Source organism: Calonectris borealis, chromosome 5, assembly GCF_964195595.1.
Source record: "Calonectris borealis chromosome 5, bCalBor7.hap1.2, whole genome shotgun sequence".
NCBI lineage: Eukaryota > Metazoa > Chordata > Aves > Procellariiformes > Procellariidae > Calonectris > Calonectris borealis.
The window spans coordinates 46,453,066-46,522,115 of NC_134316.1; positions in this window are offsets into that span (position 1 = coordinate 46,453,066).

Genomic DNA, 69,050 nt, shown 5'->3' on the forward strand with positions numbered 1-69,050 from the left:
AAGGTGAGGGCAGCATCAGCTATTCCTGGCTATCTCAGTGCCAAGCTCCACGTGGAGGGTGGCCGCTTCGGAGTTTGGCCCTTATGAGGGTGAGGGATATGTCGAGGATAAGTGGGAGAACAGACACAGAGCTCCGGTTTTGGTGGGGCTACCAAGGGAAGGTGAGGGCCAGCATCAACCTGGATTTCTGGTTACCTTAGTGCCATGCTCCACGTGGACGGTGGTCGCTTCGGAGCTTGGCCCTGATGAGGGTCAGGGCTAGGTTGAGGTTAGGAGGGAGAACAGAGACAGAGCCCCGGCATTGGTGCGGCTGAGAAGGGGCTGCGAAGTGATCGTGAGGGCCAACATCAACCTTGATTCTTGGCTACCTCAGTGCCTAAGCCCCACATGAAGAGTGGTCGCCTCGGAGCTTGGCACGGATGAGGGTAAGGGATAGGTCGCTGTTAGGTGCGAGCAGAGACACAGAGCGCCATTATTGACGGGGCTGCCAAGAGATCGCGAAGGCCAGCACCAACCTTGATTCCTGACTACCTCAGTGCCAAGCTCCACGTGGAGGGTGGCCGCTTTGGATCTTGGCCCTGGTGCGGGTCAGGGCTAGGTTGAGGTTAGGTGGGAGAAGAGGCACAGAGCCCCGGTGTTTGTGAGGTTGCCAAGGAAGGTGAGGTCAGCATCATCCGCGAGTCCTTGCTATTCAGTGCCAAACCCTATGTGGCCGCTTCGGAAGCTTGGCTCTGATGAGGGTAAGGGATATGTCGAGGATAACTGGGAGAACAGACACAGAGCGCCGGTGTTGGTGGGGTTGCCAAGGGAAGGTGAGGGCCAGCATCAACCTTGATTCCTGACTACCTCAGTGCCTAAGGCCCACGTGGTGGGTGGTCGCTTCGGAGCTTGGCTCTGATGAGGGTAAGAGATACGTCGAGGTTAGCTGAGAGAACAGACACAGAGCCCCGGTATTGGTAGGACTGAGAAGGGGCCGCCAAGGGAAGGTGAGAGCCAGCATCAACCTTGATTCCTGGCTACGTCAGTGCTTAGGCTCATGTGTCGGGTGGCCGCTCCGAAGTTTGGCCCTGATGAGGGTCAGGGCTAGCGTGAGGTTCGGAGGGAGGTTGGTTCAGGTGAGGGTAAGGGATAGGTTGATGTGAGGTGCGAGCAGAGACACAGAGCCGCGGTGTTGGTGGGCCAGCGAAGAGATCGTGAGGGCCAGCGTCAACCTTGATTCCTGGCTACTTCTGTGCTTTGAGCCCCATGAGGTGGGTGGCTGCTTCGGAGCTTAGCTCTGATGAGGATAAGGGATGTGTCGAGGATAATTGGGAGAACAGACAGAGAGCCCTGGTGTTGGTGGGGACCTCAAAGGGCTGCCAGGGCAGGCGAGTTCAACGAACAGCCAATCTTGGTTCCATCTGTGTTGGAGCGCCATCTAGTGGGTAGACGTTTTAGACCTTGGATCCGATGAAGGTAAGATGTTGGTTGATGTTTAGGTGGGAGACCAAAAGGAAGGGGGCAGGTGTTGGTGGGGCTGAGGATGGGCTGCCAAGAAAAGGTGAGGGCCAGCATGAACCTTGATTCCTGGCTACCTCAGTGCCTAAGGCCCACGTGGTGGGTGGTCGCCTTGGAGCTTGGCTCTGATGAGAGTAAGGAATACGTCGAGGTTAGCTGAGAGAACTGACAGAGAGCCCCGGTATTGGTAGGGCTGAGAAGGGGCCTCCAAGAGATCGTGAGGGCCAGCATCAGCCTTGATTCTTGGCTACCTCAGTGCCAAAGCCCCATGAGGAGGGCTGTTGCTTCGGAGCTTGTCTCTGAAGCGGGTAAGTGCTAGGTCGAGGTTAGTTGAGAGAAGAGACACAGAGCCCCGGTTTTGGTGGGGCCGCCAAGAGAAGGTGAGGGCCAGCATCAACCTGGATTTCTGGTTACCATAGTGCCAAGCCCCATGTGGAGGGTGGCCGCTTCGGAGCTTGGCCCTGATGAGGGTCAGGGCTAGGTTGAGGTTAGGTGGGAGAACAGGCACAGAGCCACGGTGTTGGTGGGGCTGAGACGGGGCTGCCAAGAGACCGTGAGGGCTAGCATCAGCCTTGGTTCCTGGCTACGTCAGTGCATGAGCCCCAAGTTCAGTGTGGCCTCTTCGGAGCTTGGTTCCGATGAGGGTCAGGGATATGTCGAAGGTAAGTGGGAGAACAGACACAGAGCCCCGGTATTGGTGGGTCTGAGAAGGGGCTGCCAAGAGACCGTGAGGGCCAGCATCAGCCTTGGTTCCTGGCTACTTCAGTGCCTAGCCCCATGTGGTCCGTGAGCGCTTAGGAGCTTGGCCCTGGTGAGTGTCAGGGCTACGTTGAGGTTAGGAGGGAGAAAAGAGACAGAGCCCCGGCATTGGTGCGGCTTGGAAAGGGCTGCGAAGTGATCGTGAGGTCCAGCATCAACCTTGATTCCTGGCTACTTCAGTGTCTAAGCCCCACATGAAGATTGGTTGCCTTGGAGCTTGGCACGGATGAGGGTCAGGGCTAGGTTGAGGTTCGGAGGGAGAAGAGGCACAGAGCCCAGAGCCCCTTGTTGTTGAGGCTGCCAAGGAAGGTGAGGTCAGCATCATCCGCGAGTCCTTGCTATTCAGTGTCAAACCCTATGTGGCCGCTTCGGAAGCTTGGCTCTGATGAGGGTAAGGGATATGTCGAGGAAAAAGTGGGAGAACAGAGACAGAGCCCCGGTTTTGGTGGGGCTACCAAGGGAAGGTGAGGGCCAGCATCAACCTGGATTTCTGGTTACCTTAGTGCCATGCTCCACGTGGTGGGCGGTCGCTTCGGAGCTTGGCCCTGATGAGGGTCAGGGATATGTCGAGAATAACTGGGAGAACAGGCACAGAGCGCCGGTGTTGGTGGGTTTGCCAAGCGAAGGTGAGGGCCAGCATCAACCTTGATTCCTGACTACCTCAGTGCCAAGTTCCACGTGGAGGGTGACCGCTTCGGCGCTTGGCCCTGGTGAGGGTCAGGGCTAGATTGACGTTAGCTGGGAAAACAGAGACAGAGCCCCGGCCTTGGTGCGGCTTAGAAAGGGCTGCGAAGTGATCGTGAGGGCCAGCATCAACCTTGATCCTGGCGACTTCAGTGCCTAAGCCCCAAATGAAGAGTGGTTGCTTCGGAGCTTGGCTCTGATGAGGGTAAGGGATATGTTGAGGGTAAGTGGGAGAACAGAGACAGAGCCCTGGTGTTGGTGGGGCTGAGAAGGGGCTGCCAAGAGACCGTGAGGGCCAGCATTAGCCTTGGGTCCTGGCTACTTCAGTGGCTAAGCCCCATGTGATCGGTGGCCGCTTCGGCGCTTGGCCCTGATTAGTGTCAGGGCTAGATTGAGGTTAGGAGGGAGAACAGACGCAGAGCCCCGGTGTTGGTGGGGCTGCCTAGGGACTGCAAACGGAAGGTGAGGGCAGCATCAGCTATTCCTGGCTATCTCAGTGCCAAGCTCCACGTGGAGGGTGGCCGCTTCGGAGTTTGGCCCTTATGAGGGTGAGGGATATGTCGAGGATAAGTGGGAGAACAGACACAGAGCTCCGGTTTTGGTGGGGCTACCAAGGGAAGGTGAGGGCCAGCATCAACCTGGATTTCTGGTTACCTTAGTGCCATGCTCCACGTGGACGGTGGTCGCTTCGGAGCTTGGCCCTGATGAGGGTCAGGGCTAGGTTGAGGTTAGGAGGGAGAACAGAGACAGAGCCCCGGCATTGGTGCGGCTGAGAAGGGGCTGCGAAGTGATCGTGAGGGCCAACATCAACCTTGATTCTTGGCTACCTCAGTGCCTAAGCCCCACATGAAGAGTGGTCGCCTCGGAGCTTGGCACGGATGAGGGTAAGGGATAGGTCGCTGTTAGGTGCGAGCAGAGACACAGAGCGCCATTATTGACGGGGCTGCCAAGAGATCGCGAAGGCCAGCACCAACCTTGATTCCTGACTACCTCAGTGCCAAGCTCCACGTGGAGGGTGGCCGCTTTGGATCTTGGCCCTGGTGCGGGTCAGGGCTAGGTTGAGGTTAGGTGGGAGAAGAGGCACAGAGCCCCGGTGTTTGTGAGGTTGCCAAGGAAGGTGAGGTCAGCATCATCCGCGAGTCCTTGCTATTCAGTGCCAAACCCTATGTGGCCGCTTCGGAAGCTTGGCTCTGATGAGGGTAAGGGATATGTCGAGGATAACTGGGAGAACAGACACAGAGCGCCGGTGTTGGTGGGGTTGCCAAGGGAAGGTGAGGGCCAGCATCAACCTTGATTCCTGACTACCTCAGTGCCTAAGGCCCACGTGGTGGGTGGTCGCTTCGGAGCTTGGCTCTGATGAGGGTAAGAGATACGTCGAGGTTAGCTGAGAGAACAGACACAGAGCCCCGGTATTGGTAGGACTGAGAAGGGGCCGCCAAGGGAAGGTGAGAGCCAGCATCAACCTTGATTCCTGGCTACGTCAGTGCTTAGGCTCATGTGTCGGGTGGCCGCTCCGAAGTTTGGCCCTGATGAGGGTCAGGGCTAGCGTGAGGTTCGGAGGGAGGTTGGTTCAGGTGAGGGTAAGGGATAGGTTGATGTGAGGTGCGAGCAGAGACACAGAGCCGCGGTGTTGGTGGGCCAGCGAAGAGATCGTGAGGGCCAGCGTCAACCTTGATTCCTGGCTACTTCTGTGCTTTGAGCCCCATGAGGTGGGTGGCTGCTTCGGAGCTTAGCTCTGATGAGGATAAGGGATGTGTCGAGGATAATTGGGAGAACAGACAGAGAGCCCTGGTGTTGGTGGGGACCTCAAAGGGCTGCCAGGGCAGGCGAGTTCAACGAACAGCCAATCTTGGTTCCATCTGTGTTGGAGCGCCATCTAGTGGGTAGACGTTTTAGACCCTGGATCCGATGAAGGTAAGATGGTTGATGTTTAGGTGGGAGACCAAAAGGAAGGGGGCAGGTGTTGGTGGGGCTGAGGATGGGCTGCCAAGAAAAGGTGAGGGCCAGCATGAACCTTGATTCCTGGCTACCTCAGTGCCTAAGGCCCACGTGGTGGGTGGTCGCCTTGGAGCTTGGCTCTGATGAGAGTAAGGAATACGTCGAGGTTAGCTGAGAGAACTGACAGAGAGCCCCGGTATTGGTAGGGCTGAGAAGGGGCCTCCAAGAGATCGTGAGGGCCAGCATCAGCCTTGATTCTTGGCTACCTCAGTGCCAAAGCCCCATGAGGAGGGCTGTTGCTTCGGAGCTTGTCTCTGAAGCGGGTAAGTGCTAGGTCGAGGTTAGTTGAGAGAAGAGACACAGAGCCCCGGTTTTGGTGGGGCCGCCAAGAGAAGGTGAGGGCCAGCATCAACCTGGATTTCTGGTTACCATAGTGCCAAGCCCCATGTGGAGGGTGGCCGCTTCGGAGCTTGGCCCTGATGAGGGTCAGGGCTAGGTTGAGGTTAGGTGGGAGAACAGGCACAGAGCCACGGTGTTGGTGGGGCTGAGACGGGGCTGCCAAGAGACCGTGAGGGCTAGCATCAGCCTTGGTTCCTGGCTACGTCAGTGCATGAGCCCCAAGTTCAGTGTGGCCTCTTCGGAGCTTGGTTCCGATGAGGGTCAGGGATATGTCGAAGGTAAGTGGGAGAACAGACACAGAGCCCCGGTATTGGTGGGTCTGAGAAGGGGCTGCCAAGAGACCGTGAGGGCCAGCATCAGCCTTGGTTCCTGGCTACTTCAGTGTCTAAGCCCCACATGAAGATTGGTTGCCTTGGAGCTTGGCACGGATGAGGGTCAGGGCTAGGTTGAGGTTCGGAGGGAGAAGAGGCACAGAGCCCAGAGCCCCTTGTTGTTGAGGCTGCCAAGGAAGGTGAGGTCAGCATCATCCGCGAGTCCTTGCTATTCAGTGTCAAACCCTATGTGGCCGCTTCGGAAGCTTGGCTCTGATGAGGGTAAGGGATATGTCGAGGAAAAAGTGGGAGAACAGAGACAGAGCCCCGGTTTTGGTGGGGCTACCAAGGGAAGGTGAGGGCCAGCATCAACCTGGATTTCTGGTTACCTTAGTGCCATGCTCCACGTGGTGGGCGGTCGCTTCGGAGCTTGGCCCTGATGAGGGTCAGGGATATGTCGAGAATAACTGGGAGAACAGGCACAGAGCGCCGGTGTTGGTGGGTTTGCCAAGCGAAGGTGAGGGCCAGCATCAACCTTGATTCCTGACTACCTCAGTGCCAAGTTCCACGTGGAGGGTGACCGCTTCGGCGCTTGGCCCTGGTGAGGGTCAGGGCTAGATTGACGTTAGCTGGGAAAACAGAGACAGAGCCCCGGCCTTGGTGCGGCTTAGAAAGGGCTGCGAAGTGATCGTGAGGGCCAGCATCAACCTTGATCCTGGCGACTTCAGTGCCTAAGCCCCAAATGAAGAGTGGTTGCTTCGGAGCTTGGCTCTGATGAGGGTAAGGGATAGGTTGAGGGTAAGTGGGAGAACAGAGACAGAGCCCTGGTGTTGGTGGGGCTGAGAAGGGGCTGCCAAGAGACCGTGAGGGCCAGCATTAGCCTTGGGTCCTGGCTACTTCAGTGGCTAAGCCCCATGTGATCGGTGGCCGCTTCGGCGCTTGGCCCTGATTAGTGTCAGGGCTAGATTGAGGTTAGGAGGGAGAACAGACGCAGAGCCCCGGTGTTGGTGGGGCTGCCTAGGGACTGCAAACGGAAGGTGAGGGCAGCATCAGCTATTCCTGGCTATCTCAGTGCCAAGCTCCACGTGGAGGGTGGCCGCTTCGGAGTTTGGCCCTTATGAGGGTGAGGGATATGTCGAGGATAAGTGGGAGAACAGACACAGAGCTCCGGTTTTGGTGGGGCTACCAAGGGAAGGTGAGGGCCAGCATCAACCTGGATTTCTGGTTACCTTAGTGCCATGCTCCACGTGGACGGTGGTCGCTTCGGAGCTTGGCCCTGATGAGGGTCAGGGCTAGGTTGAGGTTAGGAGGGAGAACAGAGACAGAGCCCCGGCATTGGTGCGGCTGAGAAGGGGCTGCGAAGTGATCGTGAGGGCCAACATCAACCTTGATTCTTGGCTACCTCAGTGCCTAAGCCCCACATGAAGAGTGGTCGCCTCGGAGCTTGGCACGGATGAGGGTAAGGGATAGGTCGCTGTTAGGTGCGAGCAGAGACACAGAGCGCCATTATTGACGGGGCTGCCAAGAGATCGCGAAGGCCAGCACCAACCTTGATTCCTGACTACCTCAGTGCCAAGCTCCACGTGGAGGGTGGCCGCTTTGGATCTTGGCCCTGGTGCGGGTCAGGGCTAGGTTGAGGTTAGGTGGGAGAAGAGGCACAGAGCCCCGGTGTTTGTGAGGTTGCCAAGGAAGGTGAGGTCAGCATCATCCGCGAGTCCTTGCTATTCAGTGCCAAACCCTATGTGGCCGCTTCGGAAGCTTGGCTCTGATGAGGGTAAGGGATATGTCGAGGATAACTGGGAGAACAGACACAGAGCGCCGGTGTTGGTGGGGTTGCCAAGGGAAGGTGAGGGCCAGCATCAACCTTGATTCCTGACTACCTCAGTGCCTAAGGCCCACGTGGTGGGTGGTCGCTTCGGAGCTTGGCTCTGATGAGGGTAAGAGATACGTCGAGGTTAGCTGAGAGAACAGACACAGAGCCCCGGTATTGGTAGGACTGAGAAGGGGCCGCCAAGGGAAGGTGAGAGCCAGCATCAACCTTGATTCCTGGCTACGTCAGTGCTTAGGCTCATGTGTCGGGTGGCCGCTCCGAAGTTTGGCCCTGATGAGGGTCAGGGCTAGCGTGAGGTTCGGAGGGAGGTTGGTTCAGGTGAGGGTAAGGGATAGGTTGATGTGAGGTGCGAGCAGAGACACAGAGCCGCGGTGTTGGTGGGCCAGCGAAGAGATCGTGAGGGCCAGCGTCAACCTTGATTCCTGGCTACTTCTGTGCTTTGAGCCCCATGAGGTGGGTGGCTGCTTCGGAGCTTAGCTCTGATGAGGATAAGGGATGTGTCGAGGATAATTGGGAGAACAGACAGAGAGCCCTGGTGTTGGTGGGGACCTCAAAGGGCTGCCAGGGCAGGCGAGTTCAACGAACAGCCAATCTTGGTTCCATCTGTGTTGGAGCGCCATCTAGTGGGTAGACGTTTTAGACCTTGGATCCGATGAAGGTAAGATGTTGGTTGATGTTTAGGTGGGAGACCAAAAGGAAGGGGGCAGGTGTTGGTGGGGCTGAGGATGGGCTGCCAAGAAAAGGTGAGGGCCAGCATGAACCTTGATTCCTGGCTACCTCAGTGCCTAAGGCCCACGTGGTGGGTGGTCGCCTTGGAGCTTGGCTCTGATGAGAGTAAGGAATACGTCGAGGTTAGCTGAGAGAACTGACAGAGAGCCCCGGTATTGGTAGGGCTGAGAAGGGGCCTCCAAGAGATCGTGAGGGCCAGCATCAGCCTTGATTCTTGGCTACCTCAGTGCCAAAGCCCCATGAGGAGGGCTGTTGCTTCGGAGCTTGTCTCTGAAGCGGGTAAGTGCTAGGTCGAGGTTAGTTGAGAGAAGAGACACAGAGCCCCGGTTTTGGTGGGGCCGCCAAGAGAAGGTGAGGGCCAGCATCAACCTGGATTTCTGGTTACCATAGTGCCAAGCCCCATGTGGAGGGTGGCCGCTTCGGAGCTTGGCCCTGATGAGGGTCAGGGCTAGGTTGAGGTTAGGTGGGAGAACAGGCACAGAGCCACGGTGTTGGTGGGGCTGAGACGGGGCTGCCAAGAGACCGTGAGGGCTAGCATCAGCCTTGGTTCCTGGCTACGTCAGTGCATGAGCCCCAAGTTCAGTGTGGCCTCTTCGGAGCTTGGTTCCGATGAGGGTCAGGGATATGTCGAAGGTAAGTGGGAGAACAGACACAGAGCCCCGGTATTGGTGGGTCTGAGAAGGGGCTGCCAAGAGACCGTGAGGGCCAGCATCAGCCTTGGTTCCTGGCTACTTCAGTGCCTAGCCCCATGTGGTCCGTGAGCGCTTAGGAGCTTGGCCCTGGTGAGTGTCAGGGCTACGTTGAGGTTAGGAGGGAGAAAAGAGACAGAGCCCCGGCATTGGTGCGGCTTGGAAAGGGCTGCGAAGTGATCGTGAGGTCCAGCATCAACCTTGATTCCTGGCTACTTCAGTGTCTAAGCCCCACATGAAGATTGGTTGCCTTGGAGCTTGGCACGGATGAGGGTCAGGGCTAGGTTGAGGTTCGGAGGGAGAAGAGGCACAGAGCCCAGAGCCCCTTGTTGTTGAGGCTGCCAAGGAAGGTGAGGTCAGCATCATCCGCGAGTCCTTGCTATTCAGTGTCAAACCCTATGTGGCCGCTTCGGAAGCTTGGCTCTGATGAGGGTAAGGGATATGTCGAGGAAAAAGTGGGAGAACAGAGACAGAGCCCCGGTTTTGGTGGGGCTACCAAGGGAAGGTGAGGGCCAGCATCAACCTGGATTTCTGGTTACCTTAGTGCCATGCTCCACGTGGTGGGCGGTCGCTTCGGAGCTTGGCCCTGATGAGGGTCAGGGATATGTCGAGAATAACTGGGAGAACAGGCACAGAGCGCCGGTGTTGGTGGGTTTGCCAAGCGAAGGTGAGGGCCAGCATCAACCTTGATTCCTGACTACCTCAGTGCCAAGTTCCACGTGGAGGGTGACCGCTTCGGCGCTTGGCCCTGGTGAGGGTCAGGGCTAGATTGACGTTAGCTGGGAAAACAGAGACAGAGCCCCGGCCTTGGTGCGGCTTAGAAAGGGCTGCGAAGTGATCGTGAGGGCCAGCATCAACCTTGATCCTGGCGACTTCAGTGCCTAAGCCCCAAATGAAGAGTGGTTGCTTCGGAGCTTGGCTCTGATGAGGGTAAGGGATATGTTGAGGGTAAGTGGGAGAACAGAGACAGAGCCCTGGTGTTGGTGGGGCTGAGAAGGGGCTGCCAAGAGACCGTGAGGGCCAGCATTAGCCTTGGGTCCTGGCTACTTCAGTGGCTAAGCCCCATGTGATCGGTGGCCGCTTCGGCGCTTGGCCCTGATTAGTGTCAGGGCTAGATTGAGGTTAGGAGGGAGAACAGACGCAGAGCCCCGGTGTTGGTGGGGCTGCCTAGGGACTGCAAACGGAAGGTGAGGGCAGCATCAGCTATTCCTGGCTATCTCAGTGCCAAGCTCCACGTGGAGGGTGGCCGCTTCGGAGTTTGGCCCTTATGAGGGTGAGGGATATGTCGAGGATAAGTGGGAGAACAGACACAGAGCTCCGGTTTTGGTGGGGCTACCAAGGGAAGGTGAGGGCCAGCATCAACCTGGATTTCTGGTTACCTTAGTGCCATGCTCCACGTGGACGGTGGTCGCTTCGGAGCTTGGCCCTGATGAGGGTCAGGGCTAGGTTGAGGTTAGGAGGGAGAACAGAGACAGAGCCCCGGCATTGGTGCGGCTGAGAAGGGGCTGCGAAGTGATCGTGAGGGCCAACATCAACCTTGATTCTTGGCTACCTCAGTGCCTAAGCCCCACATGAAGAGTGGTCGCCTCGGAGCTTGGCACGGATGAGGGTAAGGGATAGGTCGCTGTTAGGTGCGAGCAGAGACACAGAGCGCCATTATTGACGGGGCTGCCAAGAGATCGCGAAGGCCAGCACCAACCTTGATTCCTGACTACCTCAGTGCCAAGCTCCACGTGGAGGGTGGCCGCTTTGGATCTTGGCCCTGGTGCGGGTCAGGGCTAGGTTGAGGTTAGGTGGGAGAAGAGGCACAGAGCCCCGGTGTTTGTGAGGTTGCCAAGGAAGGTGAGGTCAGCATCATCCGCGAGTCCTTGCTATTCAGTGCCAAACCCTATGTGGCCGCTTCGGAAGCTTGGCTCTGATGAGGGTAAGGGATATGTCGAGGATAACTGGGAGAACAGACACAGAGCGCCGGTGTTGGTGGGGTTGCCAAGGGAAGGTGAGGGCCAGCATCAACCTTGATTCCTGACTACCTCAGTGCCTAAGGCCCACGTGGTGGGTGGTCGCTTCGGAGCTTGGCTCTGATGAGGGTAAGAGATACGTCGAGGTTAGCTGAGAGAACAGACACAGAGCCCCGGTATTGGTAGGACTGAGAAGGGGCCGCCAAGGGAAGGTGAGAGCCAGCATCAACCTTGATTCCTGGCTACGTCAGTGCTTAGGCTCATGTGTCGGGTGGCCGCTCCGAAGTTTGGCCCTGATGAGGGTCAGGGCTAGCGTGAGGTTCGGAGGGAGGTTGGTTCAGGTGAGGGTAAGGGATAGGTTGATGTGAGGTGCGAGCAGAGACACAGAGCCGCGGTGTTGGTGGGCCAGCGAAGAGATCGTGAGGGCCAGCGTCAACCTTGATTCCTGGCTACTTCTGTGCTTTGAGCCCCATGAGGTGGGTGGCTGCTTCGGAGCTTAGCTCTGATGAGGATAAGGGATGTGTCGAGGATAATTGGGAGAACAGACAGAGAGCCCTGGTGTTGGTGGGGACCTCAAAGGGCTGCCAGGGCAGGCGAGTTCAACGAACAGCCAATCTTGGTTCCATCTGTGTTGGAGCGCCATCTAGTGGGTAGACGTTTTAGACCTTGGATCCGATGAAGGTAAGATGTTGGTTGATGTTTAGGTGGGAGACCAAAAGGAAGGGGGCAGGTGTTGGTGGGGCTGAGGATGGGCTGCCAAGAAAAGGTGAGGGCCAGCATGAACCTTGATTCCTGGCTACCTCAGTGCCTAAGGCCCACGTGGTGGGTGGTCGCCTTGGAGCTTGGCTCTGATGAGAGTAAGGAATACGTCGAGGTTAGCTGAGAGAACTGACAGAGAGCCCCGGTATTGGTAGGGCTGAGAAGGGGCCTCCAAGAGATCGTGAGGGCCAGCATCAGCCTTGATTCTTGGCTACCTCAGTGCCAAAGCCCCATGAGGAGGGCTGTTGCTTCGGAGCTTGTCTCTGAAGCGGGTAAGTGCTAGGTCGAGGTTAGTTGAGAGAAGAGACACAGAGCCCCGGTTTTGGTGGGGCCGCCAAGAGAAGGTGAGGGCCAGCATCAACCTGGATTTCTGGTTACCATAGTGCCAAGCCCCATGTGGAGGGTGGCCGCTTCGGAGCTTGGCCCTGATGAGGGTCAGGGCTAGGTTGAGGTTAGGTGGGAGAACAGGCACAGAGCCACGGTGTTGGTGGGGCTGAGACGGGGCTGCCAAGAGACCGTGAGGGCTAGCATCAGCCTTGGTTCCTGGCTACGTCAGTGCATGAGCCCCAAGTTCAGTGTGGCCTCTTCGGAGCTTGGTTCCGATGAGGGTCAGGGATATGTCGAAGGTAAGTGGGAGAACAGACACAGAGCCCCGGTATTGGTGGGTCTGAGAAGGGGCTGCCAAGAGACCGTGAGGGCCAGCATCAGCCTTGGTTCCTGGCTACTTCAGTGCCTAGCCCCATGTGGTCCGTGAGCGCTTAGGAGCTTGGCCCTGGTGAGTGTCAGGGCTACGTTGAGGTTAGGAGGGAGAAAAGAGACAGAGCCCCGGCATTGGTGCGGCTTGGAAAGGGCTGCGAAGTGATCGTGAGGTCCAGCATCAACCTTGATTCCTGGCTACTTCAGTGTCTAAGCCCCACATGAAGATTGGTTGCCTTGGAGCTTGGCACGGATGAGGGTCAGGGCTAGGTTGAGGTTCGGAGGGAGAAGAGGCACAGAGCCCAGAGCCCCTTGTTGTTGAGGCTGCCAAGGAAGGTGAGGTCAGCATCATCCGCGAGTCCTTGCTATTCAGTGTCAAACCCTATGTGGCCGCTTCGGAAGCTTGGCTCTGATGAGGGTAAGGGATATGTCGAGGAAAAAGTGGGAGAACAGAGACAGAGCCCCGGTTTTGGTGGGGCTACCAAGGGAAGGTGAGGGCCAGCATCAACCTGGATTTCTGGTTACCTTAGTGCCATGCTCCACGTGGTGGGCGGTCGCTTCGGAGCTTGGCCCTGATGAGGGTCAGGGATATGTCGAGAATAACTGGGAGAACAGGCACAGAGCGCCGGTGTTGGTGGGTTTGCCAAGCGAAGGTGAGGGCCAGCATCAACCTTGATTCCTGACTACCTCAGTGCCAAGTTCCACGTGGAGGGTGACCGCTTCGGCGCTTGGCCCTGGTGAGGGTCAGGGCTAGATTGACGTTAGCTGGGAAAACAGAGACAGAGCCCCGGCCTTGGTGCGGCTTAGAAAGGGCTGCGAAGTGATCGTGAGGGCCAGCATCAACCTTGATCCTGGCGACTTCAGTGCCTAAGCCCCAAATGAAGAGTGGTTGCTTCGGAGCTTGGCTCTGATGAGGGTAAGGGATATGTTGAGGGTAAGTGGGAGAACAGAGACAGAGCCCTGGTGTTGGTGGGGCTGAGAAGGGGCTGCCAAGAGACCGTGAGGGCCAGCATTAGCCTTGGGTCCTGGCTACTTCAGTGGCTAAGCCCCATGTGATCGGTGGCCGCTTCGGCGCTTGGCCCTGATTAGTGTCAGGGCTAGATTGAGGTTAGGAGGGAGAACAGACGCAGAGCCCCGGTGTTGGTGGGGCTGCCTAGGGACTGCAAACGGAAGGTGAGGGCAGCATCAGCTATTCCTGGCTATCTCAGTGCCAAGCTCCACGTGGAGGGTGGCCGCTTCGGAGTTTGGCCCTTATGAGGGTGAGGGATATGTCGAGGATAAGTGGGAGAACAGACACAGAGCTCCGGTTTTGGTGGGGCTACCAAGGGAAGGTGAGGGCCAGCATCAACCTGGATTTCTGGTTACCTTAGTGCCATGCTCCACGTGGACGGTGGTCGCTTCGGAGCTTGGCCCTGATGAGGGTCAGGGCTAGGTTGAGGTTAGGAGGGAGAACAGAGACAGAGCCCCGGCATTGGTGCGGCTGAGAAGGGGCTGCGAAGTGATCGTGAGGGCCAACATCAACCTTGATTCTTGGCTACCTCAGTGCCTAAGCCCCACATGAAGAGTGGTCGCCTCGGAGCTTGGCACGGATGAGGGTAAGGGATAGGTCGCTGTTAGGTGCGAGCAGAGACACAGAGCGCCATTATTGACGGGGCTGCCAAGAGATCGCGAAGGCCAGCACCAACCTTGATTCCTGACTACCTCAGTGCCAAGCTCCACGTGGAGGGTGGCCGCTTTGGATCTTGGCCCTGGTGCGGGTCAGGGCTAGGTTGAGGTTAGGTGGGAGAAGAGGCACAGAGCCCCGGTGTTTGTGAGGTTGCCAAGGAAGGTGAGGTCAGCATCATCCGCGAGTCCTTGCTATTCAGTGCCAAACCCTATGTGGCCGCTTCGGAAGCTTGGCTCTGATGAGGGTAAGGGATATGTCGAGGATAACTGGGAGAACAGACACAGAGCGCCGGTGTTGGTGGGGTTGCCAAGGGAAGGTGAGGGCCAGCATCAACCTTGATTCCTGACTACCTCAGTGCCTAAGGCCCACGTGGTGGGTGGTCGCTTCGGAGCTTGGCTCTGATGAGGGTAAGAGATACGTCGAGGTTAGCTGAGAGAACAGACACAGAGCCCCGGTATTGGTAGGACTGAGAAGGGGCCGCCAAGGGAAGGTGAGAGCCAGCATCAACCTTGATTCCTGGCTACGTCAGTGCTTAGGCTCATGTGTCGGGTGGCCGCTCCGAAGTTTGGCCCTGATGAGGGTCAGGGCTAGCGTGAGGTTCGGAGGGAGGTTGGTTCAGGTGAGGGTAAGGGATAGGTTGATGTGAGGTGCGAGCAGAGACACAGAGCCGCGGTGTTGGTGGGCCAGCGAAGAGATCGTGAGGGCCAGCGTCAACCTTGATTCCTGGCTACTTCTGTGCTTTGAGCCCCATGAGGTGGGTGGCTGCTTCGGAGCTTAGCTCTGATGAGGATAAGGGATGTGTCGAGGATAATTGGGAGAACAGACAGAGAGCCCTGGTGTTGGTGGGGACCTCAAAGGGCTGCCAGGGCAGGCGAGTTCAACGAACAGCCAATCTTGGTTCCATCTGTGTTGGAGCGCCATCTAGTGGGTAGACGTTTTAGACCTTGGATCCGATGAAGGTAAGATGTTGGTTGATGTTTAGGTGGGAGACCAAAAGGAAGGGGGCAGGTGTTGGTGGGGCTGAGGATGGGCTGCCAAGAAAAGGTGAGGGCCAGCATGAACCTTGATTCCTGGCTACCTCAGTGCCTAAGGCCCACGTGGTGGGTGGTCGCCTTGGAGCTTGGCTCTGATGAGAGTAAGGAATACGTCGAGGTTAGCTGAGAGAACTGACAGAGAGCCCCGGTATTGGTAGGGCTGAGAAGGGGCCTCCAAGAGATCGTGAGGGCCAGCATCAGCCTTGATTCTTGGCTACCTCAGTGCCAAAGCCCCATGAGGAGGGCTGTTGCTTCGGAGCTTGTCTCTGAAGCGGGTAAGTGCTAGGTCGAGGTTAGTTGAGAGAAGAGACACAGAGCCCCGGTTTTGGTGGGGCCGCCAAGAGAAGGTGAGGGCCAGCATCAACCTGGATTTCTGGTTACCATAGTGCCAAGCCCCATGTGGAGGGTGGCCGCTTCGGAGCTTGGCCCTGATGAGGGTCAGGGCTAGGTTGAGGTTAGGTGGGAGAACAGGCACAGAGCCACGGTGTTGGTGGGGCTGAGACGGGGCTGCCAAGAGACCGTGAGGGCTAGCATCAGCCTTGGTTCCTGGCTACGTCAGTGCATGAGCCCCAAGTTCAGTGTGGCCTCTTCGGAGCTTGGTTCCGATGAGGGTCAGGGATATGTCGAAGGTAAGTGGGAGAACAGACACAGAGCCCCGGTATTGGTGGGTCTGAGAAGGGGCTGCCAAGAGACCGTGAGGGCCAGCATCAGCCTTGGTTCCTGGCTACTTCAGTGCCTAGCCCCATGTGGTCCGTGAGCGCTTAGGAGCTTGGCCCTGGTGAGTGTCAGGGCTACGTTGAGGTTAGGAGGGAGAAAAGAGACAGAGCCCCGGCATTGGTGCGGCTTGGAAAGGGCTGCGAAGTGATCGTGAGGTCCAGCATCAACCTTGATTCCTGGCTACTTCAGTGTCTAAGCCCCACATGAAGATTGGTTGCCTTGGAGCTTGGCACGGATGAGGGTCAGGGCTAGGTTGAGGTTCGGAGGGAGAAGAGGCACAGAGCCCAGAGCCCCTTGTTGTTGAGGCTGCCAAGGAAGGTGAGGTCAGCATCATCCGCGAGTCCTTGCTATTCAGTGTCAAACCCTATGTGGCCGCTTCGGAAGCTTGGCTCTGATGAGGGTAAGGGATATGTCGAGGAAAAAGTGGGAGAACAGAGACAGAGCCCCGGTTTTGGTGGGGCTACCAAGGGAAGGTGAGGGCCAGCATCAACCTGGATTTCTGGTTACCTTAGTGCCATGCTCCACGTGGTGGGCGGTCGCTTCGGAGCTTGGCCCTGATGAGGGTCAGGGATATGTCGAGAATAACTGGGAGAACAGGCACAGAGCGCCGGTGTTGGTGGGTTTGCCAAGCGAAGGTGAGGGCCAGCATCAACCTTGATTCCTGACTACCTCAGTGCCAAGTTCCACGTGGAGGGTGACCGCTTCGGCGCTTGGCCCTGGTGAGGGTCAGGGCTAGATTGACGTTAGCTGGGAAAACAGAGACAGAGCCCCGGCCTTGGTGCGGCTTAGAAAGGGCTGCGAAGTGATCGTGAGGGCCAGCATCAACCTTGATCCTGGCGACTTCAGTGCCTAAGCCCCAAATGAAGAGTGGTTGCTTCGGAGCTTGGCTCTGATGAGGGTAAGGGATATGTTGAGGGTAAGTGGGAGAACAGAGACAGAGCCCTGGTGTTGGTGGGGCTGAGAAGGGGCTGCCAAGAGACCGTGAGGGCCAGCATTAGCCTTGGGTCCTGGCTACTTCAGTGGCTAAGCCCCATGTGATCGGTGGCCGCTTCGGCGCTTGGCCCTGATTAGTGTCAGGGCTAGATTGAGGTTAGGAGGGAGAACAGACGCAGAGCCCCGGTGTTGGTGGGGCTGCCTAGGGACTGCAAACGGAAGGTGAGGGCAGCATCAGCTATTCCTGGCTATCTCAGTGCCAAGCTCCACGTGGAGGGTGGCCGCTTCGGAGTTTGGCCCTTATGAGGGTGAGGGATATGTCGAGGATAAGTGGGAGAACAGACACAGAGCTCCGGTTTTGGTGGGGCTACCAAGGGAAGGTGAGGGCCAGCATCAACCTGGATTTCTGGTTACCTTAGTGCCATGCTCCACGTGGACGGTGGTCGCTTCGGAGCTTGGCCCTGATGAGGGTCAGGGCTAGGTTGAGGTTAGGAGGGAGAACAGAGACAGAGCCCCGGCATTGGTGCGGCTGAGAAGGGGCTGCGAAGTGATCGTGAGGGCCAACATCAACCTTGATTCTTGGCTACCTCAGTGCCTAAGCCCCACATGAAGAGTGGTCGCCTCGGAGCTTGGCACGGATGAGGGTAAGGGATAGGTCGCTGTTAGGTGCGAGCAGAGACACAGAGCGCCATTATTGACGGGGCTGCCAAGAGATCGCGAAGGCCAGCACCAACCTTGATTCCTGACTACCTCAGTGCCAAGCTCCACGTGGAGGGTGGCCGCTTTGGATCTTGGCCCTGGTGCGGGTCAGGGCTAGGTTGAGGTTAGGTGGGAGAAGAGGCACAGAGCCCCGGTGTTTGTGAGGTTGCCAAGGAAGGTGAGGTCAGCATCATCCGCGAGTCCTTGCTATTCAGTGCCAAACCCTATGTGGCCGCTTCGGAAGCTTGGCTCTGATGAGGGTAAGGGATATGTCGAGGATAACTGGGAGAACAGACACAGAGCGCCGGTGTTGGTGGGGTTGCCAAGGGAAGGTGAGGGCCAGCATCAACCTTGATTCCTGACTACCTCAGTGCCTAAGGCCCACGTGGTGGGTGGTCGCTTCGGAGCTTGGCTCTGATGAGGGTAAGAGATACGTCGAGGTTAGCTGAGAGAACAGACACAGAGCCCCGGTATTGGTAGGACTGAGAAGGGGCCGCCAAGGGAAGGTGAGAGCCAGCATCAACCTTGATTCCTGGCTACGTCAGTGCTTAGGCTCATGTGTCGGGTGGCCGCTCCGAAGTTTGGCCCTGATGAGGGTCAGGGCTAGCGTGAGGTTCGGAGGGAGGTTGGTTCAGGTGAGGGTAAGGGATAGGTTGATGTGAGGTGCGAGCAGAGACACAGAGCCGCGGTGTTGGTGGGCCAGCGAAGAGATCGTGAGGGCCAGCGTCAACCTTGATTCCTGGCTACTTCTGTGCTTTGAGCCCCATGAGGTGGGTGGCTGCTTCGGAGCTTAGCTCTGATGAGGATAAGGGATGTGTCGAGGATAATTGGGAGAACAGACAGAGAGCCCTGGTGTTGGTGGGGACCTCAAAGGGCTGCCAGGGCAGGCGAGTTCAACGAACAGCCAATCTTGGTTCCATCTGTGTTGGAGCGCCATCTAGTGGGTAGACGTTTTAGACCCTGGATCCGATGAAGGTAAGATGGTTGATGTTTAGGTGGGAGACCAAAAGGAAGGGGGCAGGTGTTGGTGGGGCTGAGGATGGGCTGCCAAGAAAAGGTGAGGGCCAGCATGAACCTTGATTCCTGGCTACCTCAGTGCCTAAGGCCCACGTGGTGGGTGGTCGCCTTGGAGCTTGGCTCTGATGAGAGTAAGGAATACGTCGAGGTTAGCTGAGAGAACTGACAGAGAGCCCCGGTATTGGTAGGGCTGAGAAGGGGCCTCCAAGAGATCGTGAGGGCCAGCATCAGCCTTGATTCTTGGCTACCTCAGTGCCAAAGCCCCATGAGGAGGGCTGTTGCTTCGGAGCTTGTCTCTGAAGCGGGTAAGTGCTAGGTCGAGGTTAGTTGAGAGAAGAGACACAGAGCCCCGGTTTTGGTGGGGCCGCCAAGAGAAGGTGAGGGCCAGCATCAACCTGGATTTCTGGTTACCATAGTGCCAAGCCCCATGTGGAGGGTGGCCGCTTCGGAGCTTGGCCCTGATGAGGGTCAGGGCTAGGTTGAGGTTAGGTGGGAGAACAGGCACAGAGCCACGGTGTTGGTGGGGCTGAGACGGGGCTGCCAAGAGACCGTGAGGGCTAGCATCAGCCTTGGTTCCTGGCTACGTCAGTGCATGAGCCCCAAGTTCAGTGTGGCCTCTTCGGAGCTTGGTTCCGATGAGGGTCAGGGATATGTCGAAGGTAAGTGGGAGAACAGACACAGAGCCCCGGTATTGGTGGGTCTGAGAAGGGGCTGCCAAGAGACCGTCAGGGCCAGCATCAGCCTTGGTTCCTGGCTACTTCAGTGCCTAGCCCCATGTGGTCCGTGAGCGCTTAGGAGCTTGGCCCTGGTGAGTGTCAGGGCTACGTTGAGGTTAGGAGGGAGAAAAGAGACAGAGCCCCGGCATTGGTGCGGCTTGGAAAGGGCTGCGAAGTGATCGTGAGGTCCAGCATCAACCTTGATTCCTGGCTACTTCAGTGTCTAAGCCCCACATGAAGATTGGTTGCCTTGGAGCTTGGCACGGATGAGGGTCAGGGCTAGGTTGAGGTTCGGAGGGAGAAGAGGCACAGAGCCCCTTGTTGTTGAGGCTGCCAAGGAAGGTGAGGTCAGCATCATCCGCGAGTCCTTGCTATTCAGTGTCAAACCCTATGTGGCCGCTTCGGAAGCTTGGCTCTGATGAGGGTAAGGGATATGTCGAGGATAACTGGGAGAACAGAGACAGAGCCCCGCTTTTGGTGGGGCTACCAAGGGAAGGTGAGGGCCAGCATCAACCTGGATTTCTGGTTACCTTAGTGCCATGCTCCACGTGGTGGGCGGTCGCTTCGGAGCTTGGCCCTGATGAGGGTCAGGGATATGTCGAGAATAACTGGGAGAACAGGCACAGAGCGCCGGTGTTGGTGGGTTTGCCAAGCGAAGGTGAGGGCCAGCATCAACCTTGATTCCTGACTACCTCAGTGCCAAGTTCCACGTGGAGGGTGACCGCTTCGGCGCTTGGCCCTGGTGAGGGTCAGGGCTAGATTGACGTTAGCTGGGAAAACAGAGACAGAGCCCCGGCCTTGGTGCGGCTTAGAAAGGGCTGCGAAGTGATCGTGAGGGCCAGCATCAACCTTGATCCTGGCGACTTCAGTGCCTAAGCCCCAAATGAAGAGTGGTTGCTTCGGAGCTTGGCTCTGATGAGGGTAAGGGATATGTTGAGGGTAAGTGGGAGAACAGAGACAGAGCCCTGGTGTTGGTGGGGCTGAGAAGGGGCTGCCAAGAGACCGTGAGGGCCAGCATTAGCCTTGGGTCCTGGCTACTTCAGTGGCTAAGCCCCATGTGATCGGTGGCCGCTTCGGCGCTTGGCCCTGATTAGTGTCAGGGCTAGATTGAGGTTAGGAGGGAGAACAGACGCAGAGCCCCGGTGTTGGTGGGGCTGCCTAGGGACTGCAAACGGAAGGTGAGGGCAGCATCAGCTATTCCTGGCTATCTCAGTGCCAAGCTCCACGTGGAGGGTGGCCGCTTCGGAGTTTGGCCCTTATGAGGGTGAGGGATATGTCGAGGATAAGTGGGAGAACAGACACAGAGCTCCGGTTTTGGTGGGGCTACCAAGGGAAGGTGAGGGCCAGCATCAACCTGGATTTCTGGTTACCTTAGTGCCATGCTCCACGTGGACGGTGGTCGCTTCGGAGCTTGGCCCTGATGAGGGTCAGGGCTAGGTTGAGGTTAGGAGGGAGAACAGAGACAGAGCCCCGGCATTGGTGCGGCTGAGAAGGGGCTGCGAAGTGATCGTGAGGGCCAACATCAACCTTGATTCTTGGCTACCTCAGTGCCTAAGCCCCACATGAAGAGTGGTCGCCTCGGAGCTTGGCACGGATGAGGGTAAGGGATAGGTCGCTGTTAGGTGCGAGCAGAGACACAGAGCGCCATTATTGACGGGGCTGCCAAGAGATCGCGAAGGCCAGCACCAACCTTGATTCCTGACTACCTCAGTGCCAAGCTCCACGTGGAGGGTGGCCGCTTTGGATCTTGGCCCTGGTGCGGGTCAGGGCTAGGTTGAGGTTAGGTGGGAGAAGAGGCACAGAGCCCCGGTGTTTGTGAGGTTGCCAAGGAAGGTGAGGTCAGCATCATCCGCGAGTCCTTGCTATTCAGTGCCAAACCCTATGTGGCCGCTTCGGAAGCTTGGCTCTGATGAGGGTAAGGGATATGTCGAGGATAACTGGGAGAACAGACACAGAGCGCCGGTGTTGGTGGGGTTGCCAAGGGAAGGTGAGGGCCAGCATCAACCTTGATTCCTGACTACCTCAGTGCCTAAGGCCCACGTGGTGGGTGGTCGCTTCGGAGCTTGGCTCTGATGAGGGTAAGAGATACGTCGAGGTTAGCTGAGAGAACAGACACAGAGCCCCGGTATTGGTAGGACTGAGAAGGGGCCGCCAAGGGAAGGTGAGAGCCAGCATCAACCTTGATTCCTGGCTACGTCAGTGCTTAGGCTCATGTGTCGGGTGGCCGCTCCGAAGTTTGGCCCTGATGAGGGTCAGGGCTAGCGTGAGGTTCGGAGGGAGGTTGGTTCAGGTGAGGGTAAGGGATAGGTTGATGTGAGGTGCGAGCAGAGACACAGAGCCGCGGTGTTGGTGGGCCAGCGAAGAGATCGTGAGGGCCAGCGTCAACCTTGATTCCTGGCTACTTCTGTGCTTTGAGCCCCATGAGGTGGGTGGCTGCTTCGGAGCTTAGCTCTGATGAGGATAAGGGATGTGTCGAGGATAATTGGGAGAACAGACAGAGAGCCCTGGTGTTGGTGGGGACCTCAAAGGGCTGCCAGGGCAGGCGAGTTCAACGAACAGCCAATCTTGGTTCCATCTGTGTTGGAGCGCCATCTAGTGGGTAGACGTTTTAGACCTTGGATCCGATGAAGGTAAGATGTTGGTTGATGTTTAGGTGGGAGACCAAAAGGAAGGGGGCAGGTGTTGGTGGGGCTGAGGATGGGCTGCCAAGAAAAGGTGAGGGCCAGCATGAACCTTGATTCCTGGCTACCTCAGTGCCTAAGGCCCACGTGGTGGGTGGTCGCCTTGGAGCTTGGCTTTGATGAGAGTAAGGAATACGTCGAGGTTAGCTGAGAGAACTGACAGAGAGCCCCGGTATTGGTAGGGCTGAGAAGGGGCCTCCAAGAGATCGTGAGGGCCAGCATCAGCCTTGATTCTTGGCTACCTCAGTGCCAAAGCCCCATGAGGAGGGCTGTTGCTTCGGAGCTTGTCTCTGAAGCGGGTAAGTGCTAGGTCGAGGTTAGTTGAGAGAAGAGACACAGAGCCCCGGTTTTGGTGGGGCCGCCAAGAGAAGGTGAGGGCCAGCATCAAACTTGATTCCTGGCTACCTCAGTGCCAAGCCCCATGGGGAGGGTGGCCACTTCGGAGCTTTGCCCTGACGAGGGAAAGGGATATGTCGAGAGTAAGTGGGAGAACAGAGACAGAGCCCCGGTTTTTGTGCGCCTATCAAGGGAAGGTGAGGGCCAGCATCAACCTGGATTTCTGGTTACCATAGTGCCAAGCCCCATGTGGAGGGTGGCCGCTTCGGAGCTTGGCCCTGATGAGGGTCAGGGCTAGGTTGAGGTTAGGTGGGAGAACAGGCACAGAGCCACGGTGTTGGTGGAGCTGAGACGGGGCTGCCAAGAGACCGTGAGGGCTAGCATCAGCCTTGGTTCCTGGCTACGTCAGTGCATGAGCCCCAAGTTCAGTGTGGCCTCTTCGGAGCTTGGTTCCGATGAGGGTCAGGGATATGTCGAAGGTAAGTGGGAGAACAGACACAGAGCCCCGGTATTGGTGGGTCTGAGAAGGGGCTGCCAAGAGACCGTGAGGGCCAGCATCAGCCTTGGTTCCTGGCTACTTCAGTGCCTAGCCCCATGTGGTCCGTGAGCGCTTAGGAGCTTGGCCCTGGTGAGTGTCAGGGCTACGTTGAGGTTAGGAGGGAGAAAAGAGACAGAGCCCCGGCATTGGTGCGGCTTGGAAAGGGCTGCGAAGTGATCGTGAGGTCCAGCATCAACCTTGATTCCTGGCTACTTCAGTGTCTAAGCCCCACATGAAGATTGGTTGCCTTGGAGCTTGGCACGGATGAGGGTCAGGGCTAGGTTGAGGTTCGGAGGGAGAAGAGGCACAGAGCCCAGAGCCCCTTGTTGTTGAGGCTGCCAAGGAAGGTGAGGTCAGCATCATCCGCGAGTCCTTGCTATTCAGTGCCAAACCCTATGTGGCCGCTTCGGAAGCTTGGCTCTGATGAGGGTAAGGGATATGTCGAGGAAAAAGTGGGAGAACAGAGACAGAGCCCCGGTTTTGGTGGGGCTACCAAGGGAAGGTGAGGGCCAGCATCAACCTGGATTTCTGGTTACCTTAGTGCCATGCTCCACGTGGTGGGCGGTCGCTTCGGAGCTTGGCCCTGATGAGGGTCAGGGATATGTCGAGAATAACTGGGAGAACAGGCACAGAGCGCCGGTGTTGGTGGGTTTGCCAAGCGAAGGTGAGGGCCAGCATCAACCTTGATTCCTGACTACCTCAGTGCCAAGTTCCACGTGGAGGGTGACCGCTTCGGCGCTTGGCCCTGGTGAGGGTCAGGGCTAGATTGACGTTAGCTGGGAAAACAGAGACAGAGCCCCGGCCTTGGTGCGGCTTAGAAAGGGCTGCGAAGTGATCGTGAGGGCCAGCATCAACCTTGATCCTGGCGACTTCAGTGCCTAAGCCCCAAATGAAGAGTGGTTGCTTCGGAGCTTGGCTCTGATGAGGGTAAGGGATATGTTGAGGGTAAGTGGGAGAACAGAGACAGAGCCCTGGTGTTGGTGGGGCTGAGAAGGGGCTGCCAAGAGACCGTGAGGGCCAGCATTAGCCTTGGGTCCTGGCTACTTCAGTGGCTAAGCCCCATGTGATCGGTGGCCGCTTCGGCGCTTGGCCCTGATTAGTGTCAGGGCTAGATTGAGGTTAGGAGGGAGAACAGACGCAGAGCCCCGGTGTTGGTGGGGCTGCCTAGGGACTGCAAACGGAAGGTGAGGGCAGCATCAGCTATTCCTGGCTATCTCAGTGCCAAGCTCCACGTGGAGGGTGGCCGCTTCGGAGTTTGGCCCTTATGAGGGTGAGGGATATGTCGAGGATAAGTGGGAGAACAGACACAGAGCCCCGGTTTTGGTGGGGCTACCAAGGGAAGGTGAGGGCCAGCATCAACCTGGATTTCTGGTTACCTTAGTGCCATGCTCCACGTGGACGGTGGTCGCTTCGGAGCTTGGCCCTGATGAGGGTCAGGGCTAGGTTGAGGTTAGGAGGGAGAACAGAGACAGAGCCCCGGCATTGGTGCGGCTGAGAAGGGGCTGCGAAGTGATCGTGAGGGCCAACATCAACCTTGATTCTTGGCTACCTCAGTGCCTAAGCCCCACATGAAGAGTGGTCGCCTCGGAGCTTGGCACGGATGAGGGTAAGGGATAGGTCGCTGTTAGGTGCGAGCAGAGACACAGAGCGCCATTATTGACGGGGCTGCCAAGAGATCGCGAAGGCCAGCACCAACCTTGATTCCTGACTACCTCAGTGCCAAGCTCCACGTGGAGGGTGGCCGCTTTGGATCTTGGCCCTGGTGCGGGTCAGGGCTAGGTTGAGGTTAGGTGGGAGAAGAGGCACAGAGCCCCGGTGTTTGTGAGGTTGCCAAGGAAGGTGAGGTCAGCATCATCCGCGAGTCCTTGCTATTCAGTGCCAAACCCTATGTGGCCGCTTCGGAAGCTTGGCTCTGATGAGGGTAAGGGATATGTCGAGGATAACTGGGAGAACAGACACAGAGCGCCGGTGTTGGTGGGGTTGCCAAGGGAAGGTGAGGGCCAGCATCAACCTTGATTCCTGACTACCTCAGTGCCTAAGGCCCACGTGGTGGGTGGTCGCTTCGGAGCTTGGCTCTGATGAGGGTAAGAGATACTCGAGGTTAGCTGAGAGAACAGACACAGAGCCCCGGTATTGGTAGGACTGAGAAGGGGCCGCCAAGGGAAGGTGAGAGCCAGCATCAACCTTGATTCCTGGCTACGTCAGTGCTTAGGCTCATGTGTCGGGTGGCCGCTCCGAAGTTTGGCCCTGATGAGGGTCAGGGCTAGCGTGAGGTTCGGAGGGAGGTTGGTTCAGGTGAGGGTAAGGGATAGGTTGATGTGAGGTGCGAGCAGAGACACAGAGCCGCGGTGTTGGTGGGCCAGCGAAGAGATCGTGAGGGCCAGCGTCAACCTTGATTCCTGGCTACTTCTGTGCTTTGAGCCCCATGAGGTGGGTGGCTGCTTCGGAGCTTAGCTCTGATGAGGATAAGGGATGTGTCGAGGATAATTGGGAGAACAGACAGAGAGCCCTGGTGTTGGTGGGGACCTCAAAGGGCTGCCAGGGCAGGCGAGTTCAACGAACAGCCAATCTTGGTTCCATCTGTGTTGGAGCGCCATCTAGTGGGTAGACGTTTTAGACCTTGGATCCGATGAAGGTAAGATGTTGGTTGATGTTTAGGTGGGAGACCAAAAGGAAGGGGGCAGGTGTTGGTGGGGCTGAGGATGGGCTGCCAAGAAAAGGTGAGGGCCAGCATGAACCTTGATTCCTGGCTACCTCAGTGCCTAAGGCCCACGTGGTGGGTGGTCGCCTTGGAGCTTGGCTCTGATGAGAGTAAGGAATACGTCGAGGTTAGCTGAGAGAACTGACAGAGAGCCCCGGTATTGGTAGGGCTGAGAAGGGGCCTCCAAGAGATCGTGAGGGCCAGCATCAGCCTTGATTCTTGGCTACCTCAGTGCCAAAGCCCCATGAGGAGGGCTGTTGCTTCGGAGCTTGTCTCTGAAGCGGGTAAGTGCTAGGTCGAGGTTAGTTGAGAGAAGAGACACAGAGCCCCGGTTTTGGTGGGGCCGCCAAGAGAAGGTGAGGGCCAGCATCAACCTGGATTTCTGGTTACCATAGTGCCAAGCCCCATGTGGAGGGTGGCCGCTTCGGAGCTTGGCCCTGATGAGGGTCAGGGCTAGGTTGAGGTTAGGTGGGAGAACAGGCACAGAGCCACGGTGTTGGTGGGGCTGAGACGGGGCTGCCAAGAGACCGTGAGGGCTAGCATCAGCCTTGGTTCCTGGCTACGTCAGTGCATGAGCCCCAAGTTCAGTGTGGCCTCTTCGGAGCTTGGTTCCGATGAGGGTCAGGGATATGTCGAAGGTAAGTGGGAGAACAGACACAGAGCCCCGGTATTGGTGGGTCTGAGAAGGGGCTGCCAAGAGACCGTCAGGGCCAGCATCAGCCTTGGTTCCTGGCTACTTCAGTGCCTAGCCCCATGTGGTCCGTGAGCGCTTAGGAGCTTGGCCCTGGTGAGTGTCAGGGCTACGTTGAGGTTAGGAGGGAGAAAAGAGACAGAGCCCCGGCATTGGTGCGGCTTGGAAAGGGCTGCGAAGTGATCGTGAGGTCCAGCATCAACCTTGATTCCTGGCTACTTCAGTGTCTAAGCCCCACATGAAGATTGGTTGCCTTGGAGCTTGGCACGGATGAGGGTCAGGGCTAGGTTGAGGTTCGGAGGGAGAAGAGGCACAGAGCCCAGAGCCCCTTGTTGTTGAGGCTGCCAAGGAAGGTGAGGTCAGCATCATCCGCGAGTCCTTGCTATTCAGTGTCAAACCCTATGTGGCCGCTTCGGAAGCTTGGCTCTGATGAGGGTAAGGGATATGTCGAGGAAAAAGTGGGAGAACAGAGACAGAGCCCCGGTTTTGGTGGGGCTACCAAGGGAAGGTGAGGGCCAGCATCAACCTGGATTTCTGGTTACCTTAGTGCCATGCTCCACGTGGTGGGCGGTCGCTTCGGAGCTTGGCCCTGATGAGGGTCAGGGATATGTCGAGAATAACTGGGAGAACAGGCACAGAGCGCCGGTGTTGGTGGGTTTGCCAAGCGAAGGTGAGGGCCAGCATCAACCTTGATTCCTGACTACCTCAGTGCCAAGTTCCACGTGGAGGGTGACCGCTTCGGCGCTTGGCCCTGGTGAGGGTCAGGGCTAGATTGACGTTAGCTGGGAAAACAGAGACAGAGCCCCGGCCTTGGTGCGGCTTAGAAAGGGCTGCGAAGTGATCGTGAGGGCCAGCATCAACCTTGATCCTGGCGACTTCAGTGCCTAAGCCCCAAATGAAGAGTGGTTGCTTCGGAGCTTGGCTCTGATGAGGGTAAGGGATATGTTGAGGGTAAGTGGGAGAACAGAGACAGAGCCCTGGTGTTGGTGGGGCTGAGAAGGGGCTGCCAAGAGACCGTGAGGGCCAGCATTAGCCTTGGGTCCTGGCTACTTCAGTGGCTAAGCCCCATGTGATCGGTGGCCGCTTCGGCGCTTGGCCCTGATTAGTGTCAGGGCTAGATTGAGGTTAGGAGGGAGAACAGACGCAGAGCCCCGGTGTTGGTGGGGCTGCCTAGGGACTGCAAACGGAAGGTGAGGGCAGCATCAGCTATTCCTGGCTATCTCAGTGCCAAGCTCCACGTGGAGGGTGGCCGCTTCGGAGTTTGGCCCTTATGAGGGTGAGGGATATGTCGAGGATAAGTGGGAGAACAGACACAGAGCCCCGGTTTTGGTGGGGCTACCAAGGGAAGGTGAGGGCCAGCATCAACCTGGATTTCTGGTTACCTTAGTGCCATGCTCCACGTGGACGGTGGTCGCTTCGGAGCTTGGCCCTGATGAGGGTCAGGGCTAGGTTGAGGTTAGGAGGGAGAACAGAGACAGAGCCCCGGCATTGGTGCGGCTGAGAAGGGGCTGCGAAGTGATCGTGAGGGCCAACATCAACCTTGATTCTTGGCTACCTCAGTGCCTAAGCCCCACATGAAGAGTGGTCGCCTCGGAGCTTGGCACGGATGAGGGTAAGGGATAGGTCGCTGTTAGGTGCGAGCAGAGACACAGAGCGCCATTATTGACGGGGCTGCCAAGAGATCGCGAAGGCCAGCACCAACCTTGATTCCTGACTACCTCAGTGCCAAGCTCCACGTGGAGGGTGGCCGCTTTGGATCTTGGCCCTGGTGCGGGTCAGGGCTAGGTTGAGGTTAGGTGGGAGAAGAGGCACAGAGCCCCGGTGTTTGTGAGGTTGCCAAGGAAGGTGAGGTCAGCATCATCCGCGAGTCCTTGCTATTCAGTGCCAAACCCTATGTGGCCGCTTCGGAAGCTTGGCTCTGATGAGGGTAAGGGATATGTCGAGGATAACTGGGAGAACAGACACAGAGCGCCGGTGTTGGTGGGGTTGCCAAGGGAAGGTGAGGGCCAGCATCAACCTTGATTCCTGACTACCTCAGTGCCTAAGGCCCACGTGGTGGGTGGTCGCTTCGGAGCTTGGCTCTGATGAGGGTAAGAGATACTCGAGGTTAGCTGAGAGAACAGACACAGAGCCCCGGTATTGGTAGGACTGAGAAGGGGCCGCCAAGGGAAGGTGAGAGCCAGCATCAACCTTGATTCCTGGCTACGTCAGTGCTTAGGCTCATGTGTCGGGTGGCCGCTCCGAAGTTTGGCCCTGATGAGGGTCAGGGCTAGCGTGAGGTTCGGAGGGAGGTTGGTTCAGGTGAGGGTAAGGGATAGGTTGATGTGAGGTGCGAGCAGAGACACAGAGCCGCGGTGTTGGTGGGCCAGCGAAGAGATCGTGAGGGCCAGCGTCAACCTTGATTCCTGGCTACTTCTGTGCTTTGAGCCCCATGAGGTGGGTGGCTGCTTCGGAGCTTAGCTCTGATGAGGATAAGGGATGTGTCGAGGATAATTGGGAGAACAGACAGAGAGCCCTGGTGTTGGTGGGGACCTCAAAGGGCTGCCAGGGCAGGCGAGTTCAACGAACAGCCAATCTTGGTTCCATCTGTGTTGGAGCGCCATCTAGTGGGTAGACGTTTTAGACCTTGGATCCGATGAAGGTAAGATGTTGGTTGATGTTTAGGTGGGAGACCAAAAGGAAGGGGGCAGGTGTTGGTGGGGCTGAGGATGGGCTGCCAAGAAAAGGTGAGGGCCAGCATGAACCTTGATTCCTGGCTACCTCAGTGCCTAAGGCCCACGTGGTGGGTGGTCGCCTTGGAGCTTGGCTCTGATGAGAGTAAGGAATACGTCGAGGTTAGCTGAGAGAACTGACAGAGAGCCCCGGTATTGGTAGGGCTGAGAAGGGGCCTCCAAGAGATCGTGAGGGCCAGCATCAGCCTTGATTCTTGGCTACCTCAGTGCCAAAGCCCCATGAGGAGGGCTGTTGCTTCGGAGCTTGTCTCTGAAGCGGGTAAGTGCTAGGTCGAGGTTAGTTGAGAGAAGAGACACAGAGCCCCGGTTTTGGTGGGGCCGCCAAGAGAAGGTGAGGGCCAGCATCAACCTGGATTTCTGGTTACCATAGTGCCAAGCCCCATGTGGAGGGTGGCCGCTTCGGAGCTTGGCCCTGATGAGGGTCAGGGCTAGGTTGAGGTTAGGTGGGAGAACAGGCACAGAGCCACGGTGTTGGTGGGGCTGAGACGGGGCTGCCAAGAGACCGTGAGGGCTAGCATCAGCCTTGGTTCCTGGCTACGTCAGTGCATGAGCCCCAAGTTCAGTGTGGCCTCTTCGGAGCTTGGTTCCGATGAGGGTCAGGGATATGTCGAAGGTAAGTGGGAGAACAGACACAGAGCCCCGGTATTGGTGGGTCTGAGAAGGGGCTGCCAAGAGACCGTCAGGGCCAGCATCAGCCTTGGTTCCTGGCTACTTCAGTGCCTAGCCCCATGTGGTCCGTGAGCGCTTAGGAGCTTGGCCCTGGTGAGTGTCAGGGCTACGTTGAGGTTAGGAGGGAGAAAAGAGACAGAGCCCCGGCATTGGTGCGGCTTGGAAAGGGCTGCGAAGTGATCGTGAGGTCCAGCATCAACCTTGATTCCTGGCTACTTCAGTGTCTAAGCCCCACATGAAGATTGGTTGCCTTGGAGCTTGGCACGGATGAGGGTCAGGGCTAGGTTGAGGTTCGGAGGGAGAAGAGGCACAGAGCCCAGAGCCCCTTGTTGTTGAGGCTGCCAAGGAAGGTGAGGTCAGCATCATCCGCGAGTCCTTGCTATTCAGTGTCAAACCCTATGTGGCCGCTTCGGAAGCTTGGCTCTGATGAGGGTAAGGGATATGTCGAGGAAAAAGTGGGAGAACAGAGACAGAGCCCCGGTTTTGGTGGGGCTACCAAGGGAAGGTGAGGGCCAGCATCAACCTGGATTTCTGGTTACCTTAGTGCCATGCTCCACGTGGTGGGCGGTCGCTTCGGAGCTTGGCCCTGATGAGGGTCAGGGATATGTCGAGAATAACTGGGAGAACAGGCACAGAGCGCCGGTGTTGGTGGGTTTGCCAAGCGAAGGTGAGGGCCAGCATCAACCTTGATTCCTGACTACCTCAGTGCCAAGTTCCACGTGGAGGGTGACCGCTTCGGCGCTTGGCCCTGGTGAGGGTCAGGGCTAGATTGACGTTAGCTGGGAAAACAGAGACAGAGCCCCGGCCTTGGTGCGGCTTAGAAAGGGCTGCGAAGTGATCGTGAGGGCCAGCATCAACCTTGATCCTGGCGACTTCAGTGCCTAAGCCCCAAATGAAGAGTGGTTGCTTCGGAGCTTGGCTCTGATGAGGGTAAGGGATATGTTGAGGGTAAGTGGGAGAACAGAGACAGAGCCCTGGTGTTGGTGGGGCTGAGAAGGGGCTGCCAAGAGACCGTGAGGGCCAGCATTAGCCTTGGGTCCTGGCTACTTCAGTGGCTAAGCCCCATGTGATCGGTGGCCGCTTCGGCGCTTGGCCCTGATTAGTGTCAGGGCTAGATTGAGGTTAGGAGGGAGAACAGACGCAGAGCCCCGGTGTTGGTGGGGCTGCCTAGGGACTGCAAACGGAAGGTGAGGGCAGCATCAGCTATTCCTGGCTATCTCAGTGCCAAGCTCCACGTGGAGGGTGGCCGCTTCGGAGTTTGGCCCTTATGAGGGTGAGGGATATGTCGAGGATAAGTGGGAGAACAGACACAGAGCCCCGGTTTTGGTGGGGCTACCAAGGGAAGGTGAGGGCCAGCATCAACCTGGATTTCTGGTTACCTTAGTGCCATGCTCCACGTGGACGGTGGTCGCTTCGGAGCTTGGCCCTGATGAGGGTCAGGGCTAGGTTGAGGTTAGGAGGGAGAACAGAGACAGAGCCCCGGCATTGGTGCGGCTGAGAAGGGGCTGCGAAGTGATCGTGAGGGCCAACATCAACCTTGATTCTTGGCTACCTCAGTGCCTAAGCCCCACATGAAGAGTGGTCGCCTCGGAGCTTGGCACGGATGAGGGTAAGGGATAGGTCGCTGTTAGGTGCGAGCAGAGACACAGAGCGCCATTATTGACGGGGCTGCCAAGAGATCGCGAAGGCCAGCACCAACCTTGATTCCTGACTACCTCAGTGCCAAGCTCCACGTGGAGGGTGGCCGCTTTGGATCTTGGCCCTGGTGCGGGTCAGGGCTAGGTTGAGGTTAGGTGGGAGAAGAGGCACAGAGCCCCGGTGTTTGTGAGGTTGCCAAGGAAGGTGAGGTCAGCATCATCCGCGAGTCCTTGCTATTCAGTGCCAAACCCTATGTGGCCGCTTCGGAAGCTTGGCTCTGATGAGGGTAAGGGATATGTCGAGGATAACTGGGAGAACAGACACAGAGCGCCGGTGTTGGTGGGGTTGCCAAGGGAAGGTGAGGGCCAGCATCAACCTTGATTCCTGACTACCTCAGTGCCTAAGGCCCACGTGGTGGGTGGTCGCTTCGGAGCTTGGCTCTGATGAGGGTAAGAGATACTCGAGGTTAGCTGAGAGAACAGACACAGAGCCCCGGTATTGGTAGGACTGAGAAGGGGCCGCCAAGGGAAGGTGAGAGCCAGCATCAACCTTGATTCCTGGCTACGTCAGTGCTTAGGCTCATGTGTCGGGTGGCCGCTCCGAAGTTTGGCCCTGATGAGGGTCAGGGCTAGCGTGAGGTTCGGAGGGAGGTTGGTTCAGGTGAGGGTAAGGGATAGGTTGATGTGAGGTGCGAGCAGAGACACAGAGCCGCGGTGTTGGTGGGCCAGCGAAGAGATCGTGAGGGCCAGCGTCAACCTTGATTCCTGGCTACTTCTGTGCTTTGAGCCCCATGAGGTGGGTGGCTGCTTCGGAGCTTAGCTCTGATGAGGATAAGGGATGTGTCGAGGATAATTGGGAGAACAGACAGAGAGCCCTGGTGTTGGTGGGGACCTCAAAGGGCTGCCAGGGCAGGCGAGTTCAACGAACAGCCAATCTTGGTTCCATCTGTGTTGGAGCGCCATCTAGTGGGTAGACGTTTTAGACCTTGGATCCGATGAAGGTAAGATGTTGGTTGATGTTTAGGTGGGAGACCAAAAGGAAGGGGGCAGGTGTTGGTGGGGCTGAGGATGGGCTGCCAAGAAAAGGTGAGGGCCAGCATGAACCTTGATTCCTGGCTACCTCAGTGCCTAAGGCCCACGTGGTGGGTGGTCGCCTTGGAGCTTGGCTCTGATGAGAGTAAGGAATACGTCGAGGTTAGCTGAGAGAACTGACAGAGAGCCCCGGTATTGGTAGGGCTGAGAAGGGGCCTCCAAGAGATCGTGAGGGCCAGCATCAGCCTTGATTCTTGGCTACCTCAGTGCCAAAGCCCCATGAGGAGGGCTGTTGCTTCGGAGCTTGTCTCTGAAGCGGGTAAGTGCTAGGTCGAGGTTAGTTGAGAGAAGAGACACAGAGCCCCGGTTTTGGTGGGGCCGCCAAGAGAAGGTGAGGGCCAGCATCAACCTGGATTTCTGGTTACCATAGTGCCAAGCCCCATGTGGAGGGTGGCCGCTTCGGAGCTTGGCCCTGATGAGGGTCAGGGCTAGGTTGAGGTTAGGTGGGAGAACAGGCACAGAGCCACGGTGTTGGTGGGGCTGAGACGGGGCTGCCAAGAGACCGTGAGGGCTAGCATCAGCCTTGGTTCCTGGCTACGTCAGTGCATGAGCCCCAAGTTCAGTGTGGCCTCTTCGGAGCTTGGTTCCGATGAGGGTCAGGGATATGTCGAAGGTAAGTGGGAGAACAGACACAGAGCCCCGGTATTGGTGGGTCTGAGAAGGGGCTGCCAAGAGACCGTCAGGGCCAGCATCAGCCTTGGTTCCTGGCTACTTCAGTGCCTAGCCCCATGTGGTCCGTGAGCGCTTAGGAGCTTGGCCCTGGTGAGTGTCAGGGCTACGTTGAGGTTAGGAGGGAGAAAAGAGACAGAGCCCCGGCATTGGTGCGGCTTGGAAAGGGCTGCGAAGTGATCGTGAGGTCCAGCATCAACCTTGATTCCTGGCTACTTCAGTGTCTAAGCCCCACATGAAGATTGGTTGCCTTGGAGCTTGGCACGGATGAGGGTCAGGGCTAGGTTGAGGTTCGGAGGGAGAAGAGGCACAGAGCCCAGAGCCCCTTGTTGTTGAGGCTGCCAAGGAAGGTGAGGTCAGCATCATCCGCGAGTCCTTGCTATTCAGTGTCAAACCCTATGTGGCCGCTTCGGAAGCTTGGCTCTGATGAGGGTAAGGGATATGTCGAGGAAAAAGTGGGAGAACAGAGACAGAGCCCCGGTTTTGGTGGGGCTACCAAGGGAAGGTGAGGGCCAGCATCAACCTGGATTTCTGGTTACCTTAGTGCCATGCTCCACGTGGTGGGCGGTCGCTTCGGAGCTTGGCCCTGATGAGGGTCAGGGATATGTCGAGAATAACTGGGAGAACAGGCACAGAGCGCCGGTGTTGGTGGGTTTGCCAAGCGAAGGTGAGGGCCAGCATCAACCTTGATTCCTGACTACCTCAGTGCCAAGTTCCACGTGGAGGGTGACCGCTTCGGCGCTTGGCCCTGGTGAGGGTCAGGGCTAGATTGACGTTAGCTGGGAAAACAGAGACAGAGCCCCGGCCTTGGTGCGGCTTAGAAAGGGCTGCGAAGTGATCGTGAGGGCCAGCATCAACCTTGATCCTGGCGACTTCAGTGCCTAAGCCCCAAATGAAGAGTGGTTGCTTCGGAGCTTGGCTCTGATGAGGGTAAGGGATATGTTGAGGGTAAGTGGGAGAACAGAGACAGAGCCCTGGTGTTGGTGGGGCTGAGAAGGGGCTGCCAAGAGACCGTGAGGGCCAGCATTAGCCTTGGGTCCTGGCTACTTCAGTGGCTAAGCCCCATGTGATCGGTGGCCGCTTCGGCGCTTGGCCCTGATTAGTGTCAGGGCTAGATTGAGGTTAGGAGGGAGAACAGACGCAGAGCCCCGGTGTTGGTGGGGCTGCCTAGGGACTGCAAACGGAAGGTGAGGGCAGCATCAGCTATTCCTGGCTATCTCAGTGCCAAGCTCCACGTGGAGGGTGGCCGCTTCGGAGTTTGGCCCTTATGAGGGTGAGGGATATGTCGAGGATAAGTGGGAGAACAGACACAGAGCTCCGGTTTTGGTGGGGCTACCAAGGGAAGGTGAGGGCCAGCATCAACCTGGATTTCTGGTTACCTTAGTGCCATGCTCCACGTGGACGGTGGTCGCTTCGGAGCTTGGCCCTGATGAGGGTCAGGGCTAGGTTGAGGTTAGGAGGGAGAACAGAGACAGAGCCCCGGCATTGGTGCGGCTGAGAAGGGGCTGCGAAGTGATCGTGAGGGCCAACATCAACCTTGATTCTTGGCTACCTCAGTGCCTAAGCCCCACATGAAGAGTGGTCGCCTCGGAGCTTGGCACGGATGAGGGTAAGGGATAGGTCGCTGTTAGGTGCGAGCAGAGACACAGAGCGCCATTATTGACGGGGCTGCCAAGAGATCGCGAAGGCCAGCACCAACCTTGATTCCTGACTACCTCAGTGCCAAGCTCCACGTGGAGGGTGGCCGCTTTGGATCTTGGCCCTGGTGCGGGTCAGGGCTAGGTTGAGGTTAGGTGGGAGAAGAGGCACAGAGCCCCGGTGTTTGTGAGGTTGCCAAGGAAGGTGAGGTCAGCATCATCCGCGAGTCCTTGCTATTCAGTGCCAAACCCTATGTGGCCGCTTCGGAAGCTTGGCTCTGATGAGGGTAAGGGATATGTCGAGGATAACTGGGAGAACAGACACAGAGCGCCGGTGTTGGTGGGGTTGCCAAGGGAAGGTGAGGGCCAGCATCAACCTTGATTCCTGACTACCTCAGTGCCTAAGGCCCACGTGGTGGGTGGTCGCTTCGGAGCTTGGCTCTGATGAGGGTAAGAGATACGTCGAGGTTAGCTGAGAGAACAGACACAGAGCCCCGGTATTGGTAGGACTGAGAAGGGGCCGCCAAGGGAAGGTGAGAGCCAGCATCAACCTTGATTCCTGGCTACGTCAGTGCTTAGGCTCATGTGTCGGGTGGCCGCTCCGAAGTTTGGCCCTGATGAGGGTCAGGGCTAGCGTGAGGTTCGGAGGGAGGTTGGTTCAGGTGAGGGTAAGGGATAGGTTGATGTGAGGTGCGAGCAGAGACACAGAGCCGCGGTGTTGGTGGGCCAGCGAAGAGATCGTGAGGGCCAGCGTCAACCTTGATTCCTGGCTACTTCTGTGCTTTGAGCCCCATGAGGTGGGTGGCTGCTTCGGAGCTTAGCTCTGATGAGGATAAGGGATGTGTCGAGGATAATTGGGAGAACAGACAGAGAGCCCTGGTGTTGGTGGGGACCTCAAAGGGCTGCCAGGGCAGGCGAGTTCAACGAACAGCCAATCTTGGTTCCATCTGTGTTGGAGCGCCATCTAGTGGGTAGACGTTTTAGACCTTGGATCCGATGAAGGTAAGATGTTGGTTGATGTTTAGGTGGGAGACCAAAAGGAAGGGGGCAGGTGTTGGTGGGGCTGAGGATGGGCTGCCAAGAAAAGGTGAGGGCCAGCATGAACCTTGATTCCTGGCTACCTCAGTGCCTAAGGCCCACGTGGTGGGTGGTCGCCTTGGAGCTTGGCTCTGATGAGAGTAAGGAATACGTCGAGGTTAGCTGAGAGAACTGACAGAGAGCCCCGGTATTGGTAGGGCTGAGAAGGGGCCTCCAAGAGATCGTGAGGGCCAGCATCAGCCTTGATTCTTGGCTACCTCAGTGCCAAAGCCCCATGAGGAGGGCTGTTGCTTCGGAGCTTGTCTCTGAAGCGGGTAAGTGCTAGGTCGAGGTTAGTTGAGAGAAGAGACACAGAGCCCCGGTTTTGGTGGGGCCGCCAAGAGAAGGTGAGGGCCAGCATCAACCTGGATTTCTGGTTACCATAGTGCCAAGCCCCATGTGGAGGGTGGCCGCTTCGGAGCTTGGCCCTGATGAGGGTCAGGGCTAGGTTGAGGTTAGGTGGGAGAACAGGCACAGAGCCACGGTGTTGGTGGGGCTGAGACGGGGCTGCCAAGAGACCGTGAGGGCTAGCATCAGCCTTGGTTCCTGGCTACGTCAGTGCATGAGCCCCAAGTTCAGTGTGGCCTCTTCGGAGCTTGGTTCCGATGAGGGTCAGGGATATGTCGAAGGTAAGTGGGAGAACAGACACAGAGCCCCGGTATTGGTGGGTCTGAGAAGGGGCTGCCAAGAGACCGTGAGGGCCAGCATCAGCCTTGGTTCCTGGCTACTTCAGTGCCTAGCCCCATGTGGTCCGTGAGCGCTTAGGAGCTTGGCCCTGGTGAGTGTCAGGGCTACGTTGAGGTTAGGAGGGAGAAAAGAGACAGAGCCCCGGCATTGGTGCGGCTTGGAAAGGGCTGCGAAGTGATCGTGAGGTCCAGCATCAACCTTGATTCCTGGCTACTTCAGTGTCTAAGCCCCACATGAAGATTGGTTGCCTTGGAGCTTGGCACGGATGAGGGTCAGGGCTAGGTTGAGGTTCGGAGGGAGAAGAGGCACAGAGCCCAGAGCCCCTTGTTGTTGAGGCTGCCAAGGAAGGTGAGGTCAGCATCATCCGCGAGTCCTTGCTATTCAGTGTCAAACCCTATGTGGCCGCTTCGGAAGCTTGGCTCTGATGAGGGTAAGGGATATGTCGAGGAAAAAGTGGGAGAACAGAGACAGAGCCCCGGTTTTGGTGGGGCTACCAAGGGAAGGTGAGGGCCAGCATCAACCTGGATTTCTGGTTACCTTAGTGCCATGCTCCACGTGGTGGGCGGTCGCTTCGGAGCTTGGCCCTGATGAGGGTCAGGGATATGTCGAGAATAACTGGGAGAACAGGCACAGAGCGCCGGTGTTGGTGGGTTTGCCAAGCGAAGGTGAGGGCCAGCATCAACCTTGATTCCTGACTACCTCAGTGCCAAGTTCCACGTGGAGGGTGACCGCTTCGGCGCTTGGCCCTGGTGAGGGTCAGGGCTAGATTGACGTTAGCTGGGAAAACAGAGACAGAGCCCCGGCCTTGGTGCGGCTTAGAAAGGGCTGCGAAGTGATCGTGAGGGCCAGCATCAACCTTGATCCTGGCGACTTCAGTGCCTAAGCCCCAAATGAAGAGTGGTTGCTTCGGAGCTTGGCTCTGATGAGGGTAAGGGATAGGTTGAGGGTAAGTGGGAGAACAGAGACAGAGCCCTGGTGTTGGTGGGGCTGAGAAGGGGCTGCCAAGAGACCGTGAGGGCCAGCATTAGCCTTGGGTCCTGGCTACTTCAGTGGCTAAGCCCCATGTGATCGGTGGCCGCTTCGGCGCTTGGCCCTGATTAGTGTCAGGGCTAGATTGAGGTTAGGAGGGAGAACAGACGCAGAGCCCCGGTGTTGGTGGGGCTGCCTAGGGACTGCAAACGGAAGGTGAGGGCAGCATCAGCTATTCCTGGCTATCTCAGTGCCAAGCTCCACGTGGAGGGTGGCCGCTTCGGAGTTTGGCCCTTATGAGGGTGAGGGATATGTCGAGGATAAGTGGGAGAACAGACACAGAGCTCCGGTTTTGGTGGGGCTACCAAGGGAAGGTGAGGGCCAGCATCAACCTGGATTTCTGGTTACCTTAGTGCCATGCTCCACGTGGACGGTGGTCGCTTCGGAGCTTGGCCCTGATGAGGGTCAGGGCTAGGTTGAGGTTAGGAGGGAGAACAGAGACAGAGCCCCGGCATTGGTGCGGCTGAGAAGGGGCTGCGAAGTGATCGTGAGGGCCAACATCAACCTTGATTCTTGGCTACCTCAGTGCCTAAGCCCCACATGAAGAGTGGTCGCCTCGGAGCTTGGCACGGATGAGGGTAAGGGATAGGTCGCTGTTAGGTGCGAGCAGAGACACAGAGCGCCATTATTGACGGGGCTGCCAAGAGATCGCGAAGGCCAGCACCAACCTTGATTCCTGACTACCTCAGTGCCAAGCTCCACGTGGAGGGTGGCCGCTTTGGATCTTGGCCCTGGTGCGGGTCAGGGCTAGGTTGAGGTTAGGTGGGAGAAGAGGCACAGAGCCCCGGTGTTTGTGAGGTTGCCAAGGAAGGTGAGGTCAGCATCATCCGCGAGTCCTTGCTATTCAGTGCCAAACCCTATGTGGCCGCTTCGGAAGCTTGGCTCTGATGAGGGTAAGGGATATGTCGAGGATAACTGGGAGAACAGACACAGAGCGCCGGTGTTGGTGGGGTTGCCAAGGGAAGGTGAGGGCCAGCATCAACCTTGATTCCTGACTACCTCAGTGCCTAAGGCCCACGTGGTGGGTGGTCGCTTCGGAGCTTGGCTCTGATGAGGGTAAGAGATACGTCGAGGTTAGCTGAGAGAACAGACACAGAGCCCCGGTATTGGTAGGACTGAGAAGGGGCCGCCAAGGGAAGGTGAGAGCCAGCATCAACCTTGATTCCTGGCTACGTCAGTGCTTAGGCTCATGTGTCGGGTGGCCGCTCCGAAGTTTGGCCCTGATGAGGGTCAGGGCTAGCGTGAGGTTCGGAGGGAGGTTGGTTCAGGTGAGGGTAAGGGATAGGTTGATGTGAGGTGCGAGCAGAGACACAGAGCCGCGGTGTTGGTGGGCCAGCGAAGAGATCGTGAGGGCCAGCGTCAACCTTGATTCCTGGCTACTTCTGTGCTTTGAGCCCCATGAGGTGGGTGGCTGCTTCGGAGCTTAGCTCTGATGAGGATAAGGGATGTGTCGAGGATAATTGGGAGAACAGACAGAGAGCCCTGGTGTTGGTGGGGACCTCAAAGGGCTGCCAGGGCAGGCGAGTTCAACGAACAGCCAATCTTGGTTCCATCTGTGTTGGAGCGCCATCTAGTGGGTAGACGTTTTAGACCCTGGATCCGATGAAGGTAAGATGGTTGATGTTTAGGTGGGAGACCAAAAGGAAGGGGGCAGGTGTTGGTGGGGCTGAGGATGGGCTGCCAAGAAAAGGTGAGGGCCAGCATGAACCTTGATTCCTGGCTACCTCAGTGCCTAAGGCCCACGTGGTGGGTGGTCGCCTTGGAGCTTGGCTCTGATGAGAGTAAGGAATACGTCGAGGTTAGCTGAGAGAACTGACAGAGAGCCCCGGTATTGGTAGGGCTGAGAAGGGGCCTCCAAGAGATCGTGAGGGCCAGCATCAGCCTTGATTCTTGGCTACCTCAGTGCCAAAGCCCCATGAGGAGGGCTGTTGCTTCGGAGCTTGTCTCTGAAGCGGGTAAGTGCTAGGTCGAGGTTAGTTGAGAGAAGAGACACAGAGCCCCGGTTTTGGTGGGGCCGCCAAGAGAAGGTGAGGGCCAGCATCAACCTGGATTTCTGGTTACCATAGTGCCAAGCCCCATGTGGAGGGTGGCCGCTTCGGAGCTTGGCCCTGATGAGGGTCAGGGCTAGGTTGAGGTTAGGTGGGAGAACAGGCACAGAGCCACGGTGTTGGTGGGGCTGAGACGGGGCTGCCAAGAGACCGTGAGGGCTAGCATCAGCCTTGGTTCCTGGCTACGTCAGTGCATGAGCCCCAAGTTCAGTGTGGCCTCTTCGGAGCTTGGTTCCGATGAGGGTCAGGGATATGTCGAAGGTAAGTGGGAGAACAGACACAGAGCCCCGGTATTGGTGGGTCTGAGAAGGGGCTGCCAAGAGACCGTGAGGGCCAGCATCAGCCTTGGTTCCTGGCTACTTCAGTGCCTAGCCCCATGTGGTCCGTGAGCGCTTAGGAGCTTGGCCCTGGTGAGTGTCAGGGCTACGTTGAGGTTAGGAGGGAGAAAAGAGACAGAGCCCCGGCATTGGTGCGGCTTGGAAAGGGCTGCGAAGTGATCGTGAGGTCCAGCATCAACCTTGATTCCTGGCTACTTCAGTGTCTAAGCCCCACATGAAGATTGGTTGCCTTGGAGCTTGGCACGGATGAGGGTCAGGGCTAGGTTGAGGTTCGGAGGGAGAAGAGGCACAGAGCCCAGAGCCCCTTGTTGTTGAGGCTGCCAAGGAAGGTGAGGTCAGCATCATCCGCGAGTCCTTGCTATTCAGTGTCAAACCCTATGTGGCCGCTTCGGAAGCTTGGCTCTGATGAGGGTAAGGGATATGTCGAGGAAAAAGTGGGAGAACAGAGACAGAGCCCCGGTTTTGGTGGGGCTACCAAGGGAAGGTGAGGGCCAGCATCAACCTGGATTTCTGGTTACCTTAGTGCCATGCTCCACGTGGTGGGCGGTCGCTTCGGAGCTTGGCCCTGATGAGGGTCAGGGATATGTCGAGAATAACTGGGAGAACAGGCACAGAGCGCCGGTGTTGGTGGGTTTGCCAAGCGAAGGTGAGGGCCAGCATCAACCTTGATTCCTGACTACCTCAGTGCCAAGTTCCACGTGGAGGGTGACCGCTTCGGCGCTTGGCCCTGGTGAGGGTCAGGGCTAGATTGACGTTAGCTGGGAAAACAGAGACAGAGCCCCGGCCTTGGTGCGGCTTAGAAAGGGCTGCGAAGTGATCGTGAGGGCCAGCATCAACCTTGATCCTGGCGACTTCAGTGCCTAAGCCCCAAATGAAGAGTGGTTGCTTCGGAGCTTGGCTCTGATGAGGGTAAGGGATAGGTTGAGGGTAAGTGGGAGAACAGAGACAGAGCCCTGGTGTTGGTGGGGCTGAGAAGGGGCTGCCAAGAGACCGTGAGGGCCAGCATTAGCCTTGGGTCCTGGCTACTTCAGTGGCTAAGCCCCATGTGATCGGTGGCCGCTTCGGCGCTTGGCCCTGATTAGTGTCAGGGCTAGATTGAGGTTAGGAGGGAGAACAGACGCAGAGCCCCGGTGTTGGTGGGGCTGCCTAGGGACTGCAAACGGAAGGTGAGGGCAGCATCAGCTATTCCTGGCTATCTCAGTGCCAAGCTCCACGTGGAGGGTGGCCGCTTCGGAGTTTGGCCCTTATGAGGGTGAGGGATATGTCGAGGATAAGTGGGAGAACAGACACAGAGCTCCGGTTTTGGTGGGGCTACCAAGGGAAGGTGAGGGCCAGCATCAACCTGGATTTCTGGTTACCTTAGTGCCATGCTCCACGTGGACGGTGGTCGCTTCGGAGCTTGGCCCTGATGAGGGTCAGGGCTAGGTTGAGGTTAGGAGGGAGAACAGAGACAGAGCCCCGGCATTGGTGCGGCTGAGAAGGGGCTGCGAAGTGATCGTGAGGGCCAACATCAACCTTGATTCTTGGCTACCTCAGTGCCTAAGCCCCACATGAAGAGTGGTCGCCTCGGAGCTTGGCACGGATGAGGGTAAGGGATAGGTCGCTGTTAGGTGCGAGCAGAGACACAGAGCGCCATTATTGACGGGGCTGCCAAGAGATCGCGAAGGCCAGCACCAACCTTGATTCCTGACTACCTCAGTGCCAAGCTCCACGTGGAGGGTGGCCGCTTTGGATCTTGGCCCTGGTGCGGGTCAGGGCTAGGTTGAGGTTAGGTGGGAGAAGAGGCACAGAGCCCCGGTGTTTGTGAGGTTGCCAAGGAAGGTGAGGTCAGCATCATCCGCGAGTCCTTGCTATTCAGTGCCAAACCCTATGTGGCCGCTTCGGAAGCTTGGCTCTGATGAGGGTAAGGGATATGTCGAGGATAACTGGGAGAACAGACACAGAGCGCCGGTGTTGGTGGGGTTGCCAAGGGAAGGTGAGGGCCAGCATCAACCTTGATTCCTGACTACCTCAGTGCCTAAGGCCCACGTGGTGGGTGGTCGCTTCGGAGCTTGGCTCTGATGAGGGTAAGAGATACGTCGAGGTTAGCTGAGAGAACAGACACAGAGCCCCGGTATTGGTAGGACTGAGAAGGGGCCGCCAAGGGAAGGTGAGAGCCAGCATCAACCTTGATTCCTGGCTACGTCAGTGCTTAGGCTCATGTGTCGGGTGGCCGCTCCGAAGTTTGGCCCTGATGAGGGTCAGGGCTAGCGTGAGGTTCGGAGGGAGGTTGGTTCAGGTGAGGGTAAGGGATAGGTTGATGTGAGGTGCGAGCAGAGACACAGAGCCGCGGTGTTGGTGGGCCAGCGAAGAGATCGTGAGGGCCAGCGTCAACCTTGATTCCTGGCTACTTCTGTGCTTTGAGCCCCATGAGGTGGGTGGCTGCTTCGGAGCTTAGCTCTGATGAGGATAAGGGATGTGTCGAGGATAATTGGGAGAACAGACAGAGAGCCCTGGTGTTGGTGGGGACCTCAAAGGGCTGCCAGGGCAGGCGAGTTCAACGAACAGCCAATCTTGGTTCCATCTGTGTTGGAGCGCCATCTAGTGGGTAGACGTTTTAGACCCTGGATCCGATGAAGGTAAGATGGTTGATGTTTAGGTGGGAGACCAAAAGGAAGGGGGCAGGTGTTGGTGGGGCTGAGGATGGGCTGCCAAGAAAAGGTGAGGGCCAGCATGAACCTTGATTCCTGGCTACCTCAGTGCCTAAGGCCCACGTGGTGGGTGGTCGCCTTGGAGCTTGGCTCTGATGAGAGTAAGGAATACGTCGAGGTTAGCTGAGAGAACTGACAGAGAGCCCCGGTATTGGTAGGGCTGAGAAGGGGCCTCCAAGAGATCGTGAGGGCCAGCATCAGCCTTGATTCTTGGCTACCTCAGTGCCAAAGCCCCATGAGGAGGGCTGTTGCTTCGGAGCTTGTCTCTGAAGCGGGTAAGTGCTAGGTCGAGGTTAGTTGAGAGAAGAGACACAGAGCCCCGGTTTTGGTGGGGCCGCCAAGAGAAGGTGAGGGCCAGCATCAACCTGGATTTCTGGTTACCATAGTGCCAAGCCCCATGTGGAGGGTGGCCGCTTCGGAGCTTGGCCCTGATGAGGGTCAGGGCTAGGTTGAGGTTAGGTGGGAGAACAGGCACAGAGCCACGGTGTTGGTGGAGCTGAGACGGGGCTGCCAAGAGACCGTGAGGGCTAGCATCAGCCTTGGTTCCTGGCTACGTCAGTGCATGAGCCCCAAGTTCAGTGTGGCCTCTTCGGAGCTTGGTTCCGATGAGGGTCAGGGATATGTCGAAGGTAAGTGGGAGAACAGACACAGAGCCCCGGTATTGGTGGGTCTGAGAAGGGGCTGCCAAGAGACCGTGAGGGCCAGCATCAGCCTTGGTTCCTGGCTACTTCAGTGCCTAGCCCCATGTGGTCCGTGAGCGCTTAGGAGCTTGGCCCTGGTGAGTGTCAGGGCTACGTTGAGGTTAGGAGGGAGAAAAGAGACAGAGCCCCGGCATTGGTGCGGCTTGGAAAGGGCTGCGAAGTGATCGTGAGGTCCAGCATCAACCTTGATTCCTGGCTACTTCAGTGTCTAAGCCCCACATGAAGATTGGTTGCCTTGGAGCTTGGCACGGATGAGGGTCAGGGCTAGGTTGAGGTTCGGAGGGAGAAGAGGCACAGAGCCCAGAGCCCCTTGTTGTTGAGGCTGCCAAGGAAGGTGAGGTCAGCATCATCCGCGAGTCCTTGCTATTCAGTGCCAAACCCTATGTGGCCGCTTCGGAAGCTTGGCTCTGATGAGGGTAAGGGATATGTCGAGGAAAAAGTGGGAGAACAGAGACAGAGCCCCGGTTTTGGTGGGGCTACCAAGGGAAGGTGAGGGCCAGCATCAACCTGGATTTCTGGTTACCTTAGTGCCATGCTCCACGTGGTGGGCGGTCGCTTCGGAGCTTGGCCCTGATGAGGGTCAGGGATATGTCGAGAATAACTGGGAGAACAGGCACAGAGCGCCGGTGTTGGTGGGTTTGCCAAGCGAAGGTGAGGGCCAGCATCAACCTTGATTCCTGACTACCTCAGTGCCAAGTTCCACGTGGAGGGTGACCGCTTCGGCGCTTGGCCCTGGTGAGGGTCAGGGCTAGATTGACGTTAGCTGGGAAAACAGAGACAGAGCCCCGGCCTTGGTGCGGCTTAGAAAGGGCTGCGAAGTGATCGTGAGGGCCAGCATCAACCTTGATCCTGGCGACTTCAGTGCCTAAGCCCCAAATGAAGAGTGGTTGCTTCGGAGCTTGGCTCTGATGAGGGTAAGGGATATGTTGAGGGTAAGTGGGAGAACAGAGACAGAGCCCTGGTGTTGGTGGGGCTGAGAAGGGGCTGCCAAGAGACCGTGAGGGCCAGCATTAGCCTTGGGTCCTGGCTACTTCAGTGGCTAAGCCCCATGTGATCGGTGGCCGCTTCGGCGCTTGGCCCTGATTAGTGTCAGGGCTAGATTGAGGTTAGGAGGGAGAACAGACGCAGAGCCCCGGTGTTGGTGGGGCTGCCTAGGGACTGCAAACGGAAGGTGAGGGCAGCATCAGCTATTCCTGGCTATCTCAGTGCCAAGCTCCACGTGGAGGGTGGCCGCTTCGGAGTTTGGCCCTTATGAGGGTGAGGGATATGTCGAGGATAAGTGGGAGAACAGACACAGAGCCCCGGTTTTGGTGGGGCTACCAAGGGAAGGTGAGGGCCAGCATCAACCTGGATTTCTGGTTACCTTAGTGCCATGCTCCACGTGGACGGTGGTCGCTTCGGAGCTTGGCCCTGATGAGGGTCAGGGCTAGGTTGAGGTTAGGAGGGAGAACAGAGACAGAGCCCCGGCATTGGTGCGGCTGAGAAGGGGCTGCGAAGTGATCGTGAGGGCCAACATCAACCTTGATTCTTGGCTACCTCAGTGCCTAAGCCCCACATGAAGAGTGGTCGCCTCGGAGCTTGGCACGGATGAGGGTAAGGGATAGGTCGCTGTTAGGTGCGAGCAGAGACACAGAGCGCCATTATTGACGGGGCTGCCAAGAGATCGCGAAGGCCAGCACCAACCTTGATTCCTGACTACCTCAGTGCCAAGCTCCACGTGGAGGGTGGCCGCTTTGGATCTTGGCCCTGGTGCGGGTCAGGGCTAGGTTGAGGTTAGGTGGGAGAAGAGGCACAGAGCCCCGGTGTTTGTGAGGTTGCCAAGGAAGGTGAGGTCAGCATCATCCGCGAGTCCTTGCTATTCAGTGCCAAACCCTATGTGGCCGCTTCGGAAGCTTGGCTCTGATGAGGGTAAGGGATATGTCGAGGATAACTGGGAGAACAGACACAGAGCGCCGGTGTTGGTGGGGTTGCCAAGGGAAGGTGAGGGCCAGCATCAACCTTGATTCCTGACTACCTCAGTGCCTAAGGCCCACGTGGTGGGTGGTCGCTTCGGAGCTTGGCTCTGATGAGGGTAAGAGATACTCGAGGTTAGCTGAGAGAACAGACACAGAGCCCCGGTATTGGTAGGACTGAGAAGGGGCCGCCAAGGGAAGGTGAGAGCCAGCATCAACCTTGATTCCTGGCTACGTCAGTGCTTAGGCTCATGTGTCGGGTGGCCGCTCCGAAGTTTGGCCCTGATGAGGGTCAGGGCTAGCGTGAGGTTCGGAGGGAGGTTGGTTCAGGTGAGGGTAAGGGATAGGTTGATGTGAGGTGCGAGCAGAGACACAGAGCCGCGGTGTTGGTGGGCCAGCGAAGAGATCGTGAGGGCCAGCGTCAACCTTGATTCCTGGCTACTTCTGTGCTTTGAGCCCCATGAGGTGGGTGGCTGCTTCGGAGCTTAGCTCTGATGAGGATAAGGGATGTGTCGAGGATAATTGGGAGAACAGACAGAGAGCCCTGGTGTTGGTGGGGACCTCAAAGGGCTGCCAGGGCAGGCGAGTTCAACGAACAGCCAATCTTGGTTCCATCTGTGTTGGAGCGCCATCTAGTGGGTAGACGTTTTAGACCTTGGATCCGATGAAGGTAAGATGTTGGTTGATGTTTAGGTGGGAGACCAAAAGGAAGGGGGCAGGTGTTGGTGGGGCTGAGGATGGGCTGCCAAGAAAAGGTGAGGGCCAGCATGAACCTTGATTCCTGGCTACCTCAGTGCCTAAGGCCCACGTGGTGGGTGGTCGCCTTGGAGCTTGGCTCTGATGAGAGTAAGGAATACGTCGAGGTTAGCTGAGAGAACTGACAGAGAGCCCCGGTATTGGTAGGGCTGAGAAGGGGCCTCCAAGAGATCGTGAGGGCCAGCATCAGCCTTGATTCTTGGCTACCTCAGTGCCAAAGCCCCATGAGGAGGGCTGTTGCTTCGGAGCTTGTCTCTGAAGCGGGTAAGTGCTAGGTCGAGGTTAGTTGAGAGAAGAGACACAGAGCCCCGGTTTTGGTGGGGCCGCCAAGAGAAGGTGAGGGCCAGCATCAACCTGGATTTCTGGTTACCATAGTGCCAAGCCCCATGTGGAGGGTGGCCGCTTCGGAGCTTGGCCCTGATGAGGGTCAGGGCTAGGTTGAGGTTAGGTGGGAGAACAGGCACAGAGCCACGGTGTTGGTGGGGCTGAGACGGGGCTGCCAAGAGACCGTGAGGGCTAGCATCAGCCTTGGTTCCTGGCTACGTCAGTGCATGAGCCCCAAGTTCAGTGTGGCCTCTTCGGAGCTTGGTTCCGATGAGGGTCAGGGATATGTCGAAGGTAAGTGGGAGAACAGACACAGAGCCCCGGTATTGGTGGGTCTGAGAAGGGGCTGCCAAGAGACCGTGAGGGCCAGCATCAGCCTTGGTTCCTGGCTACTTCAGTGCCTAGCCCCATGTGGTCCGTGAGCGCTTAGGAGCTTGGCCCTGGTGAGTGTCAGGGCTACGTTGAGGTTAGGAGGGAGAAAAGAGACAGAGCCCCGGCATTGGTGCGGCTTGGAAAGGGCTGCGAAGTGATCGTGAGGTCCAGCATCAACCTTGATTCCTGGCTACTTCAGTGTCTAAGCCCCACATGAAGATTGGTTGCCTTGGAGCTTGGCACGGATGAGGGTCAGGGCTAGGTTGAGGTTCGGAGGGAGAAGAGGCACAGAGCCCAGAGCCCCTTGTTGTTGAGGCTGCCAAGGAAGGTGAGGTCAGCATCATCCGCGAGTCCTTGCTATTCAGTGTCAAACCCTATGTGGCCGCTTCGGAAGCTTGGCTCTGATGAGGGTAAGGGATATGTCGAGGAAAAAGTGGGAGAACAGAGACAGAGCCCCGGTTTTGGTGGGGCTACCAAGGGAAGGTGAGGGCCAGCATCAACCTGGATTTCTGGTTACCTTAGTGCCATGCTCCACGTGGTGGGCGGTCGCTTCGGAGCTTGGCCCTGATGAGGGTCAGGGATATGTCGAGAATAACTGGGAGAACAGGCACAGAGCGCCGGTGTTGGTGGGTTTGCCAAGCGAAGGTGAGGGCCAGCATCAACCTTGATTCCTGACTACCTCAGTGCCAAGTTCCACGTGGAGGGTGACCGCTTCGGCGCTTGGCCCTGGTGAGGGTCAGGGCTAGATTGACGTTAGCTGGGAAAACAGAGACAGAGCCCCGGCCTTGGTGCGGCTTAGAAAGGGCTGCGAAGTGATCGTGAGGGCCAGCATCAACCTTGATCCTGGCGACTTCAGTGCCTAAGCCCCAAATGAAGAGTGGTTGCTTCGGAGCTTGGCTCTGATGAGGGTAAGGGATAGGTTGAGGGTAAGTGGGAGAACAGAGACAGAGCCCTGGTGTTGGTGGGGCTGAGAAGGGGCTGCCAAGAGACCGTGAGGGCCAGCATTAGCCTTGGGTCCTGGCTACTTCAGTGGCTAAGCCCCATGTGATCGGTGGCCGCTTCGGCGCTTGGCCCTGATTAGTGTCAGGGCTAGATTGAGGTTAGGAGGGAGAACAGACGCAGAGCCCCGGTGTTGGTGGGGCTGCCTAGGGACTGCAAACGGAAGGTGAGGGCAGCATCAGCTATTCCTGGCTATCTCAGTGCCAAGCTCCACGTGGAGGGTGGCCGCTTCGGAGTTTGGCCCTTATGAGGGTGAGGGATATGTCGAGGATAAGTGGGAGAACAGACACAGAGCTCCGGTTTTGGTGGGGCTACCAAGGGAAGGTGAGGGCCAGCATCAACCTGGATTTCTGGTTACCTTAGTGCCATGCTCCACGTGGACGGTGGTCGCTTCGGAGCTTGGCCCTGATGAGGGTCAGGGCTAGGTTGAGGTTAGGAGGGAGAACAGAGACAGAGCCCCGGCATTGGTGCGGCTGAGAAGGGGCTGCGAAGTGATCGTGAGGGCCAACATCAACCTTGATTCTTGGCTACCTCAGTGCCTAAGCCCCACATGAAGAGTGGTCGCCTCGGAGCTTGGCACGGATGAGGGTAAGGGATAGGTCGCTGTTAGGTGCGAGCAGAGACACAGAGCGCCATTATTGACGGGGCTGCCAAGAGATCGCGAAGGCCAGCACCAACCTTGATTCCTGACTACCTCAGTGCCAAGCTCCACGTGGAGGGTGGCCGCTTTGGATCTTGGCCCTGGTGCGGGTCAGGGCTAGGTTGAGGTTAGGTGGGAGAAGAGGCACAGAGCCCCGGTGTTTGTGAGGTTGCCAAGGAAGGTGAGGTCAGCATCATCCGCGAGTCCTTGCTATTCAGTGCCAAACCCTATGTGGCCGCTTCGGAAGCTTGGCTCTGATGAGGGTAAGGGATATGTCGAGGATAACTGGGAGAACAGACACAGAGCGCCGGTGTTGGTGGGGTTGCCAAGGGAAGGTGAGGGCCAGCATCAACCTTGATTCCTGACTACCTCAGTGCCTAAGGCCCACGTGGTGGGTGGTCGCTTCGGAGCTTGGCTCTGATGAGGGTAAGAGATACGTCGAGGTTAGCTGAGAGAACAGACACAGAGCCCCGGTATTGGTAGGACTGAGAAGGGGCCGCCAAGGGAAGGTGAGAGCCAGCATCAACCTTGATTCCTGGCTATGTCAGTGCTTAGGTTCATGTGTCGGGTGGCCGCTCCGAAGTTTGGCCCTGATGAGGGTCAGGGCTAGCGTGAGGTTCGGAGGGAGGTTGGTTCAGGTGAGGGTAAGGGATAGGTTGATGTGAGGTGCGAGCAGAGACACAGAGCCGCGGTGTTGGTGGGCCAGCGAAGAGATCGTGAGGGCCAGCGTCAACCTTGATTCCTGGCTACTTCTGTGCTTTGAGCCCCATGAGGTGGGTGGCTGCTTCGGAGCTTAGCTCTGATGAGGATAAGGGATGTGTCGAGGATAATTGGGAGAACAGACAGAGAGCCCTGGTGTTGGTGGGGACCTCAAAGGGCTGCCAGGGCAGGCGAGTTCAACGAACAGCCAATCTTGGTTCCATCTGTGTTGGAGCGCCATCTAGTGGGTAGACGTTTTAGACCTTGGATCCGATGAAGGTAAGATGTTGGTTGATGTTTAGGTGGGAGACCAAAAGGAAGGGGGCAGGTGTTGGTGGGGCTGAGGATGGGCTGCCAAGAAAAGGTGAGGGCCAGCATGAACCTTGATTCCTGGCTACCTCAGTGCCTAAGGCCCACGTGGTGGGTGGTCGCCTTGGAGCTTGGCTCTGATGAGAGTAAGGAATACGTCGAGGTTAGCTGAGAGAACTGACAGAGAGCCCCGGTATTGGTAGGGCTGAGAAGGGGCCTCCAAGAGATCGTGAGGGCCAGCATCAGCCTTGATTCTTGGCTACCTCAGTGCCAAAGCCCCATGAGGAGGGCTGTTGCTTCGGAGCTTGTCTCTGAAGCGGGTAAGTGCTAGGTCGAGGTTAGTTGAGAGAAGAGACACAGAGCCCCGGTTTTGGTGGGGCCGCCAAGAGAAGGTGAGGGCCAGCATCAACCTGGATTTCTGGTTACCATAGTGCCAAGCCCCATGTGGAGGGTGGCCGCTTCGGAGCTTGGCCCTGATGAGGGTCAGGGCTAGGTTGAGGTTAGGTGGGAGAACAGGCACAGAGCCACGGTGTTGGTGGGGCTGAGACGGGGCTGCCAAGAGACCGTGAGGGCTAGCATCAGCCTTGGTTCCTGGCTACGTCAGTGCATGAGCCCCAAGTTCAGTGTGGCCTCTTCGGAGCTTGGTTCCGATGAGGGTCAGGGATATGTCGAAGGTAAGTGGGAGAACAGACACAGAGCCCCGGTATTGGTGGGTCTGAGAAGGGGCTGCCAAGAGACCGTGAGGGCCAGCATCAGCCTTGGTTCCTGGCTACTTCAGTGCCTAGCCCCATGTGGTCCGTGAGCGCTTAGGAGCTTGGCCCTGGTGAGTGTCAGGGCTACGTTGAGGTTAGGAGGGAGAAAAGAGACAGAGCCCCGGCATTGGTGCGGCTTGGAAAGGGCTGCGAAGTGATCGTGAGGTCCAGCATCAACCTTGATTCCTGGCTACTTCAGTGTCTAAGCCCCACATGAAGATTGGTTGCCTTGGAGCTTGGCACGGATGAGGGTCAGGGCTAGGTTGAGGTTCGGAGGGAGAAGAGGCACAGAGCCCAGAGCCCCTTGTTGTTGAGGCTGCCAAGGAAGGTGAGGTCAGCATCATCCGCGAGTCCTTGCTATTCAGTGTCAAACCCTATGTGGCCGCTTCGGAAGCTTGGCTCTGATGAGGGTAAGGGATATGTCGAGGAAAAAGTGGGAGAACAGAGACAGAGCCCCGGTTTTGGTGGGGCTACCAAGGGAAGGTGAGGGCCAGCATCAACCTGGATTTCTGGTTACCTTAGTGCCATGCTCCACGTGGTGGGCGGTCGCTTCGGAGCTTGGCCCTGATGAGGGTCAGGGATATGTCGAGAATAACTGGGAGAACAGGCACAGAGCGCCGGTGTTGGTGGGTTTGCCAAGCGAAGGTGAGGGCCAGCATCAACCTTGATTCCTGACTACCTCAGTGCCAAGTTCCACGTGGAGGGTGACCGCTTCGGCGCTTGGCCCTGGTGAGGGTCAGGGCTAGATTGACGTTAGCTGGGAAAACAGAGACAGAGCCCCGGCCTTGGTGCGGCTTAGAAAGGGCTGCGAAGTGATCGTGAGGGCCAGCATCAACCTTGATCCTGGCGACTTCAGTGCCTAAGCCCCAAATGAAGAGTGGTTGCTTCGGAGCTTGGCTCTGATGAGGGTAAGGGATATGTTGAGGGTAAGTGGGAGAACAGAGACAGAGCCCTGGTGTTGGTGGGGCTGAGAAGGGGCTGCCAAGAGACCGTGAGGGCCAGCATTAGCCTTGGGTCCTGGCTACTTCAGTGGCTAAGCCCCATGTGATCGGTGGCCGCTTCGGCGCTTGGCCCTGATTAGTGTCAGGGCTAGATTGAGGTTAGGAGGGAGAACAGACGCAGAGCCCCGGTGTTGGTGGGGCTGCCTAGGGACTGCAAACGGAAGGTGAGGGCAGCATCAGCTATTCCTGGCTATCTCAGTGCCAAGCTCCACGTGGAGGGTGGCCGCTTCGGAGTTTGGCCCTTATGAGGGTGAGGGATATGTCGAGGATAAGTGGGAGAACAGACACAGAGCTCCGGTTTTGGTGGGGCTACCAAGGGAAGGTGAGGGCCAGCATCAACCTGGATTTCTGGTTACCTTAGTGCCATGCTCCACGTGGACGGTGGTCGCTTCGGAGCTTGGCCCTGATGAGGGTCAGGGCTAGGTTGAGGTTAGGAGGGAGAACAGAGACAGAGCCCCGGCATTGGTGCGGCTGAGAAGGGGCTGCGAAGTGATCGTGAGGGCCAACATCAACCTTGATTCTTGGCTACCTCAGTGCCTAAGCCCCACATGAAGAGTGGTCGCCTCGAAGCTTGGCACGGATGAGGGTAAGGGATAGGTCGCTGTTAGGTGCGAGCAGAGACACAGAGCGCCATTATTGACGGGGCTGCCAAGAGATCGCGAAGGCCAGCACCAACCTTGATTCCTGACTACCTCAGTGCCAAGCTCCACGTGGAGGGTGGCCGCTTTGGATCTTGGCCCTGGTGCGGGTCAGGGCTAGGTTGAGGTTAGGTGGGAGAAGAGGCACAGAGCCCCGGTGTTTGTGAGGTTGCCAAGGAAGGTGAGGTCAGCATCATCCGCGAGTCCTTGCTATTCAGTGCCAAACCCTATGTGGCCGCTTCGGAAGCTTGGCTCTGATGAGGGTAAGGGATATGTCGAGGATAACTGGGAGAACAGACACAGAGCGCCGGTGTTGGTGGGGTTGCCAAGGGAAGGTGAGGGCCAGCATCAACCTTGATTCCTGACTACCTCAGTGCCTAAGGCCCACGTGGTGGGTGGTCGCTTCGGAGCTTGGCTCTGATGAGGGTAAGAGATACGTCGAGGTTAGCTGAGAGAACAGACACAGAGCCCCGGTATTGGTAGGACTGAGAAGGGGCCGCCAAGGGAAGGTGAGAGCCAGCATCAACCTTGATTCCTGGCTACGTCAGTGCTTAGGCTCATGTGTCGGGTGGCCGCTCCGAAGTTTGGCCCTGATGAGGGTCAGGGCTAGCGTGAGGTTCGGAGGGAGGTTGGTTCAGGTGAGGGTAAGGGATAGGTTGATGTGAGGTGCGAGCAGAGACACAGAGCCGCGGTGTTGGTGGGCCAGCGAAGAGATCGTGAGGGCCAGCGTCAACCTTGATTCCTGGCTACTTCTGTGCTTTGAGCCCCATGAGGTGGGTGGCTGCTTCGGAGCTTAGCTCTGATGAGGATAAGGGATGTGTCGAGGATAATTGGGAGAACAGACAGAGAGCCCTGGTGTTGGTGGGGACCTCAAAGGGCTGCCAGGGCAGGCGAGTTCAACGAACAGCCAATCTTGGTTCCATCTGTGTTGGAGCGCCATCTAGTGGGTAGACGTTTTAGACCTTGGATCCGATGAAGGTAAGATGTTGGTTGATGTTTAGGTGGGAGACCAAAAGGAAGGGGGCAGGTGTTGGTGGGGCTGAGGATGGGCTGCCAAGAAAAGGTGAGGGCCAGCATGAACCTTGATTCCTGGCTACCTCAGTGCCTAAGGCCCACGTGGTGGGTGGTCGCCTTGGAGCTTGGCTCTGATGAGAGTAAGGAATACGTCGAGGTTAGCTGAGAGAACTGACAGAGAGCCCCGGTATTGGTAGGGCTGAGAAGGGGCCTCCAAGAGATCGTGAGGGCCAGCATCAGCCTTGATTCTTGGCTACCTCAGTGCCAAAGCCCCATGAGGAGGGCTGTTGCTTCGGAGCTTGTCTCTGAAGCGGGTAAGTGCTAGGTCGAGGTTAGTTGAGAGAAGAGACACAGAGCCCCGGTTTTGGTGGGGCCGCCAAGAGAAGGTGAGGGCCAGCATCAACCTGGATTTCTGGTTACCATAGTGCCAAGCCCCATGTGGAGGGTGGCCGCTTCGGAGCTTGGCCCTGATGAGGGTCAGGGCTAGGTTGAGGTTAGGTGGGAGAACAGGCACAGAGCCACGGTGTTGGTGGGGCTGAGACGGGGCTGCCAAGAGACCGTGAGGGCTAGCATCAGCCTTGGTTCCTGGCTACGTCAGTGCATGAGCCCCAAGTTCAGTGTGGCCTCTTCGGAGCTTGGTTCCGATGAGGGTCAGGGATATGTCGAAGGTAAGTGGGAGAACAGACACAGAGCCCCGGTATTGGTGGGTCTGAGAAGGGGCTGCCAAGAGACCGTGAGGGCCAGCATCAGCCTTGGTTCCTGGCTACTTCAGTGCCTAGCCCCATGTGGTCCGTGAGCGCTTAGGAGCTTGGCCCTGGTGAGTGTCAGGGCTACGTTGAGGTTAGGAGGGAGAAAAGAGACAGAGCCCCGGCATTGGTGCGGCTTGGAAAGGGCTGCGAAGTGATCGTGAGGTCCAGCATCAACCTTGATTCCTGGCTACTTCAGTGTCTAAGCCCCACATGAAGATTGGTTGCCTTGGAGCTTGGCACGGATGAGGGTCAGGGCTAGGTTGAGGTTCGGAGGGAGAAGAGGCACAGAGCCCAGAGCCCCTTGTTGTTGAGGCTGCCAAGGAAGGTGAGGTCAGCATCATCCGCGAGTCCTTGCTATTCAGTGTCAAACCCTATGTGGCCGCTTCGGAAGCTTGGCTCTGATGAGGGTAAGGGATATGTCGAGGAAAAAGTGGGAGAACAGAGACAGAGCCCCGGTTTTGGTGGGGCTACCAAGGGAAGGTGAGGGCCAGCATCAACCTGGATTTCTGGTTACCTTAGTGCCATGCTCCACGTGGTGGGCGGTCGCTTCGGAGCTTGGCCCTGATGAGGGTCAGGGATATGTCGAGAATAACTGGGAGAACAGGCACAGAGCGCCGGTGTTGGTGGGTTTGCCAAGCGAAGGTGAGGGCCAGCATCAACCTTGATTCCTGACTACCTCAGTGCCAAGTTCCACGTGGAGGGTGACCGCTTCGGCGCTTGGCCCTGGTGAGGGTCAGGGCTAGATTGACGTTAGCTGGGAAAACAGAGACAGAGCCCCGGCCTTGGTGCGGCTTAGAAAGGGCTGCGAAGTGATCGTGAGGGCCAGCATCAACCTTGATCCTGGCGACTTCAGTGCCTAAGCCCCAAATGAAGAGTGGTTGCTTCGGAGCTTGGCTCTGATGAGGGTAAGGGATATGTTGAGGGTAAGTGGGAGAACAGAGACAGAGCCCTGGTGTTGGTGGGGCTGAGAAGGGGCTGCCAAGAGACCGTGAGGGCCAGCATTAGCCTTGGGTCCTGGCTACTTCAGTGGCTAAGCCCCATGTGATCGGTGGCCGCTTCGGCGCTTGGCCCTGATTAGTGTCAGGGCTAGATTGAGGTTAGGAGGGAGAACAGACGCAGAGCCCCGGTGTTGGTGGGGCTGCCTAGGGACTGCAAACGGAAGGTGAGGGCAGCATCAGCTATTCCTGGCTATCTCAGTGCCAAGCTCCACGTGGAGGGTGGCCGCTTCGGAGTTTGGCCCTTATGAGGGTGAGGGATATGTCGAGGATAAGTGGGAGAACAGACACAGAGCTCCGGTTTTGGTGGGGCTACCAAGGGAAGGTGAGGGCCAGCATCAACCTGGATTTCTGGTTACCTTAGTGCCATGCTCCACGTGGACGGTGGTCGCTTCGGAGCTTGGCCCTGATGAGGGTCAGGGCTAGGTTGAGGTTAGGAGGGAGAACAGAGACAGAGCCCCGGCATTGGTGCGGCTGAGAAGGGGCTGCGAAGTGATCGTGAGGGCCAACATCAACCTTGATTCTTGGCTACCTCAGTGCCTAAGCCCCACATGAAGAGTGGTCGCCTCGGAGCTTGGCACGGATGAGGGTAAGGGATAGGTCGCTGTTAGGTGCGAGCAGAGACACAGAGCGCCATTATTGACGGGGCTGCCAAGAGATCGCGAAGGCCAGCACCAACCTTGATTCCTGACTACCTCAGTGCCAAGCTCCACGTGGAGGGTGGCCGCTTTGGATCTTGGCCCTGGTGCGGGTCAGGGCTAGGTTGAGGTTAGGTGGGAGAAGAGGCACAGAGCCCCGGTGTTTGTGAGGTTGCCAAGGAAGGTGAGGTCAGCATCATCCGCGAGTCCTTGCTATTCAGTGCCAAACCCTATGTGGCCGCTTCGGAAGCTTGGCTCTGATGAGGGTAAGGGATATGTCGAGGATAACTGGGAGAACAGACACAGAGCGCCGGTGTTGGTGGGGTTGCCAAGGGAAGGTGAGGGCCAGCATCAACCTTGATTCCTGACTACCTCAGTGCCTAAGGCCCACGTGGTGGGTGGTCGCTTCGGAGCTTGGCTCTGATGAGGGTAAGAGATACGTCGAGGTTAGCTGAGAGAACAGACACAGAGCCCCGGTATTGGTAGGACTGAGAAGGGGCCGCCAAGGGAAGGTGAGAGCCAGCATCAACCTTGATTCCTGGCTACGTCAGTGCTTAGGCTCATGTGTCGGGTGGCCGCTCCGAAGTTTGGCCCTGATGAGGGTCAGGGCTAGCGTGAGGTTCGGAGGGAGGTTGGTTCAGGTGAGGGTAAGGGATAGGTTGATGTGAGGTGCGAGCAGAGACACAGAGCCGCGGTGTTGGTGGGCCAGCGAAGAGATCGTGAGGGCCAGCGTCAACCTTGATTCCTGGCTACTTCTGTGCTTTGAGCCCCATGAGGTGGGTGGCTGCTTCGGAGCTTAGCTCTGATGAGGATAAGGGATGTGTCGAGGATAATTGGGAGAACAGACAGAGAGCCCTGGTGTTGGTGGGGACCTCAAAGGGCTGCCAGGGCAGGCGAGTTCAACGAACAGCCAATCTTGGTTCCATCTGTGTTGGAGCGCCATCTAGTGGGTAGACGTTTTAGACCTTGGATCCGATGAAGGTAAGATGTTGGTTGATGTTTAGGTGGGAGACCAAAAGGAAGGGGGCAGGTGTTGGTGGGGCTGAGGATGGGCTGCCAAGAAAAGGTGAGGGCCAGCATGAACCTTGATTCCTGGCTACCTCAGTGCCTAAGGCCCACGTGGTGGGTGGTCGCCTTGGAGCTTGGCTCTGATGAGAGTAAGGAATACGTCGAGGTTAGCTGAGAGAACTGACAGAGAGCCCCGGTATTGGTAGGGCTGAGAAGGGGCCTCCAAGAGATCGTGAGGGCCAGCATCAGCCTTGATTCTTGGCTACCTCAGTGCCAAAGCCCCATGAGGAGGGCTGTTGCTTCGGAGCTTGTCTCTGAAGCGGGTAAGTGCTAGGTCGAGGTTAGTTGAGAGAAGAGACACAGAGCCCCGGTTTTGGTGGGGCCGCCAAGAGAAGGTGAGGGCCAGCATCAACCTGGATTTCTGGTTACCATAGTGCCAAGCCCCATGTGGAGGGTGGCCGCTTCGGAGCTTGGCCCTGATGAGGGTCAGGGCTAGGTTGAGGTTAGGTGGGAGAACAGGCACAGAGCCACGGTGTTGGTGGGGCTGAGACGGGGCTGCCAAGAGACCGTGAGGGCTAGCATCAGCCTTGGTTCCTGGCTACGTCAGTGCATGAGCCCCAAGTTCAGTGTGGCCTCTTCGGAGCTTGGTTCCGATGAGGGTCAGGGATATGTCGAAGGTAAGTGGGAGAACAGACACAGAGCCCCGGTATTGGTGGGTCTGAGAAGGGGCTGCCAAGAGACCGTGAGGGCCAGCATCAGCCTTGGTTCCTGGCTACTTCAGTGCCTAGCCCCATGTGGTCCGTGAGCGCTTAGGAGCTTGGCCCTGGTGAGTGTCAGGGCTACGTTGAGGTTAGGAGGGAGAAAAGAGACAGAGCCCCGGCATTGGTGCGGCTTGGAAAGGGCTGCGAAGTGATCGTGAGGTCCAGCATCAACCTTGATTCCTGGCTACTTCAGTGTCTAAGCCCCACATGAAGATTGGTTGCCTTGGAGCTTGGCACGGATGAGGGTCAGGGCTAGGTTGAGGTTCGGAGGGAGAAGAGGCACAGAGCCCAGAGCCCCTTGTTGTTGAGGCTGCCAAGGAAGGTGAGGTCAGCATCATCCGCGAGTCCTTGCTATTCAGTGTCAAACCCTATGTGGCCGCTTCGGAAGCTTGGCTCTGATGAGGGTAAGGGATATGTCGAGGAAAAAGTGGGAGAACAGAGACAGAGCCCCGGTTTTGGTGGGGCTACCAAGGGAAGGTGAGGGCCAGCATCAACCTGGATTTCTGGTTACCTTAGTGCCATGCTCCACGTGGTGGGCGGTCGCTTCGGAGCTTGGCCCTGATGAGGGTCAGGGATATGTCGAGAATAACTGGGAGAACAGGCACAGAGCGCCGGTGTTGGTGGGTTTGCCAAGCGAAGGTGAGGGCCAGCATCAACCTTGATTCCTGACTACCTCAGTGCCAAGTTCCACGTGGAGGGTGACCGCTTCGGCGCTTGGCCCTGGTGAGGGTCAGGGCTAGATTGACGTTAGCTGGGAAAACAGAGACAGAGCCCCGGCCTTGGTGCGGCTTAGAAAGGGCTGCGAAGTGATCGTGAGGGCCAGCATCAACCTTGATCCTGGCGACTTCAGTGCCTAAGCCCCAAATGAAGAGTGGTTGCTTCGGAGCTTGGCTCTGATGAGGGTAAGGGATATGTTGAGGGTAAGTGGGAGAACAGAGACAGAGCCCTGGTGTTGGTGGGGCTGAGAAGGGGCTGCCAAGAGACCGTGAGGGCCAGCATTAGCCTTGGGTCCTGGCTACTTCAGTGGCTAAGCCCCATGTGATCGGTGGCCGCTTCGGCGCTTGGCCCTGATTAGTGTCAGGGCTAGATTGAGGTTAGGAGGGAGAACAGACGCAGAGCCCCGGTGTTGGTGGGGCTGCCTAGGGACTGCAAACGGAAGGTGAGGGCAGCATCAGCTATTCCTGGCTATCTCAGTGCCAAGCTCCACGTGGAGGGTGGCCGCTTCGGAGTTTGGCCCTTATGAGGGTGAGGGATATGTCGAGGATAAGTGGGAGAACAGACACAGAGCTCCGGTTTTGGTGGGGCTACCAAGGGAAGGTGAGGGCCAGCATCAACCTGGATTTCTGGTTACCTTAGTGCCATGCTCCACGTGGACGGTGGTCGCTTCGGAGCTTGGCCCTGATGAGGGTCAGGGCTAGGTTGAGGTTAGGAGGGAGAACAGAGACAGAGCCCCGGCATTGGTGCGGCTGAGAAGGGGCTGCGAAGTGATCGTGAGGGCCAACATCAACCTTGATTCTTGGCTACCTCAGTGCCTAAGCCCCACATGAAGAGTGGTCGCCTCGGAGCTTGGCACGGATGAGGGTAAGGGATAGGTCGCTGTTAGGTGCGAGCAGAGACACAGAGCGCCATTATTGACGGGGCTGCCAAGAGATCGCGAAGGCCAGCACCAACCTTGATTCCTGACTACCTCAGTGCCAAGCTCCACGTGGAGGGTGGCCGCTTTGGATCTTGGCCCTGGTGCGGGTCAGGGCTAGGTTGAGGTTAGGTGGGAGAAGAGGCACAGAGCCCCGGTGTTTGTGAGGTTGCCAAGGAAGGTGAGGTCAGCATCATCCGCGAGTCCTTGCTATTCAGTGCCAAACCCTATGTGGCCGCTTCGGAAGCTTGGCTCTGATGAGGGTAAGGGATATGTCGAGGATAACTGGGAGAACAGACACAGAGCGCCGGTGTTGGTGGGGTTGCCAAGGGAAGGTGAGGGCCAGCATCAACCTTGATTCCTGACTACCTCAGTGCCTAAGGCCCACGTGGTGGGTGGTCGCTTCGGAGCTTGGCTCTGATGAGGGTAAGAGATACGTCGAGGTTAGCTGAGAGAACAGACACAGAGCCCCGGTATTGGTAGGACTGAGAAGGGGCCGCCAAGGGAAGGTGAGAGCCAGCATCAACCTTGATTCCTGGCTACGTCAGTGCTTAGGCTCATGTGTCGGGTGGCCGCTCCGAAGTTTGGCCCTGATGAGGGTCAGGGCTAGCGTGAGGTTCGGAGGGAGGTTGGTTCAGGTGAGGGTAAGGGATAGGTTGATGTGAGGTGCGAGCAGAGACACAGAGCCGCGGTGTTGGTGGGCCAGCGAAGAGATCGTGAGGGCCAGCGTCAACCTTGATTCCTGGCTACTTCTGTGCTTTGAGCCCCATGAGGTGGGTGGCTGCTTCGGAGCTTAGCTCTGATGAGGATAAGGGATGTGTCGAGGATAATTGGGAGAACAGACAGAGAGCCCTGGTGTTGGTGGGGACCTCAAAGGGCTGCCAGGGCAGGCGAGTTCAACGAACAGCCAATCTTGGTTCCATCTGTGTTGGAGCGCCATCTAGTGGGTAGACGTTTTAGACCCTGGATCCGATGAAGGTAAGATGGTTGATGTTTAGGTGGGAGACCAAAAGGAAGGGGGCAGGTGTTGGTGGGGCTGAGGATGGGCTGCCAAGAAAAGGTGAGGGCCAGCATGAACCTTGATTCCTGGCTACCTCAGTGCCTAAGGCCCACGTGGTGGGTGGTCGCCTTGGAGCTTGGCTCTGATGAGAGTAAGGAATACGTCGAGGTTAGCTGAGAGAACTGACAGAGAGCCCCGGTATTGGTAGGGCTGAGAAGGGGCCTCCAAGAGATCGTGAGGGCCAGCATCAGCCTTGATTCTTGGCTACCTCAGTGCCAAAGCCCCATGAGGAGGGCTGTTGCTTCGGAGCTTGTCTCTGAAGCGGGTAAGTGCTAGGTCGAGGTTAGTTGAGAGAAGAGACACAGAGCCCCGGTTTTGGTGGGGCCGCCAAGAGAAGGTGAGGGCCAGCATCAACCTGGATTTCTGGTTACCATAGTGCCAAGCCCCATGTGGAGGGTGGCCGCTTCGGAGCTTGGCCCTGATGAGGGTCAGGGCTAGGTTGAGGTTAGGTGGGAGAACAGGCACAGAGCCACGGTGTTGGTGGGGCTGAGACGGGGCTGCCAAGAGACCGTGAGGGCTAGCATCAGCCTTGGTTCCTGGCTACGTCAGTGCATGAGCCCCAAGTTCAGTGTGGCCTCTTCGGAGCTTGGTTCCGATGAGGGTCAGGGATATGTCGAAGGTAAGTGGGAGAACAGACACAGAGCCCCGGTATTGGTGGGTCTGAGAAGGGGCTGCCAAGAGACCGTGAGGGCCAGCATCAGCCTTGGTTCCTGGCTACTTCAGTGCCTAGCCCCATGTGGTCCGTGAGCGCTTAGGAGCTTGGCCCTGGTGAGTGTCAGGGCTACGTTGAGGTTAGGAGGGAGAAAAGAGACAGAGCCCCGGCATTGGTGCGGCTTGGAAAGGGCTGCGAAGTGATCGTGAGGTCCAGCATCAACCTTGATTCCTGGCTACTTCAGTGTCTAAGCCCCACATGAAGATTGGTTGCCTTGGAGCTTGGCACGGATGAGGGTCAGGGCTAGGTTGAGGTTCGGAGGGAGAAGAGGCACAGAGCCCAGAGCCCCTTGTTGTTGAGGCTGCCAAGGAAGGTGAGGTCAGCATCATCCGCGAGTCCTTGCTATTCAGTGTCAAACCCTATGTGGCCGCTTCGGAAGCTTGGCTCTGATGAGGGTAAGGGATATGTCGAGGAAAAAGTGGGAGAACAGAGACAGAGCCCCGGTTTTGGTGGGGCTACCAAGGGAAGGTGAGGGCCAGCATCAACCTGGATTTCTGGTTACCTTAGTGCCATGCTCCACGTGGTGGGCGGTCGCTTCGGAGCTTGGCCCTGATGAGGGTCAGGGATATGTCGAGAATAACTGGGAGAACAGGCACAGAGCGCCGGTGTTGGTGGGTTTGCCAAGCGAAGGTGAGGGCCAGCATCAACCTTGATTCCTGACTACCTCAGTGCCAAGTTCCACGTGGAGGGTGACCGCTTCGGCGCTTGGCCCTGGTGAGGGTCAGGGCTAGATTGACGTTAGCTGGGAAAACAGAGACAGAGCCCCGGCCTTGGTGCGGCTTAGAAAGGGCTGCGAAGTGATCGTGAGGGCCAGCATCAACCTTGATCCTGGCGACTTCAGTGCCTAAGCCCCAAATGAAGAGTGGTTGCTTCGGAGCTTGGCTCTGATGAGGGTAAGGGATAGGTTGAGGGTAAGTGGGAGAACAGAGACAGAGCCCTGGTGTTGGTGGGGCTGAGAAGGGGCTGCCAAGAGACCGTGAGGGCCAGCATTAGCCTTGGGTCCTGGCTACTTCAGTGGCTAAGCCCCATGTGATCGGTGGCCGCTTCGGCGCTTGGCCCTGATTAGTGTCAGGGCTAGATTGAGGTTAGGAGGGAGAACAGACGCAGAGCCCCGGTGTTGGTGGGGCTGCCTAGGGACTGCAAACGGAAGGTGAGGGCAGCATCAGCTATTCCTGGCTATCTCAGTGCCAAGCTCCACGTGGAGGGTGGCCGCTTCGGAGTTTGGCCCTTATGAGGGTGAGGGATATGTCGAGGATAAGTGGGAGAACAGACACAGAGCTCCGGTTTTGGTGGGGCTACCAAGGGAAGGTGAGGGCCAGCATCAACCTGGATTTCTGGTTACCTTAGTGCCATGCTCCACGTGGACGGTGGTCGCTTCGGAGCTTGGCCCTGATGAGGGTCAGGGCTAGGTTGAGGTTAGGAGGGAGAACAGAGACAGAGCCCCGGCATTGGTGCGGCTGAGAAGGGGCTGCGAAGTGATCGTGAGGGCCAACATCAACCTTGATTCTTGGCTACCTCAGTGCCTAAGCCCCACATGAAGAGTGGTCGCCTCGGAGCTTGGCACGGATGAGGGTAAGGGATAGGTCGCTGTTAGGTGCGAGCAGAGACACAGAGCGCCATTATTGACGGGGCTGCCAAGAGATCGCGAAGGCCAGCACCAACCTTGATTCCTGACTACCTCAGTGCCAAGCTCCACGTGGAGGGTGGCCGCTTTGGATCTTGGCCCTGGTGCGGGTCAGGGCTAGGTTGAGGTTAGGTGGGAGAAGAGGCACAGAGCCCCGGTGTTTGTGAGGTTGCCAAGGAAGGTGAGGTCAGCATCATCCGCGAGTCCTTGCTATTCAGTGCCAAACCCTATGTGGCCGCTTCGGAAGCTTGGCTCTGATGAGGGTAAGGGATATGTCGAGGATAACTGGGAGAACAGACACAGAGCGCCGGTGTTGGTGGGGTTGCCAAGGGAAGGTGAGGGCCAGCATCAACCTTGATTCCTGACTACCTCAGTGCCTAAGGCCCACGTGGTGGGTGGTCGCTTCGGAGCTTGGCTCTGATGAGGGTAAGAGATACGTCGAGGTTAGCTGAGAGAACAGACACAGAGCCCCGGTATTGGTAGGACTGAGAAGGGGCCGCCAAGGGAAGGTGAGAGCCAGCATCAACCTTGATTCCTGGCTACGTCAGTGCTTAGGCTCATGTGTCGGGTGGCCGCTCCGAAGTTTGGCCCTGATGAGGGTCAGGGCTAGCGTGAGGTTCGGAGGGAGGTTGGTTCAGGTGAGGGTAAGGGATAGGTTGATGTGAGGTGCGAGCAGAGACACAGAGCCGCGGTGTTGGTGGGCCAGCGAAGAGATCGTGAGGGCCAGCGTCAACCTTGATTCCTGGCTACTTCTGTGCTTTGAGCCCCATGAGGTGGGTGGCTGCTTCGGAGCTTAGCTCTGATGAGGATAAGGGATGTGTCGAGGATAATTGGGAGAACAGACAGAGAGCCCTGGTGTTGGTGGGGACCTCAAAGGGCTGCCAGGGCAGGCGAGTTCAACGAACAGCCAATCTTGGTTCCATCTGTGTTGGAGCGCCATCTAGTGGGTAGACGTTTTAGACCCTGGATCCGATGAAGGTAAGATGGTTGATGTTTAGGTGGGAGACCAAAAGGAAGGGGGCAGGTGTTGGTGGGGCTGAGGATGGGCTGCCAAGAAAAGGTGAGGGCCAGCATGAACCTTGATTCCTGGCTACCTCAGTGCCTAAGGCCCACGTGGTGGGTGGTCGCCTTGGAGCTTGGCTCTGATGAGAGTAAGGAATACGTCGAGGTTAGCTGAGAGAACTGACAGAGAGCCCCGGTATTGGTAGGGCTGAGAAGGGGCCTCCAAGAGATCGTGAGGGCCAGCATCAGCCTTGATTCTTGGCTACCTCAGTGCCAAAGCCCCATGAGGAGGGCTGTTGCTTCGGAGCTTGTCTCTGAAGCGGGTAAGTGCTAGGTCGAGGTTAGTTGAGAGAAGAGACACAGAGCCCCGGTTTTGGTGGGGCCGCCAAGAGAAGGTGAGGGCCAGCATCAACCTGGATTTCTGGTTACCATAGTGCCAAGCCCCATGTGGAGGGTGGCCGCTTCGGAGCTTGGCCCTGATGAGGGTCAGGGCTAGGTTGAGGTTAGGTGGGAGAACAGGCACAGAGCCACGGTGTTGGTGGAGCTGAGACGGGGCTGCCAAGAGACCGTGAGGGCTAGCATCAGCCTTGGTTCCTGGCTACGTCAGTGCATGAGCCCCAAGTTCAGTGTGGCCTCTTCGGAGCTTGGTTCCGATGAGGGTCAGGGATATGTCGAAGGTAAGTGGGAGAACAGACACAGAGCCCCGGTATTGGTGGGTCTGAGAAGGGGCTGCCAAGAGACCGTGAGGGCCAGCATCAGCCTTGGTTCCTGGCTACTTCAGTGCCTAGCCCCATGTGGTCCGTGAGCGCTTAGGAGCTTGGCCCTGGTGAGTGTCAGGGCTACGTTGAGGTTAGGAGGGAGAAAAGAGACAGAGCCCCGGCATTGGTGCGGCTTGGAAAGGGCTGCGAAGTGATCGTGAGGTCCAGCATCAACCTTGATTCCTGGCTACTTCAGTGTCTAAGCCCCACATGAAGATTGGTTGCCTTGGAGCTTGGCACGGATGAGGGTCAGGGCTAGGTTGAGGTTCGGAGGGAGAAGAGGCACAGAGCCCAGAGCCCCTTGTTGTTGAGGCTGCCAAGGAAGGTGAGGTCAGCATCATCCGCGAGTCCTTGCTATTCAGTGCCAAACCCTATGTGGCCGCTTCGGAAGCTTGGCTCTGATGAGGGTAAGGGATATGTCGAGGAAAAAGTGGGAGAACAGAGACAGAGCCCCGGTTTTGGTGGGGCTACCAAGGGAAGGTGAGGGCCAGCATCAACCTGGATTTCTGGTTACCTTAGTGCCATGCTCCACGTGGTGGGCGGTCGCTTCGGAGCTTGGCCCTGATGAGGGTCAGGGATATGTCGAGAATAACTGGGAGAACAGGCACAGAGCGCCGGTGTTGGTGGGTTTGCCAAGCGAAGGTGAGGGCCAGCATCAACCTTGATTCCTGACTACCTCAGTGCCAAGTTCCACGTGGAGGGTGACCGCTTCGGCGCTTGGCCCTGGTGAGGGTCAGGGCTAGATTGACGTTAGCTGGGAAAACAGAGACAGAGCCCCGGCCTTGGTGCGGCTTAGAAAGGGCTGCGAAGTGATCGTGAGGGCCAGCATCAACCTTGATCCTGGCGACTTCAGTGCCTAAGCCCCAAATGAAGAGTGGTTGCTTCGGAGCTTGGCTCTGATGAGGGTAAGGGATATGTTGAGGGTAAGTGGGAGAACAGAGACAGAGCCCTGGTGTTGGTGGGGCTGAGAAGGGGCTGCCAAGAGACCGTGAGGGCCAGCATTAGCCTTGGGTCCTGGCTACTTCAGTGGCTAAGCCCCATGTGATCGGTGGCCGCTTCGGCGCTTGGCCCTGATTAGTGTCAGGGCTAGATTGAGGTTAGGAGGGAGAACAGACGCAGAGCCCCGGTGTTGGTGGGGCTGCCTAGGGACTGCAAACGGAAGGTGAGGGCAGCATCAGCTATTCCTGGCTATCTCAGTGCCAAGCTCCACGTGGAGGGTGGCCGCTTCGGAGTTTGGCCCTTATGAGGGTGAGGGATATGTCGAGGATAAGTGGGAGAACAGACACAGAGCCCCGGTTTTGGTGGGGCTACCAAGGGAAGGTGAGGGCCAGCATCAACCTGGATTTCTGGTTACCTTAGTGCCATGCTCCACGTGGACGGTGGTCGCTTCGGAGCTTGGCCCTGATGAGGGTCAGGGCTAGGTTGAGGTTAGGAGGGAGAACAGAGACAGAGCCCCGGCATTGGTGCGGCTGAGAAGGGGCTGCGAAGTGATCGTGAGGGCCAACATCAACCTTGATTCTTGGCTACCTCAGTGCCTAAGCCCCACATGAAGAGTGGTCGCCTCGGAGCTTGGCACGGATGAGGGTAAGGGATAGGTCGCTGTTAGGTGCGAGCAGAGACACAGAGCGCCATTATTGACGGGGCTGCCAAGAGATCGCGAAGGCCAGCACCAACCTTGATTCCTGACTACCTCAGTGCCAAGCTCCACGTGGAGGGTGGCCGCTTTGGATCTTGGCCCTGGTGCGGGTCAGGGCTAGGTTGAGGTTAGGTGGGAGAAGAGGCACAGAGCCCCGGTGTTTGTGAGGTTGCCAAGGAAGGTGAGGTCAGCATCATCCGCGAGTCCTTGCTATTCAGTGCCAAACCCTATGTGGCCGCTTCGGAAGCTTGGCTCTGATGAGGGTAAGGGATATGTCGAGGATAACTGGGAGAACAGACACAGAGCGCCGGTGTTGGTGGGGTTGCCAAGGGAAGGTGAGGGCCAGCATCAACCTTGATTCCTGACTACCTCAGTGCCTAAGGCCCACGTGGTGGGTGGTCGCTTCGGAGCTTGGCTCTGATGAGGGTAAGAGATACTCGAGGTTAGCTGAGAGAACAGACACAGAGCCCCGGTATTGGTAGGACTGAGAAGGGGCCGCCAAGGGAAGGTGAGAGCCAGCATCAACCTTGATTCCTGGCTACGTCAGTGCTTAGGCTCATGTGTCGGGTGGCCGCTCCGAAGTTTGGCCCTGATGAGGGTCAGGGCTAGCGTGAGGTTCGGAGGGAGGTTGGTTCAGGTGAGGGTAAGGGATAGGTTGATGTGAGGTGCGAGCAGAGACACAGAGCCGCGGTGTTGGTGGGCCAGCGAAGAGATCGTGAGGGCCAGCGTCAACCTTGATTCCTGGCTACTTCTGTGCTTTGAGCCCCATGAGGTGGGTGGCTGCTTCGGAGCTTAGCTCTGATGAGGATAAGGGATGTGTCGAGGATAATTGGGAGAACAGACAGAGAGCCCTGGTGTTGGTGGGGACCTCAAAGGGCTGCCAGGGCAGGCGAGTTCAACGAACAGCCAATCTTGGTTCCATCTGTGTTGGAGCGCCATCTAGTGGGTAGACGTTTTAGACCTTGGATCCGATGAAGGTAAGATGTTGGTTGATGTTTAGGTGGGAGACCAAAAGGAAGGGGGCAGGTGTTGGTGGGGCTGAGGATGGGCTGCCAAGAAAAGGTGAGGGCCAGCATGAACCTTGATTCCTGGCTACCTCAGTGCCTAAGGCCCACGTGGTGGGTGGTCGCCTTGGAGCTTGGCTCTGATGAGAGTAAGGAATACGTCGAGGTTAGCTGAGAGAACTGACAGAGAGCCCCGGTATTGGTAGGGCTGAGAAGGGGCCTCCAAGAGATCGTGAGGGCCAGCATCAGCCTTGATTCTTGGCTACCTCAGTGCCAAAGCCCCATGAGGAGGGCTGTTGCTTCGGAGCTTGTCTCTGAAGCGGGTAAGTGCTAGGTCGAGGTTAGTTGAGAGAAGAGACACAGAGCCCCGGTTTTGGTGGGGCCGCCAAGAGAAGGTGAGGGCCAGCATCAACCTGGATTTCTGGTTACCATAGTGCCAAGCCCCATGTGGAGGGTGGCCGCTTCGGAGCTTGGCCCTGATGAGGGTCAGGGCTAGGTTGAGGTTAGGTGGGAGAACAGGCACAGAGCCACGGTGTTGGTGGGGCTGAGACGGGGCTGCCAAGAGACCGTGAGGGCTAGCATCAGCCTTGGTTCCTGGCTACGTCAGTGCATGAGCCCCAAGTTCAGTGTGGCCTCTTCGGAGCTTGGTTCCGATGAGGGTCAGGGATATGTCGAAGGTAAGTGGGAGAACAGACACAGAGCCCCGGTATTGGTGGGTCTGAGAAGGGGCTGCCAAGAGACCGTCAGGGCCAGCATCAGCCTTGGTTCCTGGCTACTTCAGTGCCTAGCCCCATGTGGTCCGTGAGCGCTTAGGAGCTTGGCCCTGGTGAGTGTCAGGGCTACGTTGAGGTTAGGAGGGAGAAAAGAGACAGAGCCCCGGCATTGGTGCGGCTTGGAAAGGGCTGCGAAGTGATCGTGAGGTCCAGCATCAACCTTGATTCCTGGCTACTTCAGTGTCTAAGCCCCACATGAAGATTGGTTGCCTTGGAGCTTGGCACGGATGAGGGTCAGGGCTAGGTTGAGGTTCGGAGGGAGAAGAGGCACAGAGCCCAGAGCCCCTTGTTGTTGAGGCTGCCAAGGAAGGTGAGGTCAGCATCATCCGCGAGTCCTTGCTATTCAGTGTCAAACCCTATGTGGCCGCTTCGGAAGCTTGGCTCTGATGAGGGTAAGGGATATGTCGAGGAAAAAGTGGGAGAACAGAGACAGAGCCCCGGTTTTGGTGGGGCTACCAAGGGAAGGTGAGGGCCAGCATCAACCTGGATTTCTGGTTACCTTAGTGCCATGCTCCACGTGGTGGGCGGTCGCTTCGGAGCTTGGCCCTGATGAGGGTCAGGGATATGTCGAGAATAACTGGGAGAACAGGCACAGAGCGCCGGTGTTGGTGGGTTTGCCAAGCGAAGGTGAGGGCCAGCATCAACCTTGATTCCTGACTACCTCAGTGCCAAGTTCCACGTGGAGGGTGACCGCTTCGGCGCTTGGCCCTGGTGAGGGTCAGGGCTAGATTGACGTTAGCTGGGAAAACAGAGACAGAGCCCCGGCCTTGGTGCGGCTTAGAAAGGGCTGCGAAGTGATCGTGAGGGCCAGCATCAACCTTGATCCTGGCGACTTCAGTGCCTAAGCCCCAAATGAAGAGTGGTTGCTTCGGAGCTTGGCTCTGATGAGGGTAAGGGATAGGTTGAGGGTAAGTGGGAGAACAGAGACAGAGCCCTGGTGTTGGTGGGGCTGAGAAGGGGCTGCCAAGAGACCGTGAGGGCCAGCATTAGCCTTGGGTCCTGGCTACTTCAGTGGCTAAGCCCCATGTGATCGGTGGCCGCTTCGGCGCTTGGCCCTGATTAGTGTCAGGGCTAGATTGAGGTTAGGAGGGAGAACAGACGCAGAGCCCCGGTGTTGGTGGGGCTGCCTAGGGACTGCAAACGGAAGGTGAGGGCAGCATCAGCTATTCCTGGCTATCTCAGTGCCAAGCTCCACGTGGAGGGTGGCCGCTTCGGAGTTTGGCCCTTATGAGGGTGAGGGATATGTCGAGGATAAGTGGGAGAACAGACACAGAGCTCCGGTTTTGGTGGGGCTACCAAGGGAAGGTGAGGGCCAGCATCAACCTGGATTTCTGGTTACCTTAGTGCCATGCTCCACGTGGACGGTGGTCGCTTCGGAGCTTGGCCCTGATGAGGGTCAGGGCTAGGTTGAGGTTAGGAGGGAGAACAGAGACAGAGCCCCGGCATTGGTGCGGCTGAGAAGGGGCTGCGAAGTGATCGTGAGGGCCAACATCAACCTTGATTCTTGGCTACCTCAGTGCCTAAGCCCCACATGAAGAGTGGTCGCCTCGGAGCTTGGCACGGATGAGGGTAAGGGATATGTTGAGGGTAAGTGGGAGAACAGAGACAGAGCCCTGGTGTTGGTGGGGCTGAGAAGGGGCTGCCAAGAGACCGTGAGGGCCAGCATTAGCCTTGGGTCCTGGCTACTTCAGTGGCTAAGCCCCATGTGATCGGTGGCCGCTTCGGCGCTTGGCCCTGATTAGTGTCAGGGCTAGATTGAGGTTAGGAGGGAGAACAGACGCAGAGCCCCGGTGTTGGTGGGGCTGCCTAGGGACTGCAAACGGAAGGTGAGGGCAGCATCAGCTATTCCTGGCTATCTCAGTGCCAAGCTCCACGTGGAGGGTGGCCGCTTCGGAGTTTGGCCCTTATGAGGGTGAGGGATATGTCGAGGATAAGTGGGAGAACAGACACAGAGCTCCGGTTTTGGTGGGGCTACCAAGGGAAGGTGAGGGCCAGCATCAACCTGGATTTCTGGTTACCTTAGTGCCATGCTCCACGTGGACGGTGGTCGCTTCGGAGCTTGGCCCTGATGAGGGTCAGGGCTAGGTTGAGGTTAGGAGGGAGAACAGAGACAGAGCCCCGGCATTGGTGCGGCTGAGAAGGGGCTGCGAAGTGATCGTGAGGGCCAACATCAACCTTGATTCTTGGCTACCTCAGTGCCTAAGCCCCACATGAAGAGTGGTCGCCTCGGAGCTTGGCACGGATGAGGGTAAGGGA